Consider the following 71,468-nt stretch of genomic DNA (forward strand, 5'->3'; position numbering starts at 1 on the left):
TTTAATAAATATGTCACATTTCAATGTGTATTTTGTGTTTCATTTGTTTATAAAAAAGAAAACACCAAACACCATTTTGAGGGTTCTGGCAGTATAGCCCGTTTCAGCACTGGACAGCTCCCAGAATGCAACACAGCTGTGACGACAGAGCAATGTCGCGGCTCGTGCTCGCGCATCTCTGAATTTCTGTCACTGCGCGGATCGCGCGCGCTGCCTGTCACTCAAACTGGACGAGTTGGAAAGTGATGTTGCAGAGGAGGTTCCCCTGCTCTGGTATTAACGTGATACAGACGCACTTTATCAGAATACGGAGGAACGGGAACCAACGTAAGCGTCAATTCTAAACGTCACGCTGCTCGTTCGGCTCGCGCGCTCAACTCAAAGCTTTCGAGAGGAAGAAACTCTGAAAGGTCTTATCAGACATTATTGGTTTCTGTCAAAGACCTCTTTAAACTTCGCCCTCATTCTTTCTGACCTCTATATTGTTGAAGTGACTTCAATAATGTCGGATGTTTCACCTAAAAAGCCCCGCTTGTAAATCCATCAAATTCAAGTCTCCTTCATTGCTCTGTTTGTCACCATAACGAGACATACACATATTCATTTGTGTATGTATATATTCATATTTATATATGTATATATACACATATTTATTTATGTATGTATATATACATATATTTACATATGTATGTATATATACATATATTTATTTATGTATGTATATATATATACATATGTATGCATATACATTATTCATATATGTATATATATTTATGTATATATATATATATATATATATATATATATATATATATATATATATATATATATACATTTACATATGTATATATACACATATTTATTTATATCTGTATATATACATTTATTTATAGATGAATGTATATATAAACATATTTTTATGTATGTATATATAGATATATTTATATATAGTCTGTAATTATGAACTGCAAATATTATATTTAGAATTTATTAAATATCCAGCCTAAAATGTTTTCCTATCCATTTGTTCTGTATTTGAGCTGCTTGATGGTAGCAGCCCAGACTCATCATGGAGGGGATAATTAGTAGAGTTGGTAGGTAGATTCTGCAAAGAGTAGACGCCTCACAAAATATGCATAGAGAAGCTCAATTTGATTCCAACTGTATCTGGAAATTCCAGTTCTGCAAACAATTCCAGGTATGAGCTGCAGTGTCTTTAAATGGCACATATGTTCCTCAAATATGAACCATTTAGCAGTTTTTGAAACCAATGAGCCCTTTCTTTAAGACATCCTTTATATTGGCCAATTTACCAGACTTTAGTGGGGGAACCGGAGCACCCGGAGAAAACCCACAATCACTAAGAAAGAACCGACAACCACAAATAGAAAGAGGCGCCCAGTCAAAAACTGAGACATCTCTTCTGTGTGGCTGCAGCTAAGCCACGTGGCTTATTACTGTTTTTATTGTGCAATATTTGGAAGTGTTTGAAAGGGTTCTAATTTCTTGTTTTAGTGGCCTCCTTGCATTTGTCTAATTTTTGCAGATTCCTGAGATCCAGATAGAGCAGCATCTTCTCCAGACTTGTTGAGCGGCCTCTCGCCTCCGCAGGCTCAGGATCTGAGCTTTCAGTTTTCTCGCCTCTTTCACATAAAGAAGTTTGATGTCCATGTGATTTTGATATAGAATGGCTGAATCTGTCAGCATCTCCTCTACAAAGTCATTTAGCTCCTCTGGAGATGCATTGGATACTTCCATTTCTTCAGACAGCATCTCCTCAATGAGACTGTCCAGATCCATATCATCAGTGACGTTGTTTTCAGGCACATTCTCTTCACGCCTGGCCACTTTCCTTCTCGGAGGTCTGACTTCCTCGGTGTCTTGCATCGTCGTCTCCAGATTTTCCAACCTTCTTTTGTAGCTCACCTTCTTGACAGAGTGCATCTGCCGGAATGCCATGAGTTTTTTTTGGAGCTGGTCTTTCTCGGACTCCAGTTCATCAATAATCTTTAGGTCCCTCATCAATTTGTAGGAAAGAGCATTTACCTCCTTATCGACGTACTGCTTAAATATCTGTGCCTGCTCTCTCAGAGCAGAAACGTCCCTTTCATATGTAGCCATAAGTTTCTGGTGAGAATCTTTAGTCTGTTCCAGTTCACTTCGGAGAAGACTCTCTGTTTCTCTGAAGTTGGCTATCTCCTGGGACATTTGTCGTTGCAGGTCGTCCTTCTCGGCTCTCAGCTTTTCAAAGCGCTTTTCGTTCTGCTCGAGTTTCTCCTCGTAAAACATCTTAGATTCGACCTGGAGCTTCTCCTCACGATCGTCGGCTTCATATTTTGATTTAAGCTCCTCGTATCGCGTCTTCATTTCTTTCAGCTCTTTGTGGAGGGCGTCACCTCTTTCTTTTTCTGCCTTAATTTCTGAGGTGAACGCTTCCTCTTTAACAATGCAAGACACCTTCAGCTGCTCCAGGTCCTCTTGCAGCAGCCTTTTCCTCTTGTGTCTTATTTCGCTGTGGAGAGTGGAAGCGATGGCGACAGGGTTGAGAGTCTCAGAATCGGCAAACTTCTCTACTGCCAGCAGTGTCCTCTTTATTTCTTTGCCCCTGTTAATAAAAACCTTCTTGAGATTTCTCTGCTTTTCCAGCTCAGCTTTGGTGTCTTTCAGCTCTTTCTCCAGACTGAGCACCTTTTGGTTCTCTTGAAACCACTTGGCTCGCTCCATTTCCAAGAGAGAGCCAAGTCTCTGGAGTTCTCTCTGGAGCTCAGCGGGAGACGCTCTGTTCTCACTCCATCCTTGTTGTTGTTGTCCACCTCTCCACGCCCTCGGCTGGGATCTGAACCCGCCTTTGGGATGCTGTGGCCTTTGATACGGCATATCTCGATCTGCAAACAATGTCAACCTCGACTTTATTGGCGCTTTGCGTACGTCTGAACTGGTCATCGTGTAGCTAGCAATGAGCAGAAGGTGGAAGTTTGCTACATAAGAGAACAGAGACGATGACATCACAAGCATGACTAGTTGTGACATCATACAAAGAGTGGTGACCATGGAGATCTCTGCCGCACTAATCAGCAGCACCTCACCTTCCTTCCTGTATCAGATGGAGATGCGCTGTTGACGTGGCTGTCGTTTATTTTTCCTGTCGATTTTTGTTCATGTTCGTTTTTCTTTCTTTTTGTTGCTTTTTGGGACACGTTACATGAGTCATCAAAATGTCAGACAGCAACACAATATTCAGTCACAGTCTTCTTCGGATTCACTGGAAGATTGAACACTGGAGATCCTTCCTGCCATCCACCAACAAACCTTGAACATTCTTGGATGAGATATTTAAGGGTTATTGCATCAAACCAGAGTTTAGGAGCTAGAACTTTAGATTTGGTGAATATATAATGTTAAGAAAGAAAGTCGGTTTCCTGGTTCTGCACTGTGGCTGTTAGTCATAAGGTGCATTTTCAGCCATTAAGGAGAGATGAGAGAGGATGATAAATCACTGAATAGTCCTGAAAAATGTTTATATATATATCTGTACATATATAAATACATTTATATATGTATATAAACATATATATGTATACATACATATATTTATGTATTTATGTATGTATGTATATATACACCTATTTATTTATATATGTATATATACACATATTTATTTATTCATATATGTATATATACACATATTTATTTATATATGTATATATACACATATTTATTTATGTATGTATATATATACACATATTTATTTATATATGTATATATACACATATTTATTTATGTATGTATATATACATATATTTATGTATGTATATATTTATATATAGTCTGTAATTATGAACTCCAAATATTATATTTAGAATTTATTATACATCCTGCCTAAAAATGTTTTCCTATCATTTGTTCTGTATTTGAGCTGCTTGATGTTAGCAGCCCAGACTCATCATGGAGGGGATAATTAGGAGAGTTGGTAGGTAGATTCTGCAAAGAGTTGACGCCTCACAAAATATGCATAGAGAAGCTCAATTTGATTCCAACTGTATCTGGAAAATCCAGTTCTGCAAACAATTCCAGGTATGAGCTGCAGTGTCTTTAAATGGCTCATATGTTCCTCATATATGAACCATTTAGCAGTTTTTGAAATCAATGAGCCCTTTCTTTAGGTCATCCTTTATATTGGCCAATTTACTAGACTTTAGTGGGGGAACCGGAGCACCCGGAGAAAACCCACAATCACAAAGAAACAACTTACAACCACAAATAGAAAGAGGCGCCCAGTCAAAACTGAGACATCTCTTCTGTGTGGCTGTGGCTTATTACTGTTTTTATTGTGCAATATTTGGAAGTGTTTGAAAGGGTTCTAATTTCTTGTTTTAGTGGCCTCCTTGCGTTTGTCTCATTTTTGCAGATTCCTGAGATCCAGATAGAGCAGCATCTTCTCCAGACTTGCTGAGGAGCCTCTCGCCTCCGCGGGCTCCGGATCTGAGCTTTCAGTTTTCTCGCCTCTTTCACACACAGAAGTTTCTTGCATGCATGGGATTTTGATAGAGAATGGCTGAATCTCTCAGCATCTCCTCTACAAAGTCATTCAGCTCCTCTGGAGATGCATCAGGTACTTCCATTTCCTCTGACAGCATCTCCTCAATGAGACTGTCCAGATCCATATCATCATCGACGTTGTTTTCAGGCACATTCTCTTCACGTCTGGCCACTTTCCTTCTCGGAGGTCTGACTTCCTCGGTGTCTTGCATCGTCGTCTCCAGATTTTCCAACCTTCTTTTGTAGCTCACCTTCTTGACCGAGTGCATCTGCCGGAATGCCATGAGTTTTTTTTGGAGCTGGTCTTTCTCGGACTTCAGTTCATCAATAGTCTTTAGGTCCCTCATCAATTTGTGTGAAAGAGCATTTACCTCCTTATCGACGCCCTGCTTAAATATCTGTGCCTGCTCTCTTAGAGCAGAAACGTCCCTTTCATATGTAGCCATAAGTTTCTGGTGAGAATCTTTAGTCCGTTCCAGTTCACTTCGGAGAAGACTCTCTGTTTCTCTGAAGTTGGCTATCTCCTGGGACATTTCGTTGCAGGTCCTCCTTCTCGGCTCTCAGCTTTTCAAAGCGCTTTTCGTTCTGCTCGAGTTTCTCCTCGTAAAACATCTTAGATTCGACCTGGAGCTTCTCCTCACGATCGTCGGCTTCATATTTTGATTTAAGCTCCTCGTATCGCGTCTTCATTTCTTCCAGCTCTTTGTGGAGGGCGTCACCTCTTTCTTTTTCCGCCTTAATTTCTGAGGTGAACGCTTCCTCTTTAACAATGCAAGACACCTTCAGCTGCTCCAGGTCCTCTTGCAGCAGCCTTTTCCTCTTGTGTCTTATTTCGCCATGGAGAGTGGAAGCGATGGCGACAGGGTTGAGAGTCTCAGAATCTGCAAACTTCTCTACTGCCAGCAGTGTTCTCTTCATTTCTTTGCCCCTGTTGATAAAAACCTTCTTGAGATTTTTCTGCTTTTCCAGCTCAGCTTTGGTGTCTTTCAGCTCTTTCTCCAGACTGATCACCTTTTGGTTCTCTTGAAACCACTTGGCTCGCTCCATTTCCAAGAGAGAGCCAAGTCTCTGGAGTTCTCTCTGGAGCTCAGCGGGAGACGCTCTGTTCTCACTCCATCCTTGATGTTGTTGTCCACCTCTCCACTCCCTCGGCTGGGATCTGAACCCGCCTTTGGGATGCTGTGGCCTTTGATACGGCATATCTCGATCTGCAAACAATGTCAACCTCGACTTTATTGGCGCTTTGCGTACGTCTGAACTGGTCATCGTGTAGCTAGCAATGAGCAGAAGGTGGAAGTTTGCTACATAAGAGAACAGAGACGATGACATCACAAGCATGACTAGTTGTGACATCATACAAAGAGTGGTGACCATGGAGATCTCTGCCGCACTAATCAGCAGCCCCTCACCTTCCTTCCTGTATCAGATGGAGATGCGCTGTTGACGTGGCTGTCGTTTATTTTTCCTGTCGATTTTTGTTCATGTTCGTTTTTCTTTCTTTTTGTTGCTTTTTGGGACACGTTACATGAGTCATCAAAATGTCAGACAGCAACACTGTTTTCAGTCACAGTCTTCTTCAGATTCGCTGGAAGATTGAACCCTGGAGATCCTTCCTGCCATCCACCAACGAACCTTGAACATTCTTGGATGAGATATTTAAGGGTTATTGCATCAAACCAGAGTTTGGGAGCTAGAACTTTAGATTTGGTGAATATATAATGTTAAGAAAGAAAGTCGGTTTTCTGGTTCTGCACTGTGGCTGTTAGTGATAAGGTGCATTTTCAGCCATTAAGGAGAGATGAGAGAGGATGATAAATCACTGAATAGTCCTGAAAAATGTTTATATATATATCTGTACATATACATACATGAATATATCTGTACATATATACATATATTTACATATGTATATAAACATATATATGTATACATACATATATTTATGTATGTATGTATTGTTGTTGTCAAAAGTTTACATACACTTGTAAAAAACATAATGTCATGGCTGTCTTGAGTTCCCAATAAGTTCTACAACTTTTCCTTTTCTGTGATAGAGTGATCGAGACACATACCTGTTTGGCACAAAAAACAGTCATAAAGTTTGGTTCTTTCATAAATTTATTATGGGTCTGCTGAAAATGTCACCAAATCTGCTGGATCAAAAATATACATACAGCAACATAAATGGTAAATTTTGGTGATATAGAGAGTTGTGTCAATCAAATTAGCTTCATGTCATGGTCTCTTCACTTCTTGTAAGTGATTCTGATTGACTACAGTTGTTTACTGTTCTTGAGCCCATTGAAATAGGGCTCATTTGACCCTGTGATTAGACTCAGCCTCAAAAGCTACAATGGGAAAGTCAAAGGAACTCAGTGTTGATCTGAAAAAGTGAATTATTTACTTGAACAAGTCAGGGAAGTCACTTGGAGCCATTTCGAAACTGCTACAGGTCCCAAGAGAACTGTGCAGACAATTATTCGCAAGTATAAAGTGCATGGAACAGTTGTGTCACTGTCACGATCAGGAAGAAAATGCAAGCTATCACATGCTGCCGAGAGGAGATTGGTCAGGATGGTCAAGAGCCATGGACTGAGAGGCTGCCGTGCAAGAAAGAAGCCCTTGCTCCAGAAAAGGCACCTTAAGACTCGGCTGAAGTTTGCTGCTGATCACATGGACGAAGATAAAACCTTCTGGAGGAAAGTTCTGTGGTCAGACAAAACAAAAATCGAGCTGTTTGGCCACAACACCCAGCAATATGTTTGGAGGAGAAAAGGCGAGGCCTTTAAAAGTGTAAGTGAAAAAAGTGTATGATAAAGAGCTATTTAGTAGGTGAAAAATGTGAGTGCCAACCAAAACAGAGACTTTTATAATGTTTTAGCTTTAACTTTTAAATTTGAGCTTTAACCACAGAAAGCTACATAATTTTTTAAAGTTTAATTAGTAATAGTTTTATATCAAATTGGTCAGATCATGATTTCTTAGTTAATGTCAAGTTGTCACAGCGAAGAAATATTGAATAATGTCAACTTGAAAGTGTCATGATTTACCGAATGACACTTTATGACAAAAGTCATAAATATTCACAAAGACTTACTTCATATTTGTGACTGGCGTTATATCATGTTTATGACGGTGTCTTATTCACAACTCGTCAAATAAAGTTAAATTCTTTCTCTTAAACTAATACATTATGTTGTTTATGTGAACAGTTCTCAATCGAGCCACTGTGACCCTGAACCCAAACTGGCCTCTGATATACAAAGGTGAGAAAGTTATTCTCCAGTGTGAGATCCCAGGAGGAGAAGGAAGAAAATGGACCTTTGAATGGAGACCAACCAGGTTAAATGAACCTCAAACATCCCAGGAATACATTATCATAACTTCAGCTAAAGAGTCTGATAGTGGAGAATACAGCTGCAGAGGAACAAGTGGAGATGACTCAACAGACTGGAGCGATGTGGTCGTATTAACTGTGTGTAAGTTGATCAAAAATCATAAAATAAATATTTAATGTGTTTGGTATGAGTAAGCTGAGTGTGTTTTTCTGGACCTATGTTTACATAGCAATTGTTATCAGTGTTAATATTTTAGATATTTCAGCCACTAATTGGTCTCATCCTTTTTCCAACGTTGTTCTTCCTTAATTGTACAAATGGACGAAATTACAATTTAATGTATGTCTTGAGTTCAGCACAAAAGTTTGATTTAACTCAAGTCTGTCTTAGTTTTAAAGGTATATCGCTATTGATAGTTATGCAAGAGTAGATAATTAAAATAGGATGTAAGAGTAAGATACAAACTAACATTTCTCTCTGAGTTCATTCTAAGGCGAGAAATTGAAATAAACATTTAAGAGTGTTTTTTAAAAATGTAGTTAGGAGGCATTAAAATCTTTTTTAATATGCTACAACTCGAAAATATTCTAGTTTGTCAAACTATATTTCTTTAAATTGAAGCCTTTGGGTTACATAGAAATATTATAACACTTGACTGTTTGAAAAGTAACAGTGTTGAAAACATTAATGTGACTCTCCAACAGATGAACTCTCTGTGTCTCCATCATGGCTGAGTCCTGGAGCCTCAGTGACTCTGAGCTGTCAGGTTGAACCTTCACCTTCAGGAACCAGGTTCTTCTGGTATAAAGCTGTTCCTGATCCACCACGCAGATCCTACAGCTATGAGCTGCTGCCTGGCAGCTCTGATGGGACTGATGAGAATTTCTACATTGTTCATGGACTCAATAATACAGCAGGTTATGTGTGTGAAGCAGGACGTGGAAAACCAAACTACAGAAATCCAAGTTTTGTCTTTTCAGCAGGTCAGTTTGTTTTGATGTGTCTCCTTTCAATGAGCAAGTAATGATCTGTTTACATTGTTCCTATTCAGCCATGCACTTTATCTTTAGCAGTAAATTAATTACATTGATTTATTATCAAAGTAAAGAAGAAATGTCAAAGTTTTTATCTTGATTTTCATACAGTTTTGAATTTTAAATCCAAAGCAGCAATAAAAACATAAAATGAAAAAGTGAAAAGTAAAAGTTTTGGTGCTTTTGACAAAAACAGGCCACCTCCAAAATCACTCATAAACCGCAGTTTGTGTCTTTTGAGACAAGTTTTTGTTGAAGACATTTTATATGATTAGTTTTTTGCTATGATAAGATTCATATTTGACTTAAGACAATAAATATATTTTCAGCTTTATTCAGCATTTTTGTAAGTGGAGTTATTTTATTGTGCTATAAAATGGCACTATCTGCCTGGAAAATACATAAAACTGCCCCTTTAAAAATGTCCCACCCTTACGCCATCAGTCCACAAAATGTTCCAATTTAGACGAATTTAGTAATTTGTAGCATCGGGGCGTCATATGAACTACAAGCACAAACTTTAGAACTGGACGTCACTTATATGAACGAGGCAACACAGTTATGATTGCAGATCTTTGACTTTATTCCACCAACAGTGACAACCAAAGACACATTCATCATGTCTTATGTCTAAAGCACCGAAACTAGACATCTGAAAAAAAAATATTTTCTGAAAACTAAACAAATGATTTTTCAGTATCAAGATTTGGACTTAACCTCTGAAATTACAGCAGGTGATATCCAATTCTACAGACTCCAAAAGGGACACAGTTGGTTAAATAATCAACACAAACATATTAAAGCCCTGGTACTAGCATGTTTCCTAACTGATTCAAATGAACATCAATAAGACTGATCTATTAATTCATCTTTGGCAATAAAATCGGTTCTGAATCATCAGTTTTTTGCTTCACAAGCTTTTAAGCACACAGCCACACCACAACCCTGCTGGCCATTAGCAACGCCGTGACTGCTGTTGTTTTTCTGGCATCACAGCCACATCAGGCTAACAGCACGATGCTATCATTAAACAACAATTTAGTTTCACATAAGTCACAGTTTTAGGCCTGCTGTGAAGGCCACAAAACTTTGCATAATGACGCGTAGAGGAACGATGTCAGACACGTACAGAACAAATGAATCGTGACTTTGCAGAGCTCCCTATCAGAGCTAACAGCAACACCTTCTCTATGTGGTCAGTAAATGTGCTCAGCTCTAAATGAATAACAAGCAATACTTGTGAGAGTGTGGAAAGTAGTGCAACAATAGTGGTATTACTGTGGTTAGTGTAGTTGCCATGTGCATCAACTTGTCTAGCTACTTTGTAGCATCATGTTTAGTTGTAGTTACACCTGCAGATCTTTTACAAAAAGTCTCCATGAGCGTCACAAACTTGGTTTTTAAAGCATTCCTTGTAAAAGAGCTTCACCTTAGAGTGGATGACTGATGCTAAAACAATGCAGTACAAGGATATAATATTGTATTTATAAACACATTTTAAAAGAACAAGCTCTCTAATAATTTTTGCACCACAATTTCATGCATATGCAGAAATCCACATCACCTATTTACATCTGTGCAATTTTGGTTGAGTGTTTTTTAAAGGCCAAGCGCAGATCTTTGCACATGAAACAAGTGAACATGCAGCGGACAGGAAGCATAACGGCTTCTAATAACTGCTGACACCAAAGCGGGGAGGAAACCGACAGTCTACACATAGGTAGGTAGACCTCGCATTTGATCTGCATGTGAGGATGGGGAACGAGCTGCTGCTGAGGCTGAACTTATTCGGTAAGTAAATGACTGAATCTCTATTGGCATTTTATATAAAAGTGTAAAACTGGTTGAAAATGTTCATATGGCACTTAAAGTAACATTTTAATGGCCCAGTTAGGCAATGTGAGTTAATAAAAAAGCTATTTTCATGTGAAAATACAAATGTTTAAATGTAATATCACTAATTGTGTCAGTTTGATAGAAATGTGTCTCCTAAAGAAGTTTATCTTTGTTTCAGTGCTCTGTGTGATCTTTTATGGAAACACTGAAGGTGAGAAATATATTTCATTTTTTCTCATTTAGTTTCTGTAATGTATTGATGTTTTTTTTATCAGATTTTTCATTTTAATACAGTTAGTATGATGTTTTGTCTAGTGTTGCAGCCCTATTAAGTATAAGTACAAATTTATAGGCAAGTGAAACTAAACTAACAACCAGTGACTAGATGTTTTTTTATAGTTCGACTTTTCCCTTCTGGCTGTCAGCTAAAACCCAATGTACCGACCACAACCACCACAGGATCTCACCAGCACCTAAAACAGGATGCATCGTTTTTAACCACTTAAGTTTCATGCTCTGACTAAAAGAACAAAGTTAGTTACTGAACTAACTGGTGACTAAACTAACCAGTTACTGAACTAACTGGTGACTAAACTAACCAGTTAGTGAGAGATTTGTGTGAATTTGACAACACGGCCATATAACCATACATTAGTCTGCTGATAATTATGTATTAATTAATATACCTGACAACAGTTCAGTTGTGACTGACAATTTCATCCATCTGTTTCACAATTTACCATCAGCTGCAGTCTTAAGGTATCCTCATATGTTATACTGTTTGGCCCAGCTATAATTAAGATAATTAAGTTCCAGTTGCTAACCTGAAAATGGCTGGCAAATCTAAAGAGCAGGATATAATCTACAATTTAAAAAATGACAACAAAAAAACACATAGCTTTTGTACTTTGGGCAAAATACTCGCGTTGGGTTTCAATCATCTGGAATGTCCAATTAGAGAAAGAGGACTAACAGCTTCCTGGTCTAAATTACTCTCCGTTTGTTCTGCAAAAATACTGATCAGGGGCATGCTGTGGTGGCGTAGGGGTTTAGCACAACCCACGTATGGAGGCCTTTGTCCTCGACGCAGCCGTTGTGGGTTCGACATTTGCCACATGTGTTCCTCTCTCTCTGTGTCCCCTCTTTCCTGTCAGCCTACTTAAAAAAAAAAAAAGAAAAAAAGATACGGGCCACAAGAGCCAACAAAAAATCCTCAGAGAAAAAAAAAGTTTGAACATGGCTGATCAATTCTGTTAGTCAGAATTGATGCAACTGTTTGGTTCACAAATGAAGTTTTGAGACAGGAAAGCAGAACATCCTGAAATAATGTTCAATAATAACTCCACATAGTGACCCCAGAGAAACATTTATAAATTCTCAACTTTTACTTTTACCAATACAAAAAAACTATGATGTGACTCTAATTTATATCATTATTAAGTTATCATGATGATAGTTTCTGAGCTCTCAGGGTTTCTCTGACAGCTCACCAACGGCGATGTCTTTTCCTATGACACTTCAAAATCCCAAACTATTTTACCTGACAATTATAAATGATTGTGATTTAGCTCTAACAATCAGCCATGATAACATTCCTGCTTTATTGTTTTCTAACTTTTCAGAATGGGAAGACAAAGTCACTCTGACAGCAGACGCCCAGATCATTCAACGTCCAGGAGGAAGTGTGACTCTGACCTGTCATGCAAACAAACCTGCTGCTTTAAAATATGAGCTTTATAGACGCTCCTCATTCCAAGATAGGGAGACATTTACCAATAGATCAAATGGAGTTTTCAGGATTACTGAAGGAGGGATCTACAGATGCAGAGAATTTACAGAGAGATTCCTCACACCTATGAGCGATGATGTCACCATTAAGGAGAATGGTGAGTTCTAAGCTTTAAGGTAAAACAATAAGAATTGAGTCCCATATGTAGGACAGATTGTTACTCTGCTAAATGACTGATTTTAGACTTATTGTGTTATCAAATTGAACATGTATATTGATAACGTAAGACTAATGAGAATTAATCAACAAAAGATTAAACTAAACATCTTTCAGCTGATAAATAGCACTGCTCAAAGATACAATATGAGGTACTTTCATTCTACACTTCAAGACGTTTAAGTTGTTACAAGATTTTAAATTTTACATAATAAATAATCTAAGGTAGCACAGGTTTGAATGGAAAATATTTCATATTCTTACAACACATAAAAATTCTTGCTACAAAACAGAACAATGTAAATTTACACATTTTCTACAGGAAACAAAAAGACGTTTTTGTATTTGGTTTTTCTTGCGTCTAACTGTCCATTTGCTGTATTGACAGTTTCCAACAGAGTTTCAGTGACTATGGAGCCCAACTGGTCTCAGATATTCAGAGGAGAGACGGTCACTCTGAGATGTGAGATCAGAGGAGGTGAAGGAACTCAGTGGACGTATGAATGGAGACCAAGCAACAGAAACTCTCCCACATCCAGTGAATACTGGATCAACTATGCTACTCAATCTGACAGTGGAGAATACAGCTGCAGGGCTAAACATGGCTATCAGCTAACAGAGTGGAGTAATACCTTTAGACTGTCAGTGTTGTGTGAGTTAAATTCTCCTCTTTTCAAGCTTATCTTCATTGTTTATAGAAAAACTAAAAACTTTAACCAATTCCCCCTTTTTAAAATAAGCAGCTTCAGTTAAACACTTTATTTTGTTTACTTGTGTTATTTTTTTCAATTATGTTTAATTGAGAATCTGAAATGTGTGACAAACATACAGAATGGCAAGAAATCTTCAAAGGGGGAAAGGCTTTTCCTCATAAGTGCAGAGAGAAGATACAATCAACATTTAAATGAGAGTGAAAGTGAGCTGGACAAACTCAGTTATATTTAGATTAATAGAAAATCATAGCTACAGTACATGGGAAAGGAGAAGACAATGCAAACTATCATTTTAAATACTTTTATTGACAAACTAAATAGAAGAACTGGATAAATCGTGGGTTTTAATCAGGCATTTTCTGTTTTTCATGTGATAAATTACTGACTTCATTCTGTCAGAAGAGAAAGAGGAAACATCACAAGTTGAATTTTCTTTCTATTTTGTGGGAAACGTCCAGATCACCAGAAAGAGCAGGTTCATTAAACATATGCCGTTAAACCAGTTAGAAAGTAATACATGACAAGGGATTTTGTATTTTAATTTCCATTTTCTTTTTCTTATGTTTTAAGTAGAATTTTCTGATATGTGGTCATATAATATAAATTACACCATAAGAGCTAAAGACAAGCTTAGACTCTACAAATTGGTTTGCATCTGTTAATGATCTGCCCATGATCTCTTTTCTTCAACTCAACAGTACAGAAGCCCAGAGTCAGAATGACAGCAGTAAACACAATCATACCAGCAGGGGGCAGTGTAACACTGAGGTGTTCAGTGGACGGCTCTGCTGATTGGAAGATTTACTGGGTCAGACAGGAGTTTGAGTCTTCTACAACTACCAGTATTAAAAACAATGAACCAAATGGAGTCCTCATTGTCTCAGCTGGAGGTCTGTACAGCTGCAGAGGAGGAAGAGGAAATCCAGTTTTCTACACTGAAACCAGCAATAAGATCACTATTCAGGAAACTGGTGAGTTTAGTTATCAGCTTGTCAATAAAACATCAAGCATAATTTATTATTCATTAAGTTGTTACATAAATGGAGACATTAAAACAACTTTGATATGTACTACATATACTTGACGTTGAAATAAGTATTTTAAAAATATTTAAGCTTTAAAATTGTATATTTGATTTCTTTGTTTTACTATTGCTATTATTCAAGAATAGCAATAGTAAAACAGTTATCTTGTCAAATTGACTTAAGTGAATTAAAAAAAAAAAACATTTTCATCATTGTTTTTGTCTCTTTAACTTCTTTATGCAAACAGTTTCCATTAAACCCACTGTGATGCTGCAACCCAACTGGCCTCACATATACATTGGAGAGAAAGTTACCCTTAAGTGTGAGATTCAAGATAGAAGTTTTAGGAATGGAAGAAAGAAATGGAGAAAAAATAACTTGGAAAAACCTGGAATGTCCCAAGAATACACGATCACCACTGCAACACAATCCGACAGCAGTGATTACATCTGCAGAGCAGAAGACGGGTTCTCCTTATCAATGTGGAGTGATGTTTTCACTTTAGTTTTATGTAAGTTGGTCATTTTTTATATTAATATGAAAATTATGTTAATTTCGCTGCTCTTTCATTTTATTTAATTAGAAGTTGTCGTTGAACTTTTAAATGGTTTGCATCTTTTAATGATTTGCCCAAGTCCTCTTTTCTTCAACTCAACAGTACGGAAGCCGAGAGCCTCAGTGACAGCAGAGAACACAATCATACCAGCAGGGGGCAGTGTAACACTGAGGTGTTCAGTGGACGGCTCTGCTGATTGGAAGATTTACTGGGTCAGACAGAAGTTTGAGTCTTCTACAACTACCAGTATTAAAAACAATGAACCAAATGGAGTCCTCATTGTCTCAGCTGGAGGTCTGTACAGCTGCAAAGGAGGAAGAGGAAATCCAGTTTTCTTCACTGAAACCAGCAATGAGGTCACTATTTGGAAAACTGGTGAGTTTAATTATCAACTTGTCAATAAAACATCAATCATATTTTAAAGATTCAATCTGCCTATTTCTGTAAAACAAAATTATAAATGGAATGCAACATAATGTTGGATAATAACTGATAAAATAGTTGTGTCAGAACAACAACGTTAGAGTCAAAAGATGAAAACAAACAGAAAATTAATAAAATGATCCAACTGTTTCTTTCAGTAAGATTTTCTGCGATATATAAACCTCATGGTCTTTTTATCCTACTAACATGTTTTAACTATACAACGGCTGATTCTGTATCTGTTGCCTGGTCATGTTCTTCAGCCATGATCTGTTTGTGGGAGTTCAGATTGAGAATTCCTATCAGAAAGCTTCTGTTTTACTACGAAACTAAAAGTTTATAATAGTAAACTATGGGACTAAAAAACATGTTGTTTAATGAATCAGTCACCTCATAAACAAGGAAAAGTTTCAAAAACTTTTTGTCCTTTTCTAACTAAGGAGACAGGAGTTTTCTGATTCCTTTCTGGACATTTGTTAGAAACACCTGGAGAGGTGGTAGAGGTCAAACAAGGGTCAGGGCTGGAAAAGGCAATAACTTAATATTCAGAAATTAGTTATATTCCTTAGATGTCAAGAGATGCATAAGCCATGATGTTATGTAAGTGGTGGGTGATGCACTTCTATTGTCAATATGTTTGAACAATATAATCTTGGGAATGTTTGGCACGTAGCTATCATGCTACTTGGGCCAGGGAGCATCAAATTTCATTAATGACAAATTCCAGCACAAGACATTTTCCAAAAATGAGCAGAGTTGATAAAGAGACCAGTTTCTTCTGCAGTAGTTCACCAGTTTAATTAGGAACATTGCCTTTGGCTGTTGTCAAATAATTAAAGCTGCACTATTGGTTTTATATCAGCAAACATGTAAAGAAGCAAGAAGTTAAGGTGTTTGATGTTGATGTTTATGAGAAAATAAACTCTCTCCTACAGATAAACTCTCTGTGTCTCCATCATGGCCGAATCCTGGAGCCTCAGTGACTCTGAGCTGTGAGGGTTTGGAGCTTCAATCAGCAGGATGGAGGTTCTTCTGGTATAAAGCTGTTCCAAACGCAAACAGCAGTTACTACACCTATGAACTGCTTCCTGACAGCACCAATGGGACTAAGCAGAACACCTACGTCATTAATGGATCGACTCACACAGCAGGATATGTATGCAGAGCAGGAAGAGGAGAACCAAAGTTTTACACTTACTACAGTAAACCAGAGTTTGTCTGGTCAGCAGGTCAGTTTATTTCACTCTTTCTTTCAACTTTCATCAATTGTTATGTAAAAAATGGAGTATATTCCCTTAGTAATATAATTCTGATGTTCAGTATCTGATATGCACAACTATAGTTCATGTGGTTAAGGCTCTGGATAAATATCTAGATTGAATGTTTGATTGGTAAAATATTGGACAGAATGACAAACTTCACAGCTTTGCAACAAGAAGGAACCAGTGAAGGTCCTGAGTTCTTATCTCTCCAGTCTTTCTGAACGAAGTTATACCTCTGATTTTTGATGTATAGAAATATATCAATAGCTTCCTTACTGATATATTTCTCAATGGTTGAATAGCTTTCTGTCTAAATAGTTTAAGGAATATTGCAATTATTAAAAGAAATTAAGTATGAGGTATGCATTAATTTCATTTAGTTGATTAAATGTTCTGGTTTTCTGTATAAAGGTAATACCTTAATCATGTGAAGTAAAACATTGTACATACTTTTGTCTTGAAGTAAAATCTTTAAAAATGTATTTTGTTTTTCAGGTTCAGCAGCAGCTTCTCTCACTGTGAGTCCTGACAGAGTTCAACACTTTAGGTCTGAATCCGTCACACTGACTTGCAAAGGAAACTCCACTGACTGGAGAGTGAAGAGGTTTACAGAAACAGGCCGACTGTCAGACTTTACCTGCTCCACCTGGGGGACAATGACTGGATCTACATGCGCCATCAACAAGTACTGGTCTGATAGTGGAGTGTACTGGTGTGAGTCTGGATCAGGAGAGTTCAGCAATGCAGTGAACATCACTGTACATGGTGAGTTATTATTTCTTGTTTTGTTATTACACACTTTGTACATAAAAATAATCAAAATTTTTACTCTCTTTTCATCCCAGTACATTGTTAACTGAAACCAATTTATTATTATTGACATTAATTTGTTTACTTTTAGTTAGGAATCCATAATAATGACTGTCAAGTCTTGTATATTTACAGCTTTTCTCTACTTTATATGTGCAGAAAGTGATACAATTCACGTTTAGGTATTCTTTGATTTGACTTGAAATTGAGTGTTAAATCTTGGCAAAAGAAAAAACTGCTTTGTATTTGATTATTTTTTAACTGAAGTTTCTCTGTCACCTCTATTTCTAAAAATCACCTCTGAAATGTGATATTATATTTTTTACAGGTTATTATTATGATGATATTATCCTGGTGAGCCCTGTTCATCCTGTGACTGAGGGAGATCCTGTTACTCTGACCTGCAGAAATAAAGAAAAACTTCGTCTCTCCAATGTGTTTTTCTATCATAATGATAAACTCATCAATAATGACAGCAGAGAGGAGCTGAATATCTCTGCAGTGTCAAAGTCAGATGAAGGTTTCTACAAATGTAAACATTCAGGAAAAGAGTCACCAAGGAGCTGGATGTCTGTTAGAGGTGAGGAGGGATAAAATATTTGATGGATTTTATTTATTCATTCTTAATGAACGTAGGTGAAACCTGGCTGTCAGTAATTCATATTCAAATTTTTCTTTCTTGTACATTGGTTTAAAAGTCCTTCAAAAGTTCACTTTTCTCTCATACATGTGAAAATTGGTAGATTTACACCACAAAAACATTTTAAAGAAGATTTTTCAGTATATCGTATTGGAAAATAATATTGGAGAGAGAAATCAAGTTGCTGCAGTTGAGTCAACAATACAAAACAGTGTTGATTGGATGGACATTGCTGTACCTTTTTTAATAGAAATAAGATCTTAATTCACTCCAACGTTTATGACCTGGCCTTGCTTTTTGTCATTTGGTATCATCATCAAAAATACATTTGAAAAACACAAACAAGTGTTTAGTGTTAAGATATTATTGGGGAAACGTCATGTTTTCAATGCAAACAGAGAATAGGCTCATATAACTCAATAAATAATTTGCTTTCTTTTCAATGTTTTTCTTATTTCCAGTAGCTGTGTCCAGTCGTGGCAGTTCTACATTTCCTGACAAGCTGATCGTTGGACTGGTTGTTGGAATCGTTCTCATTATTCTCATTATTCTCCTGCTCTTGTTGTGGCGCTGTCGTCGGTCCAAAGGTGAGATCAGAAAAACTCTTACTTAAAACATCAAACCACATTTTGTTGTTGTAGCAACATGGCAGCTTGAACAACAAGATAATATAACTATTGTCTTTTACAGACTCGTGGTGTATCAGGTTGGTGCCACACATTGCCATATTTCACCCCAGATGTGCATCAATAATAGTTTGTTGACTCAAATTCACCGTTTCAGCTCCAGTCAGTCCAACAGAAATGATGTCATCAACCAGACTGAAAGCCATGGTTACAACACTCTTCGTCTCGGTCAGAATTTGATATTAATTATTTTCATGTTTTTTCTTTCCTACCAGACAATAATTTATGCCAACAAAAAGGAAACTAAGTGCTAATTTTACTATTTAGTTGTAGAAGTTGTTACTTTGTTGATCAAGTTTGTTTGTTTCTTTTCCTGCTCTTTAGGTGATGTTGGTATCTATGGGTCAGTCACATCCCAGGGAGCTGCAGGAGATGGTAATGTATTTTTTTTTAAATTGAGTGATAATGGTAGTTATGTATTATATGAGTCCACTTAGGAAAACAACACACAGCATATAAAAATACCACAACATTATTTTCTTTAATTTATTGTTTTTCTGGATCATGTTATGAGGGAAACCTCGTGAACCAGACGTGTTAACCTTCCTCGATCCTTTTAAAATATGTTTATATATTTTTCTACACTTTAGGTGACACTCACTTCTACGAGTCAGTTCAATACCCCGAAAGTGGAGGAGAAAGTATTAATTTTCAAAGACTTGATGATGTAATGAGCCTGATCATCAGTAACTGACGTATCGTCCCGTATTTTATTTGCAGAAGAACCTGAAGGTCCTGCATATTCTCTTATTGAAGTGACGAAAGCAGGACACAAGAGTGAGTCTCAAACAGCACAGAACGAGCAGCTGGAGACGAAAACGCTCAACACTTTTGACCCTGTCTTGTTTTTATAGGGGGCCTCATGAGCGCACTCCTTACTCTGTACTGAGAACAGGAGATTCAGGTACAATCAGCCACAATAGTTGATCTTTTTACTGAAATACATCTTCGTGACATCATGCCGCAGCTTAATATGATTTGCATCAGTTGGTCTGTTTCATACGTCTGTCTGTCAGCTGTTGTTATAATTCAACAGTTTTCCAATAAACTGATGATTTTATAATTTTATTTTCCATTTTTATACTTATAGTATAAAAAGTTTCCCGGCTGCAGAATAAGGAACTGCAGAGTGACGTTTGTCTTTCATCCGTTTTGAGTTTTGCGTTAAACTTATGTCGGCATCGTTATTAAAGATTACCTTGACAAATATTTTCAGCAAACCGTCTCTCCGTTTCCAGGATCATGGAGTCCTGCTGCAACAGATGAGGCTGTTTATTCAGAAATCACCATGGATACCGCAAGCTAAGCTGGATCACGCTGCTAAATACGAGATAAACTTTGCTTTAAAGAAAGCTGCATTTATGAACATGAAGCATTTTGTCAATAAAACGAAAAAATCTAATATAATATGTTTCATAGTTTTGATGACATACATGCTGATGAAGGACCAATATTGGTTTTGAGCATAATCTATCGGCTTTTTGTTTTAATTCATGTTTGAAAATTTGCATGTAGGGAGAGGAAAAAGTGAGATTTTTGAGCTTCTAACTTAGGAGCTTTTTTGCCTGACTAATTTTAAAACAATATTAATTTTTCACATAGCATAGATAAACTTATTCGTCATTAAATCTGAGCCACAATCCCCAGAATTACAAGCAATAAAGTTTTAAATATCTCACTCTGTGTAATGAACCTATGTACTTTCTGAGGTAAGTTTTCCATGACATTTAGATTTTTCGAGTTGTGATTGTATATCATCACCTTCCTCAAGTAATGACCTATGTCTTTTTTTTTCTCTTTTTTTTTTTTACCAGAAGAAATTTTTCACTTTTGTTGAAAAACAAATGCAAAACAACAACTAAGGCCATCATTTTAGGAAGGTGACACTAAAGGAAGTAGTTTGCACAAGACACTTGTGCAACTTTTTCTTTTTTTGCAGGCGAAAAACAAGTTTAGTTAAAATGTGTGTAATTGAGCAATAACAGCTTTAGACCCTCTAAATTTATTCAACAAACCTATCAGATTGCGTGCAGCGCGCTTCGGCTGCAGAGGAGTCAGAAACCCCTGCAGCCGATAGGACGCATAAATATTGAGCAACCATTGCGGTCAAAGCTGCTGCAGTTTTTAAAACTGAGTAATGGGAAGGAAACACGTAGACAGCTATGAAGAAGAAGTATTCTGGGAACTTCTCTTTTTTTCTCACAAGATAGAAGATTTCCTGGTTATAGTTGTTCAGCAGGTCGAGATGTGAGGATGGGAAACACTTGGCTTTACGCGCTATTCTGTGAGTACATTTATTAACGTTAAAAATACATCATTAGATGAACTAAGATTTTCTTAAAATGCCTCCTTGTCTCTAAATAAAGAGATACTGCAAGTATCAGCTGTATTGTTGTATTAAACACTTTCAGAAATGTTCGTAAATGCCAGTTTTTCTCTCTTATTGCATTTTTGTTTCTTCCCGATTGACCCGTTGTTCTGACTTTGTCCTAAATGTGTCTGGTTTATTTCAGTGTTCAGCTCAGTCATCAGTGGATACGTCAATGGTGAGACACATTTCCTAGTTCTGTGGTCTTGACTTTTCATGCCTAATATTTTATTAATAGTGGTATCTATCGAACTGCTGGTGGAATTGTGAAACTTCTTGTGTAAATAGCAGAAACACGAAGGTATTTCTGTGGAAAGACCTGAACTCTCTTCATAACCCACAAAGTTCAAAGTCGAGACGCAAGGAGCCACGATGTCATTGCGAAACCTTAAAATATTGCTAGAGTGAATGAGAAGCCGCAATATATTTTACTTTCTTTTGGCTTTATTATTCATTGGTAAGAACAATTGTTGGGTTTTCCGACAGAGAATAACATTTGTATTAAAAATCTGCACTGCTGTTTGAAGAAACTCACAAATCTTTTGGAGTGTGACGACAAAGTTCTCCAAAGATCTGGAGACGAAACGAACCCACAGGACCAAAGATCGTCCAGTATACCAGCGTCAGCTGCTGACCTTTTACTGCTACGTTTTTGTGCTGCTTGTTTCACCTCAAACCAACCTGAAGTTTTATTTCCAGGTTGTTTTGGAAGTAAAACTCTGAACCAATAAGACGAGAGCAAAAACTGCTCCATATGAGCCTGAAAGTTTATCTATCTTCTCATGCTTGATAAGGTTTCTGTTGGTTTGCAGACTGAATGAAGACACAGGAAACTGTTCACTGAGAATATATGCAAACGTTTGTGAGGTCAACAAGTCACAGTTTGCAAAATTAACCAGATTCAACATTTTTGTGTATGGCATCCTCAAACCTTATTAAACCAGCTGGAAACATGATTTCTATTAATCTCTGGTTGAGAATGTATGGAGCTCCTAAAGGGACATTAAAGTGAAGATGAAAAAAATGAACTTTCTTGGGCGTACCAGATAATATGCGACACCCACAGGATAGTATCTGGTTACGCACAAGATGCTATCTGGTGTCTGGTGCACAGGAGAGAGCATCTTTCCTTTTTCTGTTTTTTCTTCAATGTCTCTTTAATAAATTGCTGCATTGATGTTAATAGACTATTTATTAATGCATGTGTATTTGAAAAGAGAAGTAAACAAATTCAGAGGAACACACGTTTGGGATGGGAAAACTGCTCAATATGAGCCTGAAAGTTTATCTATCTTCTCATGCTTGATAAGGTTTCTGTTGGTTTGCAGACTGGATGAGAACACAGGAAACTGTTCGCTGAGAATATAAGCAAACATTTGTGACATTTCGTCCTATAATAGCATAACCACATTTTAATATTTATATATATTTTAAAGCATCCTTGTGTTTTCAACATGTCTATGAATTTGCAACGGCAGGATAGATTAAGAGTTTTCAAACTCCTATTAGGTTTTAATCTCTTCTCAACCTAAAAATCTGCTGGACAGGAATTGAACATGTCGATGTTTGAGTTGCTCATTGTGACGTTGTGGTCTGCAGTGGCATTGTGGGTACAGGTTCAATCCTGAGAGGTTTGAATCTCTCAGGGTTGAAGAGGTTCAAACGCATGCACGTTAAAACATGCATGTGTTTCAACGTGAAACAAATGCATTCCTGTCTGGTCTGATCCACCGTAGTGACAAAACTAGACAGTAGTGACTAGAACAACACGCTGGAATCTCTCTTTGTCTCAAATCTAACTATAATTTTTCTCTTCAAACTGTAAAAAGTAAAAAAAAATGATGCATGAACTTAAGTTTGAAATATTTTGACAGGACACAGAAAAGCAAATGGTCCAGATGATCCAAGACAACCACATGGACAAAAACATGCAAAACAAGCAGGATCCCCTAAAGGAACTGAAGGTACTGGTTGTTTTTACAGACATCATCAATTTGTTTATTATTGTTTTGTATATTTTAGCCCCTGCACTATGTAAATGTATTTTCTGTTCCAATCTATGATTGAATGAAGGGCGTGTTGGTGACCAAAATACCTCATCAGGGTCCCTAGAAACTCTTGCTGAACCTGAACAGCAAGGTAAACTTCCTCCATCTTCATCTACAGTCACAATTTACTGTTTTTAACATGATATGCTTTGGGATATTTATTTATTTAATACATGATGCAACAAATGTGTCTGCCAAGCAAAACTCAACTAAATGGGGGTTTGATGCTATGGTTGGTGGAGAACTTAAGTGGAAATATACTGGTGCACAGAGTTCTGTTTTAGTCATAATTCAACTTTAGACCAACAAAAAATATACATGTTTTTGCTGATTCACTGTTTCTTTTAAACTAATACATTATGTTGTTTATGTGAACAGTTCTCAATCGAGCCACTGTGACCCTGAACCCAAACTGGCCTCTGATAACAAAGGTGAGGGAGTTATTCTCCAGTGTGAAATCCCAGGAGGAGAAGGAAGAAAGTGGACCTTTGAATGGAGACTAACCAGGTTAAATGAACCTCAAAGATCCCAGGAATACATTAACATATTTTCAGCTAAAGAGTCTGATAGTGGAGAATACAGCTGCAGAGGAACAAGTGGAGATGAATCAACAGACTGGAGCGATGTTGTCGTATTAACTCTGTGTAAGTTGATTATAAATATTTCATATAAAAAACTTATTGCACATTTTTTAACATGTTTGATGCAAATAAGTGATAATTAGTTAAAAGGTCAATGTTTTTTTTTCATCATCATCATGTTTGTTCTTTAGACAGTCCTGATAAACTGGTTGGTCAGATTTTTTGGATTATCAACCAGTTCTTCCTTATCGATACAAAACGACTAATATTTTAATTAAAATACATGTTACAAGTTGAGCATAAATGTTTGTTTCCCCCAGAGCTGTCTTAGTTTTAAAGGTACAAACCTTTAGTTAAAGGTATATTGTTGACAGATGTACAAAAACAGCTACTATAAATAAAAACAAATTTTCTCATTGAGTCATTTCTGACGGTTTGAGAAAATGAAATATTTCAAAGTTAGAACTGCATGAATTCCTTCATAAAGTGCAGAAGAGTTAGAGGCAAAAAGTGCTTTTTACTAACTGTCTGAAAATAATCTGAGTTCTCTAACGACACTGAGTTTCTGACAGCTTGTCGAGATATTTTTCTTTAAACTGAAGCCTTTTATTGACATAGAAACTCTCCAACAGATGAACTCTCTGTGTCTCCATCATGGCTGAGTCCTGGAGCCTCAGTGACTCTGAGCTGTCAGGTTGAACCTTCACCTTCAGGAACCAGGTTCTTCTGGTATAAAGCTGTTCCTGATCCAACAAGGAGATCCTACAGCTATGAGCTGCTGCCTGGCAGCTCTGATGGGACTGATGAGAATTTCTACATTGTTCATGGACTCAATAATACAGCAGGTTATGTGTGTCAAGCAGGACGTGGAAAACCAAACTACAGAGATCCAAGTTTTGTCTTTTCAGCAGGTCAGTTTGTTTCAATGTGTCTCCTTTCAATGAGCAACTAATGATCTGTTTACATTGTTCCTACTCAGCCATGCACTTTATCTTTAGCAGTAATTTAATTACATTGATTTATTATCAAAGTAAAGAAGAAATGTCAAAGTTTTTATCTTGATTTTCATACATTGTTGAATTTTAAATCCAAAACAGCAATAAAAACATAAAATGAAAAAGTGAAAAGTAAAAGTTTTGGTGCTTTTGACAAAAACAGGCCACCTCCAAAATCACTCATAAACTGCAGTTTGTGTCTTTTGAGACAAGTTTTGTTGAAGACATTTTATATGATTAGTTTTTTGCTATGATAGGATTAATATTTGACTTAAGACAGTAAATCTGTTTTCAGCTTTATTCTAGATTAAATGTCTTTCTATATTAAATTTTAGATCCTGGTCCAGCAGCTTCTCTCAGTGAATCCTGACAGAGTTCAACACTTCAGATTGACTCTGTGTCTCTGAGCTGTGATGGAAACTTTACTGAGTGGAGAGTGATGAGGTTTACAGAAAGAAAGTCACTATCAGATTGCTCCATCTGGGGGAAAATGAATGGATCTACATGTGTGGTCAGCCTCTTGTCTTATAGTGGAGTTTTCTGGTGTGAGTCTGGATCAGGAGAGTTCAGCAATGCAGTCAACATCTCTGCACCTGGTAGGTTATGATTTATAAAACTTTTCTTTCAGATTCTTATTTATTGCAAACATGTCATTCATATACACTGCAGAATGTTACTGTTGGTTCCTCATGACTAAAACTCTATATTCATGAATTACTAATTTTTCACCACAACAAAAATACAATTTACCTTTTAAATTAAAGTAATAATCATAACATAAAATTAAATGATGATTTTGATGATTGCATGTAAACATTTACTTCAACTTATGGATTCTTTATGAGACTGGAGGTTCTATGTTTTACTTCATGACAGCCAAATTCGGTTGTTTTTAAATGCTTTAAATGCACAAGATCATTTGTAAGTGATTATTTATAAGTTAATTTTTAAACATCCACTGCAGATCATTTGTCTGAAATTGAAATATGTTATATAATATATATGTGACGCCTTTTCTTTTTCAGAAATATTTATGTAAATATAAAATATTTTTCTTAATGACAGCTGAATCTTTGAAACACATTAATGTCTGAAATTCAAATTTAATTTGACTGTTTTACAGACTGTTTTTGGAATAATACAATCCTGGTGAGCCCTGTTCATCCTGTGACTGAAGGAGATCCTGTTACTCTGAGCTGCAGAGATAAAACACAACAATTTCTCTCCAATGTGTTTTTCTATCACAATGATAAACTCATCAATTATGATGGCAGAGATGAGCTGAATATCTCTGCAGTGTCAAAGTCAGATGAAGGTTTCTACAAATGTAAACATTCAGGAAAAGAGTCACCAAGGAGCTGGATGTCTGTTAGAGGTGAGGAGGATTTTAAAAACTTCAGGTTTTAAAACCTGAAAGAAAACTAAATGGGTTTTTGAAACCATGTAGTAGTTCGAAGAGGAAATTTTGGATCTTTTTGAGGATGTAATGCAGATTTTCTTTCCCTGCTCAAGCCTAAAGTCACATTTATTAACAATTATTCCTTTTTAATGTTTCTCATTTCCAGTAACTGCACCCCATCCTGTCAGCTCTTCATTTCCTGTGCTGTTGATCGTTGGACCAGTTGTTGGATTTGTTCTCGTTATTCTGCTGCTGTTGTTGTGCTGCTGCAGACGGTGCAAAGGTGACGCCTTTTCCTTTTCAGAAGTATATTATTGATCCATTGTTTTTAAAAAAGAGAGATGAGGTGAGAGAAATGACTGCAGATGCAAATTAGCCGACCGTTAAATCCCTAAATCATTCAGATAATGAACTTAAACAACTCTGTTACTTAATATGCATTGTTGCTTATGAATAATAATTTTAAAAAATGGAATAATGTGATATAAAATATATATTTTCACAGGTTTATGGTGCATCAGGTCAGTGCAGCATGGTTTTATTTCCTTTAAACTACAATTTTCAAACTGTCATCAATTTAACTGCATGTATGATGTTTCAGATCGAAGCAGTCAGAGGGCAGAGGTCAAACCTCAAACACCAGCGATGCTGCAGATCATGAGCACAGGTCTCCTCCTCATGGTCAGAGCTTCAATGTTTGGGTTTAGTCTTTGAGATTCCCTGCTTCTAATCACATTAACATAACTAATGATGGTTTTTAAGCGTCTCCTTCATCCGAGTTTATTAAAATTCACCAGTATGTAACATCAATGCCAGACAGAAATTTTCATACAATCACGATTTGCACGAATGTCATTGATTTTGTGTTTTTAATGCTGCAGTTTCACTTCACTTTTGATGATGCGCTATGAAAATTGGTCTTAAATTGATTGTGGATCTTCTCACTGATCCACAATCAACACCACATGTGTAGTTTGACACGTATCCAGCTGATTGAAATTTGGAGAAATGTCCTCCAGTAAGTAGGAGAGAAGCTAAGAGTTTGAAGTTTGCAGCCGGCGTCACGATGGCTGGGTAGCTGATTGTTTTTAAAATGGTAAAAACGAAAATTGCTGATATTCATCCTAATTTGTTGGTTTCCTGGAATAAAGTCCATATTTTAAGAAAATGTGCTTTGAAGCATGAGCAGATGGTCCTAACTCAGATTTGCTGCTGCTCCTTTGCTTTAGGAACAGAACATATTACACAGCTCAAAAAACAGAGGCGTGCTTTTCTCCTTACAAACTCAAACATTTACTGTAACAAGCGATTAAAACATCGAGCTACTTTTCTTTGAATGTGTAGTAATATTAACATTTAAAACTATTGTTTCCACAACTCTTCTTCTATTTGTTTTCCCTCGGAAACAGCATGCGTGTCTCTACCAGTTATTGCTAAAGTAAAGCCATTTATCTAACTTGTGTACATTTTCATCCCTCCCATCAATTTTTTAATCATATTTAGACTTGGCGATGGCTGCAAAAGCTTTAGCAAAAGTTGCTGAATGACATTTAGCCACTAAATTCCACTTGTTCTACCAATTCTCCTCTGAAACGTGTCACAGGAATGTGTTCTTCAAGTATTATTATCTACATAAAAGCACACAAAACATTTCCCCTGTTTTGCTGCAGATAACGCCAATCCCTATGCGTCGGTCAAGACCTCTGAAGCGACAGGAAATGGTGAAGTATATCTTTGAAGCACGGCAGATACAAAAGTTAAAGTCTGATCTGCCGTGACTCGTCTAATATCATCAAATGTTTCAGCTGCGGATGAGTCCACAGAGGTCACGTACTCTCGCATTGAGCTGAAAGACATTGACAGGACGAGTGAGTTCCAGGCACGTTTAATGTGCAACGGGAGAAAACAGCTGAGTGGTTTCAACCTTGTTGTCGTTGTGCCCAATCTAACAGGGAGGCCTCGCGAAGCAGAGGAGGGCGCCGTTACTCCGAGGTGAAGTTGCAGCAGTAGAATGAGGATAAACTGAAAGGTAATATTTGATTTTGTGATGCCGGAAAGACAAAATCATAACAGCGATTTAAGGTTTACTGTCAACACATGGGTCCGGGCACCATTTAATATGAAAGTGAAAAATTGGGTTTGAGCTGGCTGAGATTCAGATTTCAGTATGTGACGGGTTTAGTCGAGTTGGTCGCAGTTACCAAAGATTTGGTCATAGAGTTCATGAGAATCTCATACTGGCCGCTTGCTTAATTGAGATCGATGAATAGAATAAATCCAAGAGAAAAATGAAAGGTTAAGAATATGTGTGCATTCATCTTTATTCGTCAAGGTCAAGAGTTTTTATCTTGAAAAATTGTACAGTGACGAATCTGTGGAAAGATTTCAGATCCTTTTCATTCTGTAGCTGAACGTTTGACACAGATCTTCTTTTCATTTCCAGACCAGAGGAGTCCTGCAGCAGCAGATTCAGTGGTTTTATTCTGAAGTCAGATCAGGATACCAACACTGCCACGTAAGACGCATGATCTGACGTCCTCTTCTAAAAGTTATGACGAGTTAAAACACATCACATCCTTCAAAATCCCACTTTTCCCACATGTTCCTGTTAGGAATCCGTTAGGGAAGCTGCTTTATGAGATTACTGCAAGAGCTGAAATGCTTGTTCTTAAATTCATTGAGATTTATTTGTATTTGCTGATGTACAATTTGACGTAGAGCAACCTTTCTTTAAGCTGATCGTTTTTCTTGTATTCTGTTGCAAAAGGTAGCAAAGAAAGAAAATGCGAAACATGTACATTTTTTGTTGAGTTTTTGTTTCACAATGTTTTCAAACGCATTAGTTGTCACTATAAGCTCTGTTTCTTTTTCAAATTTTGATAAAGTTGGTGTTTTCATATTTTCATAGTTTGTCTTTTTATGCTGCTGTGGTCTGTGCAGCGTTTTCATTTGCTACTGTATTACACTGGTAGTGTAGCAGTTATCCAATTGTATAGTCAGCTTTGCGTTTAAAATGTGATAACTTTATTGTTTTTCTAATGCACGAGTCTTAAATCAAACGGATTGTGAAGTAAGCTCTGTCAACATCCATAATTAAGTTTGAATGCATGAAGTAAGTGATTTGTTGGATTTTTCTGAAGGGTTTTATGTTGTCAGGAGTGATGGGGAAATGAGGCGTCATGAAGCGTTTCGACCCAAAGCAAAATTGTATTGATACTGTGTGACTCAATACTGACACCTGCTGGACATTAAAAACCCCTACAGGCAACATAGTTGACAGGCTGATTTGATGATCTAGTTTAATACAATAAGATTTAAGACATTGTATTTTATTGTATTGTTTTCATAAAAAAAAAAAAGTTTTTCCAAGATTTGAATTTAGTCTGTTACACTTTTTTGACAACTTCTGCTGTAGTAAACAATACATTTATATGAAATCATTTATAAAAAAAGCAACAGTAATTTGTAGAATGGCTGTATATGTGAGTTTATCCTTGGTGCATCTGGATTCATTCTGATGCCTGTAATGCCTCAGCATTGAGGAGGTGGATTTATTTAAATAAGACAGTTCTGTCAAACATATGCAACTCATAACCTGCAGAACATAATATGAACGTGAACTAAGAGTCAATTTCAGCTGAATTTGGATTCAGATAGCTCAAGCAGAAACTGAAAAGAACTGAATGAAACAGCAAAAAACTGAGAACCAACACCTTATTGTCTGATGTAAGATCAAAATGGCCCAAAACTACAAAAACTTTCATTTGCCTTGAGGCTCCATGTAGACGCTGTACTTTAAAAGATCAAATTATTTTGGCAAATGCATCCTGTTGACAAATTCGCTTCCTTATAAACACAGTTTGGCGGCAGTGTCATTTATTAAAGTTTCTTTATCGATTACATGACTTGCTTAATGCAATACGCGCACCGACACTGGGCTTTGTCTAGACGCTTGATGCATGCGCAGACACAATGCCGGACTCATCACTAGTCAGTCATCTGATTGAGAGTTTGATCTCAGACTTTATTTATAACTTTATTTTACAGCAAAGTGCAATGGATTTTATTTAATAACAGTTCACAGTTTAACTTCTAGAAAAATCAACCAATTTAAATTAGTTCCTCCCAGTTTAAAAGCAGCCAGTAGTCCTTTATCAGCTGCTAAATGCATGTGATTGTTTGCTAAAATACATGCATTAAATATTTGTTTGGTATATATTTGACGTAGAAAAAGGTATTTTTGTAGATTTCCCCCCCAAGAATGGTCCATTTCATTTTGTGTCATTTCAGAATCAAGTCAACTTCTGAAAATGATTCAAATACTGAACCACTGAAATCATGAGCAATCAGGCAGTACATACAAATAGGAAGTTAAAGTACTTAAGTCAATCAAATGGTTTAATACTCAACTGATTTTAAAAAATAAAATAAACTGCACAACATTGAATCACTTCAATGAACTTTATTTAGACAGTGCTTATTCACAACAAAGTCATCTCAAAGCACTGTACAAAAAAAAAAAAAAGCAAACGAGTGCAATTCAAATCCTGCTGGATCTGTTCGTCATTTTCACTCTAACAACGATGTGATAACCTATTACATTTGAACACTGAAGTAAGCAAGATGTATGTGACGTTTATAAAATATTGTACACCAAAATTTAATAAATGAAACTGCATCATGAAGGTAAAATTGTCAATCTGAAAAAAAAAAAACTCAATGATTTTGGTTGTTAAATGAAATTATTTAGCTTTTTTCTTCAAATAAATTTGGCCGATTTATAGATTTTTATGGTGGTCCACACGTTGATGGAGATGAGTGGTAATTTATTGTAAAACAAAAGAAAACTGGGCTTCACTTTTATCAAATATACAACTACTGGCCCAAAAGTGTCAATGAAATTTGTACATCTGACCACATTTTATCAAAAGGTCGCATAAATCTGCAATCTTTGATTGATGGGCAGAAAAAAAAAAAAAAAAAAGAAAATGCACAATTCAACATCTGGGGATAAATTTCTAACTTTATGCCCACATTATATGTGGTGCTCCACGAACCATGATTACAATGTGAGCAAATTATTTGGCTGGGCAGTGTGCGTCACCAAATCTGAGAGGTGAGAAGTAAACTTTTATGAGAGGAACTTTAAATGTTCACAATTTTAGCTGGAATTGTACAATGAAAGTCCCACATGATTCCAAATGTAGTTGTTTTTATCATAAGGTATAAGTGTACGTAAAAAAAAATGTTTAACACGTCAGCTTACATCGTATAAATCAAGTAAATCCACATGCCAAGAGATTGAATAGATGTCAACAAGAAATGATGGATAATACTTGTTAAAGCGGCAGATAAACATAAATACGATCTATGAAATGTTTACAAACTCCACTTTTACTCCATCGACAGCTGATCTGAAGCCTGCACCATGAAGCAAGATTAGTGACTTTGCAAAGTAAGCTCGGTGTTTTTGGTATCAGGAAGCCGGTTCTTCTCATCTGGGTTTATCGCCATTGTGACCAATTATGGAAATGCCGGATTGGGTTACTAGATTAGAGATCAACACATCTTAAAGGGATGATTTTGCTAGAGCCAGACAGCTTTTCAAGGATTTAACTTTAGTTAAGGTTCTTTAATAAATTCTCAAAGTATTTCCCGAACAAATGTGCATGGGGACAAAATGTACCATAATGGTGTCCTACTGTCATTTTAAAAAAATTTACACTTACTAAAAACTTATTCAGGACAGTGAAACACTTTAGAGCCAAATTATTTCTTACAAATATTTTTGACCTAAGTTATGTTTACCGGTAAAATGCTTGATATCTGGAAATTATGAAACAATAAAATATTTTATGATTGTGTTTGGTTCACTGGTTCCAGCTCCATCGCGTTTCACAATCAGAAAGCCTGGACAAAGTAAAAGCTTCCTAATGGTCTGTAATCTGCCGCACTTTGCGATATTTGGCTTTGGTTCAGCCAGACGCGTTAAAGTTTCTTTAATCGAAGCTGCTTCACGGCACAGGACTCAGCTCCGCCTTCTTCTCTGTCAGAACTCCTTGATTGTCATCATCAAAGTACTGATTTGTTATCAGAGGTTTTTTTTATTGCTTTCACAGTGACCCCAGTGTTCACCTCCCACGTATCAATAAAGCTGCAGGTGGTTCATAAAATTCTCTTTAAATGTTTGCTACGCTAAAAGAGTCTCGTTCAGTTTGCAGCTGCAGTAGTAGAGCTGGCTGGCTGTTGCATCACGTTGAAGACTGGCTGACATCATCACTGGTACGTTCTCTACCTCCACATGCCTTTGGCATCTTCGCAAGCCTCCCTGACCTCTGCACCTGAGAGATTAGAGTTTCTCTGGCAACTCTCCGACAACATTGTGAGGTGACGCAAACAACTTGCATTCAGTAAATCTGTCATCATCACCAGAGTAGTGCAGAAAACAAGCACACGTGTGCTTTAGATGTTTGCGTTTGTATAAATCTGTGTGTGTGTGTGTGTGTGTGTGTGCTTGCTACCTGTGTCTGATGGGTTGCATATTTGGATTCGAATGTTTTATATCACTGATGTGTACGTGTCTGAAGAACTTGATGCTTTGTGCTGATGTGTTATGGTGTGTGTCTGGTGTGTTGTGCCAGGGTGTGTAGTGTTTTCTGTGTGTCAGTGTTCGTTGGGCATGTGTCTGATGGTGTGGAAGATCCAGTCCATCTTGGTGCTCCATCCTCCGTGATGAGCATCATTCATCTGTTTTGTGAAGTACTCCAGCGCCTCCTGCTGGCTCTTTTCTGGGGGAAAGAAAACATGGTGAGACGGCAGAATCTACAGTTTTACAGTGGTGTGTGGTCTAGTTTCTTCTAGTTTTCTGCGTTTTGGATTTGTGCACTAGAAGAACCTTTTGTTTTTCAGTCAAAGTTGTTTTTACACTTATCTGTTGACTTCTCTGTTTATATTAGAACAGAAAATCTGACCAATAAGGAAGCTTACACAACTGGATTTGGCAGACATCTCAACAAATACAAGGTGGTTGAGTAAAAGGTAAAGCCAACTACTTTCATTTGTATTAAAAATGATCATCTCTATCCTGAAAGGCCAGAAAGAGCCATCAAAAACATTGCGACCTTAAAGCTAGTTGTTATGCCCAAAGCATTTCTCTAAGAAAAAAAATATGACAACTTTCAAGACCAGGGAGTTGTGTGCACAACACACCTTCAGTTCTGTGGTCTATGCGATGAACTTCAGTGTTGTTCAAACTAGATTTTCAGAAGACTTTTCAATAAGGTCCTTGTCAAAGTTACCCAAAACTTAACCCAACCTCACCTTAGGATCCCTTCATCAGTCCGAGTTCTGGAAGACATTTCTTCTAGGACCAACATCAACAAAACTCTAGATTAAGTAGAGTGGGACGTCGTCCTGAGTGGTCTAAAAATCTACTTTCCACAAATTCATCATCAACCCACCACCTGGATCGGCTCCAATAGTGTGACCCTGATCTGTCAATCTCAGGAAATTTAAGGCGGCCTGGTTCTCGGTCCAAGGTTACTTTGGTCAGCAGCTGAATTATCCTGAACTGAACCATTCAAAATGTTTCCAAATGCAACATTTACATTTTCTCCAACACTTCTGATCAACCTTCATCGTTTCTACTTTCCTCTACTGATATGCTCACTTTCAACCTCCGTTTATTTCGTCATTGTTCCCCGTCTTCTCTTTCACAAATCTATTCTCCAGTTTTACCTAATGCAAGGGTCTTCCTCAGATAGGCGATGTCATCAAAGCTCTGCAGTTCCGGCATGCCGCAGCCCAGCATGAGGGAGAAGAGGTTGATGAAGAGGCTGGCGTGCTGCCGGATGGCCAGGTAAGCTTTGTAGCACATCTCCTGGAACCTGCATCACAGACAGGTAAACACAGGTGAGACGGGCCAGACAGGAGCAGCAGCTGCAGACAGACTAGGACCAGACAAGACCTCTCAAACTCCTTCGTCTTTGTCGACTCCTGAATGCCTTTACTGATGACGATGAGAAAGTCCTGAGTCAAGACGAAAGGCACACGCTCCCTTTTGTAGCCAAATTTCTTCTTCTTGTGATCTAGGAAGTGACCGAAGTCGATGTGGAACAGCTGAAGGGAGAGGAATGACAGTCAGTGTGGGGAACGAAGGGAAGACGAAGTGAAGAGGAGGGTTTTAAGGTTCACCTGTCCATTTTCCTTCACCATGATGTTGGAGTTGTGTCGGTCTCCAATTCCAAGGATGAATGTGGCAACGCAATAACCTGCACAGGATCTGGTGAACAAGTCGATGGCCCGATCATACCTTTGAGACAGGTAAGACAAGTTAGTCAAAAGGCTTGATACACATATGGAGAACTAAAACAGTTCATCCAGAACAGTCAGATGGAGCAGGTCTACAGACAACCGCAGTTCAAAGGCCAGTTCTACAATCAGATGGGGTACTGACGCCTCTCCGTGGTTCTTGTCTTTGATCCAGTGGTGAAGAGTGTTGGAGTTGAACTGCAGCGCCCCCTTCAGGCCTCCTTTGCACTGAATCTGCATGATAGTATAGCTGTTCTTCACCACCTCAATGAGACCCACACGGTCACCGATGGACAGGCAGCCATACGGCAGCATTCTGCAACACACAAACACTCCAGCTTCGTCACGCGTCACCGATGTCACTTCTTCTGATGACATCACCGGCTCTCACCGCAGGTCCAGGCCTTGGTTCTGCCAGATGTTCTCCATGATCTTAATAATCTGCAGCGTCAGCATGTCTTGACGCAGATCTGTGATGCAAACAGAACAGGCTACATTACCAGAAACGTATCAACAGCTCCACTTTCAGCTCAGGTTGCAGTGGAACCGATGCTGAGTAGCAATGAGGTAGTCACCATCTCCGTTCTTGAAGATGATTTCATTGTTGGTGAAAAGTAGCTCGGACATTATGTCGGGATTCTCCCAGTTTAGCCATAGGGGGCGTTTCGCCGAGGACATGATCCTGCACTCCTCCAGCCTGCAAGTGTAACAATTTGTTTTACATTTGTTATTGGTTAGCTTGACAACAATGGGAGAGTTTGGGGTTAGCTTTGCGTTTTGTGGCTTAGTCAGCTTGATTAGTTTGTTACCTGAGATTTCCCAGCTGGTGAACTGGGTTTAGTGGAGAGACAAATCCTTGCAGAGACTCCATGTAGTCTGGACGCGACATGTGTTCAACCAAGAACTTCATCTGAGTCTTCCCAGCAATGAAAGCACAGTGAAACGTCAACAACCTGGCACAGGATTTAAACAAAACAACATCCTGGTTTTTGTTTTCATACCTTCTGAGTCTCGTCCTTCTTCTCCTGCTTCAGTGTGTCCGTCAGATTCACCAGTTTATCCATGGCCTCCACCTGCAAACATTTCTTTCTAAACCATGCTGTTCATAAACCCTGCATCAGTGAAGTACATTTAACCAGACCCAGTGCAAGACAAGAGGACAGGGAACTTTAAAACCATCTCTGCCCATGTTTTAAGTTTATTGCATCCTTTACACTGAAATCCATCATTGATTTCAAAGACGTGAGGGAGGAAATTATCATCCCTATAAATTTACCGGACCCTTCCCGTCCCCAGTGAACAGAACTACACACATTTTTATCGTTACAACTTCTGGACAGAAAAAAAATCTTGAACATTTCAAGCTCATACATTTTTGCCTTTAAACACACAATGGTCTCCACTGAGCTCTGCTTCATGCTTCCTGTGTTTCAAAGATTGCAGCTTAATTTATGGAAACTAACGTGTGTGGGACATGGGAGCCTTGATTCATTATTTATGAACAGGAGGTTGTTTAAAGAAGGGGTTTCTTTTGAGACTTTAGACAAAAGTATCTCCTGAAATTCTACCATGATCTGCTATTTTGCTGAACCATCCAAAGATCAGTAACTTTCATCTGACTGCAACTTTAGAGACTTTCTGTATGTGCCCCTTTTAATTCCCAAAATACCACGAACCCAACTCTGGTAATCAGATATTGCCCTAGTAAATGAAAGCCAGTTCACACGAATACAAACACGGCCAGTCAAGATGTTTGAGAGCCATCTTGTGTCTGAATGCTCACCTGTCTGTTCAAGTGTTTCAGGTACATGCCGCAGGCTCTGCAGAAAGCCTCTAGCAGAAGGCCAAACCTTCTGGAAACGGTCTTATTGTGCATTTCTGACCTGTGAAAAGACTTCTCGTCAAATCAAATGCTTGTCAAACTTGTCAGCTCATCTATTTATTACAGTTCAGCTCAGGATAACAAGGAGGAGATTTACACTGACTTCAGATGCCAGAAGAAGAAGTGTCCTATCCTCTGATTGGTCAGAGCTTTCTTGATGAGGAATCGAGCCAGAGGATTGTCCAAGTACATCTCATATTTTAACACCTGAAGACACATGAATCAGGTTCGCATTTTGAATGAAGAACGTGGCCGAAGTGAGAGTTTCAGCTCACCTGCACGAGCTGCAGCAGATACTGAGACAACTTGTCATCTGTCAAGCCCTGCACCAGACAGCGCAGCGCAAACTCTCTGACTATCGGATCGGGAAAGTTACAGTCCAGCAGCTCCAGAGCGGACTCTGGCTCCATCAGTGGCCATTCCTTCAGTAAACAGTACATCTGAGGAAGAAGAGAAGATATGTTGAGAAAGGACACATGAATATTTATAAGCATCTTTCATTTTCCCCATCAACATTGACCAGTTTCTCTGTCTCTGCTGAAGAAACTTATCACTGCCACCATGTTTCATCTTGGAAACTTGTTCATGTTGAGCAGATGAGTAATTTCTGCCACACATTCAGGCCAAAAGTTTCAATTTTGGTCTCATTCAGTCACAGCTCTCTTCCAAACTTGGCCAGAGGTTTTTTTGACCACACAACTAAATGTTCTGTCTGCAATTAAATACCAAGTTGTAGTTGTAACATGACAAATGATGCAATTTAAAAAGGATGCGAATCATTTTGGCACGTACTTTAAAGCCTTAAACTTCATTTCAAGGGGCAGTGTCAACATCATAGTACCATTTGATAGCGCAATCAAATAACAGTTTTCTTCATCTGTTAAAATGCTGTCTATGTCAAATTCCTTTTGACTTTTGTAAATTCAAAAGAAATTTAACTTTGCAGTTTAACACCTTAAAAGTGGGTCTCTGTCTCTTTAAGTCCTGCTCTTTCTGAAACTCTGCTTTCAGGAAGTCATCACAACAACTTTACCAGCTTGTATAATGAGCTCAGTTGATGCACAGTTCTGCCAGGTGTTTGCTAATTTCTGCTGGCTAGTCTGAAGGAGCGGAGTCAGGGAGGTCTGATCTGTGAGGCGGAAGCTTGAAACGTCTGACACTGCAGCTCTGAAGGCGGTGCTCTGTCCACCCAGACATTTCACACAGCAGAGTGGTTGCCAAAGGAGATTAAAGGATTTCTTAAACGTGCATGAGAGAATCAAGGTAACAATCCAGGTATGTTTTTGATGAAGGAATAATATTATAGCATGATGTAAAGCACAAAAGGTTGATTTAACATAATATTGCCCCTTTACACCCAAGTGAAATCCCCAAGTACTGCTAAGAAGATGTGAAGGTATTAACTAGCTCCATTTACTTGCATAACAAGTGCACCAGTAGTAAAAATGTTACTTTTAGGATTACTTTTACTGCACCTTTCAATTTCTGGCTACTCTACCTGTTTCAATGAATAGAGAAATAATTTACGCTGACTGATCTCAAAACAGAAATCCGAGTCAGATTTCAAAACAGAAATCTGACTCACCAAGTACTTGGTGTGAAACCATACTTGGTTTCACACTGAGTATAAAACTTGTTATTTATGTCTGTTCTTTTCTCAAACCACTGAATTATTCAGTCACAGGAAGGGCATTGATGGCTTCATTTCCCTTGGCTGCTGTGACTGAGGGGAACCTGGCCATGTGCCTCGAGTCAGAGCTGCGTTTGGCTGAGCAGCTGCAGCCTGACTCCCGATTCCTCTCTCAAATTGCGCTCGCTCTGTTAAAAAATTGAATGCATCGCAGTCCGAATGTGGAGGAACCTCAAGGATTGTGACAATGAGTTTATACCTGCGACACTTCGTCTCTGGAGTTCCATTTGACTGACAGAAGCAGCTTAGGCAGAGACTCTGGGATGTTTAAACAATAATGTCTGCAGAGAGACAGACAGACAGACAGACAGACAGACATGGGCAGGTAGAGACAGACAAAGTAATCAGAGCCAGAAGCAGCAACAGGTATATCACACGTACATGTAGCAGCAAATGAGAAAAAAAAGCTGCAATGACAAAAGAAAAAAACAGATACATTTCTGATACTTTGTTTCACTTTTATTTTATGTAAAATTATTCTTGCATTAGTTGCAGATTTTTTTTCATTTAGTTTTAAAAGAAATGAAAAATTGCTTAACACTGGACCAACAATGAAAAGTCACATCCAGACTGTTAAAGCCCAGCAGCAAAGCTTGGTAATGGCACGAGATGTTATTAATGGTCTTCTTGGCAAAACTCAGTTGAACCATTTCAGCATCAAAGCAGAATTGTATATATTGCAACATATGTTGCCTTAAAGATCACAAATCTTTCCTACCGGCGTTCATGAATTTCTCAACAATAAGCTTTTATAATCAGAACGGAGCAATAAAGAAGGGACACAAATGGTGATGATGGTGACAGTCCCTAAAGTGCATTTCTATTATCTCAGCCATTTACCTGTATCTAGACATGAAACTCCCACCTGTGTCTCCAGAGGAAGTCTTTCTCCTGCTCTGAAAGCTCATATAGAGGATCTCTGGAGCAAAGAGAGCGAAGCTGCTCTGCATCAGTGGCTGAAACGCTGCTGTCGCAGGCCAGGCGGCTACTCTAAGACAGAGATGAGAGCATGAAAAAAGATTTAAAATCAGGCTTGCATGAAGGAAAAAAAAAAAACTTAGACGGCAGACTTTTGGCAGCATGATCTAGAAAAACACAGATGCAACTTTAAACAGGTTCTCTAAGTTCTGTCCACACAGCTCGGTCTGTGAGTTACCAGTCCATGGCAGTAGTTGTAGCCCAGCTCTCTGCTGATGGTCCAGTTAGCATGTTCTTCAATCTGCTGCTCGTCAGGAAACACGACTGTCTGGCTGAATCGTGAGAACTCCAGCTCCACACAGGGGGTCTCCTGTGGATCACAGCGCCCGAACCGTTGACCAGGTCAGCCATCAGTCACTGTTTAATCACCGATTATTAACTGATCAGACGGTCAGCTCAATGTCCTGAAAGCCGATCAACGCAGTCACCTTGTTGGGGTTTGAGCCGGCCACTCCGATGGGGTTCAGCAGGTCTTCAAGGCCGTGAGGGACGGGCCAGAGACTCAGAGCCACCTTTCCAGAGACGAGGATGTCCATGTAGTCAAACAGGCTGACGTTCCCCCAGGCCAGAGGGCAATGCTCCTACAAGAGGAGACGGAGAGAGGAAGGTCAGTCAGATGAATGTCTAGATAACTACCCTCTCACCAGGAGCACACCTCTATCCTTTCCTACCTCCTTGGCTCCTTTCCTTCCCTTCACAGAGCAGATGGACAGGCAAAGTCTTGCCGAGCGAGGAAGATCCGCCAAGTAAATGTCGTAGGTCAGCCACTCGTTCCACCTGGACACAGGTATGCATCATCAGATAGTAGCAGAGACGGACAAGTGGTGTTTTTCACGTTTGGTGGAGCATGATGGGGTGAGTTACCTGGGGTTGGAGCAGGGAACCCTCTGGGTGTTTACGTTTTCACACAGCGGCTCCCCTCCATGATAGATACCCGTCCTCACATAGATCTAACCACAGACAAGCTCACAGGTCAGGTGAGAACAACCTCCAAATGTCAGAAAAACACCAGTTTCAAGAACTCTTTAAACATAGTGGGGTTATATATGCACCCCTATGTTCAGTGCAATAATGGCAGGTGTCCATGTAGAAGTTTAATCTCTAAAGAGACGCTGCTCACTGTGACACAGACTCACAACTACTGCTAGGAGACAAGAAGGCGCAGAATCACAACACTGAGCTTCACATGTTCAAAGTACCTTGACTGTGAGTGATCACATGTGACGAGAACATGAGAGGAAAGACACAAAGACAACCTGAGGAGACAGAGGAAGGACACACAGCGGAGGACAGATTTAAAACTGAGGACAGGATTTGTTTTTTTTTTGTTGTTTTTTTTTAGTGTGGACATAGAAAGGAAAGGTTCAAGGTGATTCACAAAGGTTTACAGGACATCGGTGTGTTAATGGTCTAAATGGCAAAGATGATCCTGAATGAGTGCAACCCAGAGTCTGCGAATCCATTTTGTTTGAAACCACAAACAGAAGGAAGATTTGTTACTTTAACTGCAACGATGAGCAAATTGTGTCTCCCTGTTCCAGAATACTTTATTTTTTAATCATTGACTATTCAAGCATTTAGAAACAAACTAGAGAAAATGCCAATGTGCACTTGTTTTGCAAAACCTTTATTCATTCAGACATTTATGTCTGACATTTATGCAACTAATTTCTCTGAAAATAAGAAAATTTTAATTAATATCTCAAACTTTTTGATTTGAGCACAGATAAGTGTTTTATGCACTGAGGACAACTAAGAGAAGAAAAATAATTTCCTGTATGCTTTGCTCTAACTACCGAGAATGAACTTGATTTTACTTCCAGCATCGGGCAGACTCAGTCAGACATCCCAAAACTGAAAACAAAGACCAGTTGGTTTTACTTTATTACTGTGATTTGTTTCACTATCTTTCAACAGTGCTTTTCCTTTGCTGTACATTAAGACCATCCAATCCCTTATAGATGTATAAATATTATTCAAAACATAAAAAAGTCTTTTTTCTTCCAGTTTTGAGGAGTGCCTTGATCCTGTTAGAAGCTGAAAGTGGCAGAGACGACATTTTTCTCTCTCTTTGATCACCTGCTGTCTTTGGATTGAGGACAACAGAGTTTCATGAATTTGTGCTAGCTTGTATTTAGCGTCATCTGCTCACTGCAGATCTGCAGACAAATCAGGCATAGAGTGGCATTGATCTCTGATTCTCTGGCAGTGGGTTTACACATAAAATGGTGAGAGGAGAAAATGTTGAACAGATGCTGAGGACAAACAAACACAGAATAGCGTTACAGAAAAACAAATGAAACAAATCTTACTAACGCCCCACATTTTGACAGAGACAGAAAGGAGGATGACTGACAAACAGAGAACAAGGGAATGGTGTTGATTCAAACTTTGTTCAAAATGTTGATTTTGATTTCTAAAAATAGACTGAGCGTAGAAGGATAGAAAAAGACAGAAGATGGGTAAAGATGATGGATTAATAGACACTTGTCAGAGGACGGGCACCTTGTCAATGTCCCGGATGTTGACGTTAACGTAGGTGGCGCAGAGCAGTCGCACCCTGAGCAGAGTGTTAAAGGCCCAGAGGGAGCGAGGAGGAGATCCATCACCTCCTCCTGGACAGGGAGACGGCTGGGGCGTCCTCCGACTGAAACACGCACACCTCGTCAACCTCACACCTGCAGCACACCTCTGTCTGCTTCCGTTATCTATTACAAAGCACTTCTACCTGTAGGAGGGAGTGACAAAACCCGAGGCTGGAAGCTGAGAGTAGAGGCTGTCTTTGGACACGAGCATTAGGTGAGGGAGACGTCCAATGATGATGCAAGAGCGGATGTACTGCAGACATCGAGAGAGGACGGGTAAAAATCGGGACAACCAGAGAAAAACGGTCTGAAAATGTTAAACCGATTACCTTATACTGACTGAGGGGAAAATTCTCCAACAAGTACTCGTCACAGCCGCACACCTAAGGGACACACAGAGACACCTGTCGGTCACACGGAGTCAGTCGACAAAGGGACAAGTCGCAAAACAGGTGAGACAGTTGGAGATGTGAGACAGAAATGTCTAGAGGTCAATAAATGGGCAGGTCAGACAACCAGGTGTACCTTGACCTCTAGACTGGTCCTGGTTCTCCTGGACTCTGACTGACAGGTGGATGGAGAGTCAGATAGGTGTGCTGGTAGGCAGGTGAATGAACAGAGAAGTGGGCAGGTAGATTGACAGACAGCTGACAAGAGACGGGCGGGACAGCCCGGTGTACCTTAAGGATGTACTGGCCCTGGTACTCCTGCACGCAGAGGCGGAGCTGCTGAGGGGACAGGTGCATCGATCGGCTCTTCTTCCTGATGGACTCGGCGATTAGCTGCTCGGGTAAACTGTCGTGGCTAACCTGGACACAAGCGGAATGTGAAAGGTCCTAAAACGGTCCGGAGAAAGACTCTCTTCTTTCTAAACTTTTGGTTAAAGATGCACTAAAACAATCTGTGATAAAGCCGAGATGCTCGGATGTTACAGAGCAACAAACATTAAGGTTTGTTTTGATATACATACAACTTTATCAGATTAGGTTAAGCTTGCACCAATGTTGCAAGCCTCAAATAAGAAAGTGAATGTTTTAAGCTTGAAATCATGCATCTATTTTTGATACTTTTGTATTTAAATATGAAAGGAAGTAGCTCTCGGTGTGCTGACAGACTCAACTTTGCCTTCATTTAAGTCTTCCAGAGAAAAATGAATAACACTTGTTTATTGGAGACCTCTGAAAATATATTTAAAGTATATTCTTATTCTTTTTTTGGTTCCATAATTACAGAATTTCTCTCCTACACCCTCCATTATTACCAAATGTACTCAACGATTATGTGATGTGATTTTTCAGTGCCTCAAAGCTGGTTTTAATAAATCCTCTGCATAAAGAATCATAAATGATAATGTAAATGAATTAAAAAACTGCCTTTAGCCTTCCTGACACCTTTAAGGATTTTTTTTTTCTGCTCAACTTTGGAAGTCAGCATAAATCAGTTAATTCATACAGTGCACAACAAATGTCATCTGAAGGCAGTTTAGAAAAAAAGAAAAATGTAATGTGCATTTCATCACACATTCATTCCAATTAATCTTCCATATCAAACACTGCATCGGCTGCAACGTCATAAAATTGTTTTCTTTGACTATCATATCAGAGCGTCCAAATCCTCCAAAATGTTTATTATTGTGAACATTTCCTGCACTGATTAGCCCAAAATTTGAATCGACAATTGTTCAGACCACATCACTTCCCTGCTGCACCACTTCCCCACCAAGGAGGCGTCTAGAAGGAAGTGAGATAGAATCAAATTACCCACCTTCCTCTGAGACATTAAGCATTTATTTCACAGATGTGTCGAGACATCTGATACATTTTCCATTAAAAAAAAAAAAAAAAAACTGAAATTTGACTCTTCTTCGCTTAGAAACAGTTGAACTCCAAACTGTTGTAAAGTTTTAGTGCTCACTTATGGTGCGTTCACCGAACAGAGAAAAGATTTTAAAAAATTCAGTCGCCATAAACACAATTTTCTAGAAAAATAAATAAATAAATAAACTTTCACACAAGAGATGAATAAATAATTAACAGGTGTACCTTTAAGGTGTATTTCTGCTTGGAGTTTGATGGAGACATAATCACCCAGATGGTCACAATGAGCCGTCCTGCAAAATGACAAACACGTCACTCAGTTCAGATCAGAGAAATGGTAGCAGAGAGTTTGGCAGAAAACAAACATGGGTGCAGAAATCAGTCCAGAGGGAAGTGAGAACCCAGGTCAAAGTTCCAATTGGATCCAAAACCCAGCAGAAGAGGTTCAGCACCTTTGTCCAGCTTGCTGTAGATATGTTGCGGCAGGTGAGGACTGGACTCCACGTTGGGGGGTAAACATAGAGCGCCTGGGTGTGAGCCCCACCCCCCTCTCTCTCCTCCATGGCCTCTCTGCACACGCTCAGTATGGAGCGGCGGAAGTCCTGAATCTCTGGGTCCTTCATCATCTCAAATTCACACACCGGCATCCCAATGGCGAAGCCTGAACGGGACGCGAAGTGTCAGTTTGGAGGACGAGGCTGTGACGTCACAGAAAAAGGTTGGGCCAGTCCTACCGATCTCTCGGTTTAGGATCTTCTCCTCTCGGTTCCCCAGTGGCTCGATGACCTTCAGGATGGGGTGAAACAGTCGCAGGTCACACAACCGCCGCGTCTCATCGTAAAACTCCTCCCGCTCAGCCTCCTGGGTCACGCCCACAAAGATGTAGCATGACTCCTCCTAACCAATTAGAGAGCAGAAGCGAGAGTGTTAGTCTGTCGCGGGTCGAGTGGAGGGTGTGCAGGAGAGAAGATGGCGTGCCTGCAGCAGGTGGTAGAGAGGATACTTCCTGGCCTCGATGAAGAGCTGCTGCTTTATGCTGATGAGAGGAGTTTCTCTGAGACACTCCAGGCTCACCATCATCCCTGTTGAACAAATACAAAGATTAAACGAAGCAAAACCAAAAGAATAAAAGCAAAAATGCATAAAAACAACAACAACAAAAAAGAGGAACACTGCAAATAGTGCAGTAACACCACAGTGACGCATGCAGGAAACAGATGCTGAAGAAACACAATACTACAGATCAGATACAAATATGTCATTTGATGATTCAAGTTTATTTTCATGTTTGAGGCACAGAGATATGTCGCACACTGGAAAAATGATTAAAAACATAAAGGTAAACAAAATATCACCATTGGGGAGGCAGCAGTCCACCAGTATCCGCGGGGGCATCAGATGGAGCCCCCATAGCTCCCCGGACGACGGCCTGGGCACCATGATAACCACCAATCACCAGCTGCCACACCTCAGCACTGGGCTACCTGGACAGACAGACAGACAGACATGTGGTTTCACTTCACTTCACGGTGCAACATTAAACAGATTTAGATAGACGCTCATTCACAAATGGCAAAATGTTGTTCCGACATTTTCGTTTGTCAAAATCAAAAAGAAAAATCCCTGCAATGTTTTCTTTCCAATTTGAAACTGCATTATGCTCTCTGTGACGCAGAAGCTCAGTGAAATGTGCTGAAGCTTGTGTTTCCAACATGACACAGTGTGTAAAAGGAAGAACAAAAATGTGTTTGTAAGGCTCTGTTTCCACTCAGGAAAATGAGTAATCCTTCCACCCAGGCAGGATTCTCCATCCAGAGAAGTATGGTAAAAACAAAAAGTGCATATTTCACAATAAACCATAAATCAACAACAGAAACCCAGTTTGCTGACAGAAAGTTAACATGTTAAAAAAAACAAAAAAACAGCATAGTTCTATAAGACCTGCAAAATGGTTTGAGACTTTTTATTTAAAAAAAAAAAAAAAAGAAAAAACAAGACTACTGAAATGAAATGAAGGACAGAAAGGTGAAGCCCAGGTTGAGGTGAAGAAAATGGTGATTAAGGTAGAAATAGTCCAAATACAAACAGGCAGCACAAAAGCTAAGGTTCAACACTAGCAAGTGGAGACACAAATGGACAGCAAGACAAAATGGAGCATGAGACACAGAAACACAGGTGACATTAAATAAGCAGGAGATAATCAGGGAACGAGACACAACTGGGGACAATCACGGGATGGACGGGACAACACAGAAACTCAAAAAACACACAGAAAAGTCAAATCCTGACAGTGACTTCAAGAAAACGACTCTTTTTCACCTGCCTGAAGTTCAGTTTGCTCTTTGACAGAGTTTCATTGATTTGGGTAAATTTGACTGCTCCAATTGAATCATGCGTACAGGACTTTAAACACTGCGGGTCATTTTCCCACAGCCGATGAAGAGGATCATTAGTAAACCATTTGTGAGAAACCGCTCGACATTGCACGAGTCTGTTACTCAACTTCCCTTTGCTATTTGCTCTGAGTTTGGAGCATTTTAAATGCGACTGTCAAAGATTTTTCACATAATCTGTAGAATCAAAGAGGACAAACGGTGGAGGTTTCAAGGACCATTTAAAAAAAATGGACATTTCAATCCGTAAAGGAAAGAAAAATTAAAATATTAACCACTATTACAGTAAAGTATAAATGATTTGTGTCAGCTTTAGGTTCTGCTTTCTGAAACAGTCGATTTATTTTGACTTTTTGTTTGTATTGTTTATTCCTCATGTTTGTATTATTCAAAAATGTCTCTTTTATTCTGCACTTGTCCTCGACATGCACCCCTCTCAAAACATATCAGCATGCCGTATTGTCTCAACTCTTTGTGAGGATGAAGAATAAGGACACACACGCACACACCCACACTTAGAGGCTAATACGCGCTCAAGAACACACACACACACACACAAACACACACACACACACACACACGGCGAAACAAAAGCAGCTGTGTGTGTGCGTGTGTGTGTCTATGTGAGAGGAAGCCTGCTTCCTTCCTACACGCTCTTCCTGTTGACCAGCTGATTTAAACAGGTTCTCGCACAGAAACCTTGTTTACCATTTGATATTTAAAACCAACAAGCAAGATGTCATCTACAACGCAAATAAAAACTGAGCTGTTTTTTGTTTTTTTATTTCCTAAAATGACTTAAAGCAAAGCATGAGTGGCAGCATGAAAAAAAAAATAAATAAATAAATAAAACTTATTCTTATCGCTTATATTTTGATAGAAAGGTGGTAAATAAAACTAAAGTTTTATATAAAATCTCCAACATTAACCAGAATAAGGTTGTAATTTAAAAAAAAAATCGATGCAAAAAGTTTTGATATTAATAAATAATGCATGTAAATAAGTGAGGTTGGACAACTGGCATTAATTGTAAACCAAACGTCTCTTCTTTTTTTCTTGAAAAAGCTCAATATTTCAACGACAAAGCGAGCCGACTGACGTAAGAAGAAACGCCACGTGACTATCTGCCTACCTGCGGAATTTGATCCCGCGTGATTGACTGACAGCTTGGTGATGTCACGCGTTTGCTTACAGGTAAATAGCAAACAGGAAACGCAGACGGACAGAATAAGCAGCCAAATAAATAAATAAATAAATAAACACGTTCCTCCGCCCCCCCCCCCATCCCACTCCCCACCACGTCTTCATCGTGACCTCAGACTGTGGGATGGTTACCATGACAACAGCAGCGCAGCATCCGCGAGGATGGAGACGGGACTCACGGACGGCGGAGACATGACAGCCGGGCTGTCTTTGTTCTGCTCGCGTGCGAGGCGATCATTCACCTGAGCGCGCGCCCTCCGCTCCCATGGCGCGTGCCTTCGCTCATAGCGTCTCCGTGTCCGCGTGTCGGTTCGCCAGACTGCCCTCTTGCCTTTTGTCTCCACCCCTGTGAACTGTTGGACCCGCACAAAGAGATGCGCCGCCGGTGAGACGCCGCGGTAGGGCGGGCGCGTTTCTGTTAGCCCGTCGCTTTACCTGTCAGTCAGTCAGTCAGTCAGTCAAACGGTGTGTCGGTGTGTCGTTTTGTCAGCGGCTCTGCCGGTTGACCAGCAGCGGGAGGGAACCGGTTCCTCGCCGGCAGCTGCAGAACAATGTGTTTGAGGAGGAGGAGGGTGGGCGAAGGGTTGGGGGGTGTGAGGTATGGGCTCATCCTGTCCTCTCCCTGTCTTAAAGGGCCAGCAACCTCACAAAGAGAGGAGAGAGTTTAGGTTAGGAGGAGTGATGTTTAAAATAATAATAATAATAATAATAATAATAATAATAATAATAATAATAATAAATAATATAAATAAGATTTCCAAATCAGACCAGTGTTTTAATTTGTATTCATTGAGAGGTTTAAACAGTCAATCGGACATGTTCCTGATTAAAATATGTTCATGTTTTGTTCCTGAAAAAAAAAAAATCACAAAGTGTTTATTTTTTTAATAATCAGCCCGTTTCTTGTTAAACCTTAAATTTTAAGTTTGATCAGAGGGCATTAAGTATTATGCATAAAGAAAACAAACAAGCAAAAACTAAACACTGATGGAGCCATCGAGATTTTCTTATTTTTTTATTTATTATTTAACTCCAATAAACTTAAATCCATTCAGAGACAACTATGTTTCATTGTTACACTGATGATGCATCGTCAGTGTAACACATGTTCCTCTCTGTTCTGGTTCAAATCCTTAAGTTCCTATAAATACTTTCTTGTCTATGAAAGGAGCAGCTTGTTTCAAGGCTATAATTAAATATTGATAACCATTTGTGTAGATAAAGAGTGACATGGTAATCAATAGGAAAAAGTGAAAACAAATGCAGAACTCATCTTCTGGTTCCTTGAGTTCTTCTGAGGATTTCTGGAGAAAGTGAACCAAACTTTTTTCTTCTTCTTCTTCTTTTTAAAGCTGAGCAAGTTTATGTCAGATATTCGGCACAACATCCCCCCTGTTGCCACAGTTACATGTAGGAGACACACCCAGATCGAATCTTAATCTGCGTTTTCCAGATTCGCTTTGTTTGAGTTTCTGTATGGTGGTCGGGGGTGGAGCTTTCTGGATTACAGATTACAATGACTCTTGTCTCTGTGCTCTGTCCTGATGGTTATGATGAGTTTGAGGTCCCAGCATGCAATGAGCGCGGTTATGTCACAGCTGTTAGTGATGTCATAAAGCACCATAGGTCAAAGCTGCTTTTTGAAGACCGCTACCATGTAAAATAATCTGTGAAAAACTGTCTGGTAAATGTGAAGGTGTTTTTTGTTTTTTCATCAAAAGAAAACTGCAGAACTAAATATCTGTGTTGTTTAATGAGTTAGAATATTAAAATATATCACTTAAATATCAGAAGTGTATCAGTTTTGAAAAGCAACAATTTCTAAATGCACTGAGTGAGAAGCGTTCGTGACACAAATGTTGATGAGTGAGATTCAATCAGGATAATCCCACACTACTTTAATTACTCTGAGTTTGATCTTCCACTGACAAATCTCCTCCTGCTTGTTTTCACTGGAGCTCAGAACCATTCAAAATCAAAGCTCCAGAAACATTTTCTAAGTTAAAATTGTGTATCAACTTGGTATAAAACACGATATCCTCTGTAGTTTTTATGATGTGGACTCCAGACCATCTGACAATATTTTGGGAGCACAAATAATCAATGTTTGGTAAGTCACAGAGAGGCAAAACTTGCTACTTGAATTTGTGATAATTACAAAATTACAAAAGATTATCAAAACAAAACAAACAAACAAAAAACAGACACAACCCAGCTGGATAATTATACCTCATTAGTTTATTTATATATTATAGTTCATCATAATCATTGTCATTCTAGCAGCAGCAACAAGTCCTGTTGTCAAAACGTGTCAAACATGTTAACATGACAACAGAGTTGGTTTAGCAGCTAGCACTCACTCAGGTGTGTGAACTTTTCCCGGTGTTACGACACGGGCATTGTAAGCGAAACAATTGACATGCGATTATTAAAAACAGTATATTAAGTTTCAAAGTTTCTGGTTTCTCTGTCATTTTTAGGTTTGTTTGAGTTCAGCGAGTCATGAGAATTTCATAAACATGTTGACTGGAAAGCAAATCTAGGAAAAAGTTTGTTACATGAGAATGTCAGATTAGAGGAAGTCATATCAATTGAGCCAGTTAAACAATCATGCTGAAGATTAAAATGGTTGAAAATGTAGGAAGAAGCATAATATTAGTGATTATTAACCCTTTAGACTTTTGCACTACCCTGTTGTAAAGTTTGTTGCTGTTTTGAGCTGCATTGAGCTCAACACACAAAAAAGTATGTGTGCCGTGAAGTGTAAACACATTCTGTTAATCTAATTCTGACAAAAGTAGAGTGGACTTTTGGATTTAGATGTGAGGACAAGCTGCACAATGACATAAGACATTGCATGTCCCAGTGCTTTTCCAGACCCTTTAGAGATTACTGTTATTTCCTGACTTACAAATTGCAGCTGATCTTCACGTTAAGCAATGACTGTGTCAAAGTGGAAAAAGTAAAAAATTTTTATTGCAGTATTGTATCGCACTAGCATGCCAGCTTATTATCAAATGAAAAGTGGACTAGCCTCGTAGCTGACTAGCCTTCCATCACCTGAATACTTTTTCAGTTTTTTTTTTACTGCATGACATTTTCTACTTCGGATAAGGAAACTTTTCCAGCCCAATTCATTTCAGACTGCATGTGTCCAAGAGGAGAACACTGTGACTGTCCACAGTATATCACTGAGATATTCTGTGTCCCGTTGGCGAGTAGATGTTGTGGGTCAGCGTTCTCAGGATGTGGTTTTCTCTCTCAAGCTGCAGGTTCCTCTCCTGCAGGTCTTTCAGTTGTTCTCGTAAAAGCTCCACCTCCTCACGCACCACCAGCATCAGATGACTCTTCACCAGATCCTGAGGAGCCAAGCAGAAACAGATGTGCAAATTTAGGGAAAGGGGGAAACAAAATACATATATTTAAAACAAAAAGGGGATGGGCAAGTGAAGACAGAAAGAGAGATAAAAAAAAAAAAAGTCAGCACTTTGCTTGCAGATTGACACACTGCAGCTGTGTCAATCTGCATCTACCAGCAGAGGGTGCTGCATGAACATCACACAGATAGAGTAATAGTTTACGACTACAGCAGTTATACCGGATTCAGCAAAGCAAATTAGTTAAGTGCAGCTATAGAGGTAAAATTCACACTGGTGGCAAACAGGTCAAATCAAAAACAGGAAGACTTACCATTGCCTGCTCAATTTTACCATCAATGCCCAAAAGACTGGAAGAGCTGCAAATAGATGCACAGGTGAAACAGATGCAGGCAAGGTGAACAGGCGTGACAGAGTAACAGGTGGATCGGACCCGACCTGTGCCATTTTCAAGGCCTAAAGTTCTGATCAGAAGTTACTTAATATGGAAATAGATGCCAAATAAATTTGAGATTTTCATTATGCATGTGAGTTGTTCTCCTTTGAGGTAAAGTGATCATGCAAGATGCATCGTCAGCGATTCAAATAACACAATTTGAATAAAATTCTAACTTATTGTGGATTTTCATAAAGTCTCTTCTATCCCAAAAATCAGCAACAAAGCAAAGACGTGAATTACATCGTCTTTCCCAAAAATGGTAATCAATTTAACATCAATAAATAATAAATATGCATATGCACTTTAGTTTAAAAATGTTCAACCCCTAGTATATTTGCTGTTACCTGCACCATTTGATCCCCACGGTTACCTGTGGTAAAACAGCAGTAGTGACATCATGGTTAAATCGGAACCTCGCCCATTGGGCGTAGCTCTAGCAGGAACTGACCGATGAGGACAGGCTGCTGGAAGCAGAGGATTCTGGGACACTGAGGCAGTCGGAGCTATTGAGACGATGTCTGATCTTGGTGCACTGGAGGGCCTTTGCCGAGTTTCTGCAACTGAATGCGCCCTGGAGGGTGGAGTCAGAGATCTGTGGTGGGCTGCTGCTGAGGCGCGCGGCCAGGACTCCCTGACCGCCGACGCCTTCTTACGCTCCCGCAGCACAACAGGTGCCTGTGGTTGCCTAGCAACAAGTTGCAGAGACCTCAGAGGTAGTGGAGGGGTCGAAGAAGGATAGCGCTGAGAATGATTATGAGAGGCAGCGTCAGAGAGCACAGAGGGTGACTTCTTCTTCTTTACGCTCATGGACATCTTCTGTCAGTCATTGGCCTCTGCCTGCAGGACCCACCAATCAGGAGCCAGCTGCATCGCTTTCCAGTCAGTTTAAAAAATAGTCCAGATATTCAAACTCCTTGCAGTGAAATGATCATTCAATCAGACAAGTGCTTACCCATAGAGTGGTATTTAAAGCCAGAGCAAGTTTTTTTCTTATCGTTAAGTCTTCATTGTGACGCCATCATCAACTCTTGGCCTCTTTTCAGAGGCTGATTGGCTCATTTAGAACCAGCTGGTCATCTCAGGATATCCAGATGTTGACTTCAGACTGAAACTCTTTGGAGTCTTCTTGTTTCCCCTCCCCACTCCCACTCAGTCTGGTCTCCGGTTGGCCGTTGCCTCATTCCAGCCCCTTCCCACTCATTGTTTCAGCCAATGGGAGGGCTGCAGAGGCATTATGCTCTGCCTACACACTTGGACAGAGCCTCATCCATCCAGTCAGTCAGTCAGTCAGTCAGTCAGTCAGTCAGTCAGTCAGTCAGTCAGTCAGTCAGTCAGTCAGTCAGTCAGTCAGTCAGAGCATGATGTCTTGTCAGCTCAGTCAGTGCTTCAGACTGTTACAAAATCAAATCTTTAGGGTTTGACTTATCTGATTCAAGTGTTACTTAAATAAACACAGGCATGTACACATCAGCAACCTTCAGTCCGAGCCAATCGGGGAACCGTTGTCCAGGGTTTGCACTTTGGTCTTGTGTGCAACACAACACAATATGGTGAAACCCATTGTGGCAGCTCTTATTTTTAAAAATATTGCGATGCTTATCTCTTGCACTACAGCAGTGCAGAGGTAAGCAGGTAATATACTTTCTGGTGCGTTCATCAGTGAAATCAAGTTGAGCATGACCCCAGGCATAAGGGTAAATAACCAGAGATAAACTGAAGTTTTTTTTGGTTTTTAATAGAAAAACCTACAGGATTATTGACTGTGAGAAAGTAAAGAAAGATTCAACTCTAGCTACAAATAGTTTGCCTGGAGATCGCCCAAGTTGGAAGGATATAAAGAAATTAGTAGTGGTCTAAATAGGTATTGACTTGTCTCTTTCATCTGTCAGACTCTGAGAGGATCTTGAGTTTGTTCTTCCTGATCGAGTTTTCATTTTTGCTGCAAACTTGAATAAAATGTGTTCTGATCCAACCCCATTTATCGGACCCTGATCAAGAATATATATATTTTTTTATTGATGGTGTCTCCATTTGTTTAGGCCTGCCCTGTTCCCACTGAACTGATTTAGTTTTGTATGCAAAGCTTGCAACAATGTAAAGCCGTCCACATAACTTGATATTAGTGGTCTTTAACTTTTACAATGGTGTTCACATGGACAGAATGCTGCCGTTGTGTCTGTGTTGTGCCCGTGTCATGTGATCGTCTGCGGGCTGTAAGTGTAGGCAGAGAGGTCAAAAAACTGCAACACCAGTCATTTACTGCAATGACTGGTGTTGACGACTGTAATTTACATTCAAAGCATTGCATTTGTAAAGCAGGGGAATACAGGAGGAGGAGGTTGTTATTCAAAGACAAACATCTACGGTTTGTTTTTTTATTTCTAGTTTCCATTTTCACAAGCAATACATTAAAGAATGATCAATTGCAAAAGCTTGATTTCTAAGTGATTTCATGAGTGGTGGTTAAATTACACACAGATTGTGCAGGTCTTTACAAAGCTGAAAAATGTCTTGGTGGTCTTAAAGGACAGCAGATGTTCACGCCTCTTTTTTCTTCTAGATCTGAAACACAGCAAAGTCAGTTGCTATGAACACGATAGGAAAGCAGAATGGATAAAATAAAGGAAACAACCAAAATGTCTTGACTGAAATATTAAAAGCATTTACTCAGTTTTACTATCAGTGTTAACCTGCAGAAATATTTGCGGGTAATTCTGCTATAATTACTGGAGTCTAGGTTTGAATTCAGTTTTTTTCACTCCCACTTGGCTATGAGTTTGACGTCATTCAGTAGCTATATTACACTGCTTCAATGTTATTATTAGCGCCTTTAATTAAAATGTGATATGTGTTTTGTTTTTACAGGTTGCCTAATTAAATATTATCTCATAGTTTTTGTACGTACTGCTTGTGTTGCGACATTTCAGCTGATCACAATGCAGCACGATGGTCTCCTTCTCCTGAAATATTAATGTAATATTTATACACATCAGGCAGTCATAATATTTCATTTACTAATATTTCTACATGAATCAAGGAGTGTACTGCACCAGTGTCAAGATTTCTGCTTGGGGGGATGGATTCGTAGATAGCTGTGTCGCCTACAGGGTAAAAATCAGGATCCTTAGCATAATGGAGAAAATATATATTTCTGGACAGCAGCCATGTTTTAAATTTATCAATCATTCAGGCCTGACCATGGGTAAGATGACTGTAAGGACTGTCTGGATCTGGGTCGATGAGTTGCTTTTCACCAGAGGCTCGATTAGATTCCAAACGTGAAGAAAGCTCGGAGGTGGAACAGGATCAGAACGTATGTGTTTTTATATGTGAAGATTATTATTCTTCAAAATTAAGAAACTCAGAATGATGTTAGGATCTGGATCTGTGAGGAGAGGTCTTAGCGACACTGAGATCATGAGATACGGCTTTGGGATTGTTCGTTTTGAAATTCTTACCTTTAATTTTTCTGAGCAAAAGCATAAACAGCAAAACCAGACTTCCACAGGAGATTTCCACAAGCCAACCCCGTCATAAGTGGCGAAATGACAGGAGAGCCGCTTCCCTCTGTAATAACACACACTTGTTAACACTGGTGCTGTTTGGGCCCCATGACAAATCATCAAATTGGGCTCCATTCACCAAACCTGTTGTCAAACACATTTCTAGCCTTTAACTGACTCATCAAAAGCTTCACGTTATCAACTTTAAACACTTGCAACTGTCTCGCTGCCTTTAGTGCAGTGCTGACACTAGTGCAATGTTTACTGCTAGTAAAGTTTACATGCACAAGCCAGGATTAAATTTAGATGTTAAAAAATGAACTAAAGATTGTGTCTTACTCTCTATTTCACTTTGCAAATAATCAAAAATTCTCCCAACATTGTTAAAATGTAAAATAACTATGAAACATTACAACAGACCAATGATAATAAAAACATATTTACATCTGATTGAGCTTTTCCCATGACTTTTTTATGTGCATGTTGCATGAGGCAAAATGGTTCGCTCTTATTAAAATGATAGAAAACATTGCCTTGAATGCGCTGAGTTGAATAAGGCTGCATGGAGTTAGATTTCTGTGCATTTAAATGATTTACCCATGTATTTACCCATGATGCTTTGCGGTTAGTTATTCTTGTGGCAACTCAAAGCTGACATACAGTTGTGGAAATTTTCACTGCAACATGTATTTGTACACATGACGACGTGTGTGAAACTCAACGCCGCAATGGTTTTCTGTGTACATTTATACATGACCTCCCAGGTCACCAATTCAGTTCAATTCAATCTAAACAGAATATTTAAACTGGAACATTTTAACACGGTAAGTGACTTACAAGTAATCTCAGATAGCATGCTCGCTGGTTTCTTGTTCAGACAAGAAGCTTTTTTACTTTTCTTCATTATTTTATAATGACTTGTCAAATATTCCAGTTTTATTGCATAATGGTAAACACAACAAGAGAGACAGAAAAATTCCCATCTGCACTGATGCTATTTGTCATTTGGCCACAGATGGTGCTGCTCACCTTTTTCACCTGGTGGACGAGTCACGGTGGTGGGAGGAGTTGGGTCTGCTGCTGACTCTGACTCCTCTGTTGTTGCATGTGGTAAAAGTCACAGGGGAAATTACTTCAAGAACAATTGAACCACTCTTACGGACATGTATGTTGTCCTGACTTTCCCACCGTATTCAGTGCAAAACCGAGATAATGCAATATCTATCACTTTTTTTTTTTGTCTTGTCTTATTGCCCGAATGAGCTGAGTGCAATCGGATTCATTATTTTTTTTTGCGTATGCAAAATAGAAACTTACGGTGTGCCGACTTTCAGTGGGTCACTGAACTCTGTGTAGTAAACTGGATCTCCTCTTCCCCCTCTGCACCAGTAGAGTCCTCTCTGGGAGGCAAGGATTTGTTTGTTGCTCCCAGCAGCATCCTCTCTGGGCAGGATTTCAGAGGGTGTTTCACCCACATACCAGAAGTATTTCCAGGTCGATGGTGACAAATTCACATAGCAGGTCAGAGTCCAATTTCCATTCCAATGAAACACGTCAACATTTAGTGTTGCCTTTGGCTTGCTTGCTGTAATATATAATGAAAAAAGTGGCATGAAACTTTTTCATTTAAAAATTTCAATTGCATCCTTACAAGTAGAAAAAGTTTGTTACATTTTACAGGGGACACTGAAGTATAGTTTCACTTGCCACATACATCCTCAATCGTAGGATCAAAAAGTCACTAGTAATAGTAACATCTATTACGATGGCACTTTTGTTCTTTAATTAATGAAGGCATCATTAGAAAATGACTTAACTCAATGCTTTCCTCCTTTTTTGTCGTTTTGACAGTCAATTTCAAATTCGTTCTGTATTTTCAATATTATAACCTACATAATCAGGCCCAAATCAAGAAGAGTGAGCAGGAGTTTTAGATTTATTTTTGAAATGGATAAACAATAAATAAAAATAAAAAAACTTACAAATCACAGTCAATCTGATGGGATAACTCCACATTGTGGGAAGCAAGTCCATCTTGTTTTTGCCTCTGCACCAGAAGTCGCCGGCACTGAATCGGAGGTATAGAAAACCCAGACCTCAGCGGTTTTCACGGGCTTTTCCGAGCTCGTCGTTTTCCATTCGTATTCCCACCGAGCGCCGTCTCCATCCGAGACGACACATGTCAGACTGATCCTCTCTCCGATAATATTTTGATCCAGTCGGGATTCTGTGTTATCCTTGCTGCCTTGGAAGGCGTGTCTGAAGGAAAAAAAATGAATTACTGCGAAGAATTCAAAGCCGAGGTTGATTTTATACCTGATACGCGTTGTTTTACAGACAAAACACTTAACTTATTTTGTCAATCGTAACTGCGTTGCTGTCCTCTGTGAAAACAACTGGGCCTCCTCGTCCTCCTCTGCAGTAGTAGATGCCGTCTTCTGAAACAGTAATGGTCTGTTCTGCTGTTCCATTTTTTATCATGAAAGATTTGGAATATTCTGATGTTTGTTTTCTGAACCAGTAGTATCTCCAGTCTGCAGACGCGTCCACAGAGCAGGTGAGGGTCACACTGCCACCCGCTGGTATTCCCCTGCTGTCTGCTCTGAGTGAGGCCTGAGGGACCTTTGCTGCTCAGTTGGCAAATGAAGAAAATGTATACATAAAGTTGACCTTTAGACCTGACGTATGTTTCTGAGTGTTCCTTTCTATGTTCCAACAAATCGTTTATTTTAAAATGCCATTCTTTTTCAGACTCAGATTTCTGGTTTCCTTTATGTCCTGACCATTCAAGAACAAACCATGTTAAATGGTGAATAAACTGAGAGTCAAACGCAAAGGTCAGTACTTACCCTGGACAGATCCACAGTCGATGAAAGGACCAAACACTTGAAAAAAATAGAAAATGTAGGACTAAGTGAAAATTAAACCAAAAAGAATACAGTTTTTTTATTATATCCTTGATATTCGTATGTACATTTTTGAATTTGAAAATTGTTCCACTTTGTTTCACATTTTTCAAAATGTTGTTGATACATCAAGACTTCTTGAAAAAAAATTGTTACCCTTTTAAAATGATACAAATTAATGTGATTTTTTTTTTTAAATCAACATCCATAAAGAAAACAAAAACTAGCTTTTACTCACAAGTTAGTAAAAGTGTGGATAACCATGTCTGTACCATCCTCAGATCGAGCATTGAAGTTCTGCTGTTTTTGTCCGACAAATAAACACTCTGTCACTCGGGGACAGATTTTTATATCAGCAATGTCCCGGTAGCTGAATCTGATGACTTCATTTGTCTCAAAAAGAAACTGTGAACCACAGACTTAATTTAAACCCTGAGCGCTTCACACATTTTGCAGCCCCTCTGAGTCAGTCTGAAAAATTAATAGTGAACATATCTCCCCCCCCACCCTGCATGCTTGTACGTTTTGCATAAACTCGCACATGATCTGAATAAAGTTGATAAAAAACTTAAAAACAGTGCATTAACTTTATAATTATTAGTGTTGCATTGCGTCAATCTACTTCAACAACATGTTGCTTATAATTCCCAGCAAAAACAAGCAGCGTGTTTTGCCTTTTTTATATTTTATGAATACCAACTTGATGTGCAAAAACTGTGTAAGAAAGCTGTTATTGAAATACTATTTATATAATCTAAACATCCATCCAATTATTGTATTAACTCACTTCTCCAGCAGTCGTTGGCCCTGAACCCGAATACATCTAAGGATCAACAGGTATTAGTTTTACTGAAGTTTAAGACAAAACTTTGCTGGAGGGCCACAAAATTTTCCACAACAATAGAAGGGTGATTTTTGTTGGGTTTAAACTGAATACTCAATACTTTCAGTGATGAAGCCCCAGAGGTGTGAAACCTTGCGCCAGTATTTCATTTTAATGCTCTATTCCGCATTAGAGGTGCCGAGAGGTGTGAGTGAGATCAACGTTTACATAGACCCAAATTGAGCTCTGAGAGGTTAACACCTTTTAGGCTATGACACATAAATTGGAGCAAAGTGAGACAGACTCTTTGCTATTGTTTGTTCTCAAGATTGTGGTCATTTAGACTGAACGCCAAAGTTGACACAATCGAACACCTGCTGCACAAAGAACATTTATCTGGCTGTATGGGGAAACGTGGTTGAAGACATAATCATGATCTCATCCGGCGTTTCACACCTGGTCATTATTTCTGTTTTGCTTCAAGCCTAAATTTCATCTGACTTTGCAGCTTACTCTGAGGACACTCGTGTCCTCGACTTAGCATGTTAAGTAGCTCGTAGCACTGGAGACGAAGTGGATCATTCCTTTAAATATTATCAAAATCTTTTTTTCAGAAAGCGTCAATGAAAAGAGTTGGACCTAATTGCCTCCTTTAAAATAATGTGGTTTTCCAGAAGGCTTATCTAAAATGCTCATAACAGCATGGCCTGCACTGAAACAATGCCACTTACATACAAAGTGGGTGAAAGATTTTATAAGACAGTGTTTTTTAATGCCTATAAATTATTTAGTTTAACTATAACCATTCTGAGAATCCCAGGATTAAGCTGAGTCAGCTCATGGGAGGCCAAAAGAAATTACAAAATGTCTCAGCGGGAGGTCGCAGAAAACCCAAAATAACACCTGAAGCGCTACTCAACTAGCTTTCTGTTAGTTTTAGCATTCCTGGCTAAGAGTCTAAAAGTAACACTCATGGGAAAGTTTGGAGGAAAAACCACTTCTGACTAAAAGAAACAAAGGCCTGCCTCACTATGTCGGAAAGATACTCAGAACCAATAAAACAATAAAACTCGTCGTGTTCATTTCGAGTCACATCTGACTCGAAATGAACACATTTCAGAAAGTTGTCATCAAACAAGGTCTTGTCCTCGGTTTATTCATTGTTAATGGAACCACAAATTCTGTTCTCATCCTAAAAATCCAGGAAGATTAGTCTGTGACCACCATTCACGACCTTAAACTCAAGCCCAATTGGGTTAAAACAACGATGCAAAATACACTAGCAATTTGCTTTCAAATGACTAGCAAAGTCATTTAAGCCATTCATCTTTGAAAACCTTTAAATGGGGTCGAAATTAAACAATTGGTTCAAAAAGAGTCACTGCCAGTCATTGTGATTGCTTGATTGCAGCTCTTTACCACAGCTCAGTTGTGCAGGGTGTACATGTAACAGTCTTTAGACTTCATAGAAATTGCATAAACAGAAACTTTGTGCGAGGCAGAGCTAACCATACTTCCTGCACAGCACTGATGTGGTCATGTAGAAGATGGTTGCTTGAAGATCAACACGCTGAATACATCGTTTTTCCACCTTCAGCTAATGCAGCGTTGTGGTTTGCTCATGTTTTTTAGTTCAAGTAAAGATTTTATTTATTTATTTATTCATTTATTTTTGCTTAGTTGGCAACAACTATGTAATCCATTTTACAAATAAATAAAGCTGGTGTTTTTTTTCTTTGACATGGCTGTAGATTTCTCGGTATTGGACAGGAAGCATCACGTTGCTCTGTGGCAAAACCTAATACAGAGACCGCGGTCCGATCTCAGTCTGTATCGAAACTAATTTCCTATCCTGTGGGTTTTCTTTCTGCAGCACTTGGCTGAAACATTTTCGTCCTCATTTGACTCAGAAATGAGGGCGAAACACACTTTATATTACGTACTGGACATACTGAGTAAGTACATAACTTCACCTTTTCGTTTTAATTAGTGCAGAGTATGTTAAATGTCTGTCAAACCTTTGTCAACAAAACAGTGTTGATAAACATTTTTCTTTTTAATAATGACATTTTCTTTTAAACCGTGCCAGGCAGGTGTTGCAGAAATGCAACACCTTAGCCAGTCTTTGCAAGTAATTTGAGCCTGAGAGGGTTAAACCGTGCCATGACCTTTGTAGACAAAAAGAAAAGAAAAACTGTTGTGCAACAGAAATTGGCAAAATTCTGATGTCTTGGTACGAGAAAATATGTAGTGGTTTTCTTAAAAACATTTAATAAACAGAACATCTGGTCAGCATTGGACAGACTGGACATGTAAAACAGACACCTTCTGTTGTTTTTCTTTAACTTGTTTAGTGTAAAACTTTCTACTTTCACTGTAGTGTGGATCATCTTCGTCTGCTGCGGACATGCTCAAGGTAACTTCGCTTTTATTCCTATCAATATTTGAACACAATTTATTGTTTTTGACACAGTTTTAGCTATGAAGGTTTCCAGTGCATGTCTCACTGTAACAAAACACCTGCAAGCTGGAAGATTAGAGACATTTTTATGTACTTGTTAAACAATGACATTTATATACTTGAAAGGAATGGGGTTTTTTCCCTCTACAATAAAAGCATATATCCAGTAACCAAAATGCATTAATTCAGATTTCAAAGCAACTCCAAAAAAAATTTTCTATTACATTTCATTTGATTTTTCTGTACAAACTGGCAGGGCTTTACAATGATTGACTTAAAAAGGCAGTTTGCAATTTAGGAATGATACAAATAAATGTTGTTCCAACATTGGTGCTTTTAAGTTATTTTTTTTAAACATATTTTCGTGTGCTTGATAACAGCAGATAAAGCCAGGGCCATTCTGACAGCAGGCCCAACGACCATACCAGTAGGGGGCAGTGTGGCGCTGAGCTGCTCTGTGGAAAACTCTGCTGGATGGATGTACAGTTGGTTCAGATGGACCCCAGAGTCTCCCCGGGTTCAAGTCAAAAATAATAGTGGACTGAACAGAATTATTAATGTCACACGAGGAGGTTTTTATCAATGCAAAGGTGTGACAGAAACACACAACCACCGAAGTTACTCAAGTGACAGGAGTACAATCAAAATAACCTGTGAGTTATTCAGACATAATAATAATAAAATAATGTTGAGTTCTCTTGATGGATTTCAAGTTTCTCTTCTTATCTGATGTAAACAGTTTCCAACGAGGTCTTTGCGACTCGACAACCAAACTGGCCTCAGATGTTCAGTGGCGAGACGATCGCTCTGACATGCGAGGTCCAGGGAGGAGAAACCGCTGAGTGGACGTGTGACTGGAGGAGAGACGGGTTGTTCATACGCAGGACACAGAGCAAAAACTGGACTTTCAGTGTCTCTGAGTCCAACGGGGGAGACTACAGGTGTCTGTGTTTGCTCAAAGATGATGCCTTTTCTTCGACAGGGTGGAGTGAACCCGTCTCACTGTCAGTATTTCGTAAGTCATGTTTCATTTATGTGTTTTCCAAGAGTTTTGGAGAAGATTGAGAAACAGAATTTAAAGAAGGAGCTGCGATTTGGCTCGATTAGACTCTGACACAAGAGTCTCTCCAATAGGGCAGGAGAGAGATTCCTTACAACAAACATCGTTCCGTTTTCTTGTAGTTTTGGATCCAGGGTTCCCACATTTCCAGTCGGTGGTGGTTCTTACTCAAATAGCCCCTTCTGTGGACTCAAAGAGAAATAATTAATAATAGAACAAAAAACAAGTGTCTTTCCTGCTTGGAATAATCCTGGCCAGTTTTGATTGGTCTGTTTCAGATTGTGAACACATTTAGCACAATTGATAAGACACAAACGTCACAAAATAAAATAAATATTTTACGTAAAAATGCTGTCTTATGTATAGAACTGTGTGTGTGACTCACATCTATGCTGTTTCTTATATTGTTGTTGTCTAAACTCGCCAACAGGTAAACCAAAGGCCCATCTGAGTGCGGGCAGCACAGAGCTGCCAGCAGGAGGCAGCGTGATGCTTACCTGCTCACTAAACACGTCATCGTCATCATCATCATCATCATCATCATCATCATTTAGTTGGACATATTTCTGGTACAGAGGAGAAAAATCCTCAGAGCCTCTGACCGGAGAAGATGCTGTTTCATCCTCAAATGGACAAATGAATGTCTCAGAGGAAGGACTGTACTGGTGCAGAGGAGGAAGAGGAAAACCAGTTTACTACACAGACTACAGTGACACAGTCAGCATCAGTAAGAATGGTGGCCTTAACATGTTCTCTTTCTGTGATTAGTGAAATCACGGAGAGAGGTTTGCTCTCAACTTCACAATCTGTTTCAAATTTCACTGAAACAGATTTTTATATATATAAATATATGTATACATGTAGAAATAATTGAATTCTTGAAAATAAATCCTCCTCTTCACTCATTAACATATAGATACTGACATTACATCACAGTGATAAGTTACATTTCACTTACTATCATGCATTTTTTTTTTTTTTTGCAAAAAGCCTATTGTTACCTCATTCAAAAGAAGTCTTTGGATTTGCTGTAGATTTTATTTATAATCATTTTAAGATATCTTTTTTTTAGATGATAAAATTATAATTTAAGCACCACTTATTCCTTTTTCATGTTTTATATTTTCAGCATCCGTTGAGTGCAGCGGTCCAGTCGGCTCTTTGTCGCTCGTGCTGCTGGTCGTTGCTCTGGTTGGTGGAATCAGTCTAATTATTCTGCTGCTCTTGTTTTGGCGCAGCAGACGGACGAAAGGTGAGACGTTTCTCCTGCTCTTCATCATGTGAAGTGTTTCAGATTCATCAAGATGCATTTTAATGTTGTGACAAGAGAAAAACATGATGAAGGTATTTTTAAAAGTTTTTTTTTTTTACAGATCTGGGGCACACGAGGTGAATACACAACATCTGATTGTCTCTTTTTTTGACAAAAAAAACTATTTTCTTCGTACCTTTGTCTTTAATTTCCGGTTGTTTTTCTAACAAAGTGGTCACATTTCTTCAGCTTTAGACTAAATTCATCACAGAGCTCCAGTAGGCGCTTCGCCACTAATCATGAGGTCAACCAGGCTGAGACACACATCTCCCTCCAACGGGGTTAGAAAGCAGATTCATTGGAATATAGTTTTTATTTTATTTTGTTATTATCATTTTCTCAACTAAATACAAACAGTAGGAGATAAAGTGCAATTTGGATGCACTTTGTTTCGCTTGCTTACTTACTTGCATCGCATTCAGAGAAATTGAATATGTGTTCCCATGAGGTTTAATTGTCAAATTAAAAGTAGATTTTGAGAACAACAGCCTTCTATCAGATAGTAAACATACTTTTCATTAACGTCTATTTTTGTATTATGTGTATTTTTCTGATTAAATATTCTAACCTGAAATATCATGTTTTCATCAGTCATAATCTATAAAAAAAAGGTTTTTAACAGTCAGTCTGTGTTTAATGACTCTTTTTGGTATGTGAACTGAAATGTTTGGAATTAATTAAGTTTTTAACAATATCCTAATTTATTGAAAAATAACTGTAAGCCTCTTGTCCTTATTTATTCTTTACAGTAAAACAATTCTTCCCTCAGTTTGTCACTCGGATCCTCAGAGGTCAACAGGAACGGTAGAGTATTTCTGTTGAAATTGTTACAACATGTTGGTCAATTAGGAACTTTCATCATAAACAGCTCAAATATAATCTGTGGATATTTTTTTATTGCAGGCAAACCTGACACTGTGTACTCCCTGGCTGAATCAAAAAACTCTGGGACAAAGAGTAAGATGGAAACATGTTTAGTTTAGAGCAGAAGAATAGAGTTCAGACGGATTTTAACCTTCAGTTCTTTGGTTTTGTTGACCTCAACAGGGAGTCCTCCAGATCCAGAAGAGGGCGCTCTTTGGTCACATGTGAAAATACAAGTTATAGGTAATTCATGTTTTCTGCTTTGACAGGCAGATCATCATAGACTTAAAAACAGAAGTGTTTATCTCATTATCCTACATGTATAATGTGCTTTACTTGCTGATTTGAGTCACTGAGATGAATGAACTTTTTTTTATTTTATTTATTTAGGCTAATAAGGATTCAATCCTTATTTCAGCTACAGAAATCAACATTTGTTTCAATTAGTCACTCAAATGCTATAATGTCAGTAGGAATGGTATAATATATATATATTGTTTGTTACAATTGTTACGCAACTTATTGGTCAACTAGGAAGCTAATGACAAGCAACAGATGTATAAAGATGTATTTAATATTGTATTTGCAGATGAATCCATAGACAATGGGTACTCTCTGCTTGAAGCAAAAAACTTTGGAACAAAGAGTAAGACGCAAATATATTCAAAATACAGAACAGTCAGAACTGTTCTTAAATCTGCAGCATTTCACTTTCACAAAAATATGTTTGTAATAACTGTGCTGATGTCTAGATAGTATGGCATGAGACAGATAATCTGGAAAAAGATTGAGGTGTGCAAAAATGCACCACACCCAGTCAAAATCAACCAATCAGAGCTAGGAGGAGGAGGGTCTTAGCGCTGTCAATCAATAATGCTCAAAGGTGGACAAACGACTTACTTACTGTTCAGAAAAAAAGGCTATCCAGCTTCATCTGTGGCTATGCTAAGTAGCATTAGCATTGGCGGTAGCAAGAGAGCGCTTGACAACGCTAAGGCCCTCCTCCTGTGTCTGATTGGTTGTTTCTGACTCAGTGGCGTATTCTTGTCGTTAGCACTGGGAAAAGGCAGAGGAGCTTGTTTTTCCCCACTTTATCTGTCTTAGAAATAATAATTTCTAAGTAGGTAAAAAATATAGTTTAATAAAAAGCTACATATTGCAGCTGGTCTGATCTTTGTTTTGGTGGGTTTTTCTTTCTTTTATTTTCATCTCAACAGGCCTTCGTGTTGGTCCAGAAGTGGGCTGTTTACGCTACTGTGAATAAAGGAGCTTCTGGTACTGGTAATGAAATATTACCTCCTCAGGTTTTGTGTTTCCACTCCTATTTTAAAGATTTATCATTGGTGATGAATTCAGAGTATTGAAATTGTAATGGCACCTTGTCGTCACCTTAATCCTAATCTTTAGTTCCCTCCAGAGATTTTCCACAATTATTACGTCAGGACTCTGACTTACCCACTCCAAAATGTTATTGCTCCAACCACTTTGGGACTAAACCTAAATGTCAGAGAGGGGTTACAAATATGTGGGCTTGTCAAGCTGCCGGCTGCATGCCTTCCGGTTTTAAGTTCCGACTCATAACATTTTTACATTCTCAGATTAGTGTGTGTTTTCTGAAAAAGAAGTCCACATTATACTGCTGGAATTGCTTAAATACATTTTTAAAAGGCAACTTTGAATCTTGTGATGTCAGTAAGATTAGTAGGCTGTTTTTGTCAAAGTTAAGAATGCTGCCAATTGGTCACTTAGAAAGCCTAATGTGTGACTGTATAATCCTTGAATATTTTCTTTTTCAGATAAATCCATAAACACTGTGTACTCCCAGATTGAAGGGGAAAATGTTGGGCTGATGAGTAAGATGTGTACATATATATATAAATAAATATTCAATTTAATGAGAGCAGTGATCGGAACTGTTACTAACGCTGTTTTTTATTTATTTATTTTTTCGTCTCAACAGGACTTCCTGTTGATCCAGAAGAGCGTCCTGTTTATGCTAATGTGGAAAACAGAGGACCAGGTACAGTCCTGGCTATAAATCCCTTCTTACATTTAGGTTTAAATGTAACGTATTCAGAGGTAGAACATTTTTATTCTCAAATTTGTTCTGTTTCTGTTATTCTGAAAAAATCCACATTGCATAACTACAATTTTTAATGAATCTCAAGAGTTGTGGCCCCAACTGTGTGGATGATGTCAATCGGAATAGTAGAGTAATTTTATGAAAGTAGATAAGAATGTCACCAATTGGTGACTTAGAAACCCTAAAGACATGCGACTGGTGTTGGTAACTTGAATATTTTATTTGCAGATAAATCCCCAGACACTGTGTACTCCCTGGCTGAAATGAAAAACTTCGGGACGACGAGTAAGACATTTGATTGACAGCAGCAGAACATAACTCAGGCAGAACTGGTTTTAACCTCCAGATGTTCTTTTTCATCCATCTCAACAGAGGATCCACAAGAGGGCGCTGTGGGCTCCGACGTGAAAACAGGTGCGGTTATTATTATTATTTTTTTTGTATTGTAACTTGTCCTCATGACATTAGACTCAATTTCATTCCATATAATCTTGGAGTTCAAATTATAATTTTCCTTATTTAACATCTACATACGGCCACCAGAGAGGAAATTGTTTTTTTTTCGTGTGTTTTTTTAGTTTCTGTTCATTTCATTTCTTCTTCAGACTCTACCACAGCATCTGTTGAGATTATCCGTTTGAAAAAAGCCAAGAAAAAAAAAACAAAAGCTAAAGGAAGAGAAAATTACTTCCAGGCCTTTTTTTTTTTTTGCTCAGTGGATTGGTTTCAGAACTTTTAATTGACACCTTTTATTTTTTTGAGTTGCATGTGTGTAACGCTGGCAGTTACCAGCTGTCACCAGCTGACGAAGATGACAATTGACAGCCTTCCAGTTTAAAAATACAATCATTTCATCTCTCCATTGACAGGAAAACGGAGTCGCTCGGCAGATGCAGCAGTTTATGCCAACTACAAGTCAGGAGCAACTCTGGCTGACGATGGTCCCATGTCCAGAAAAGCCAAAAAACATTAAAACCCTTCTTGTTTAACTGTCACTTAAAAGAAACACCGCCTCAAAAATGATTTATACTCAGCTCAGTAACAAACTGGAAAACTTTTACTCGTATTATAGCGATAAAACTCCAAAACTTCTTACTGATTATTATGTTTTCCATTTTTCTTCGAATCTGAGATTTTATCTTTGGTTACATTCATATGTCATCTGTACAGTTCTAAAAAATAAATAAATAAATAAAATATATAGACATATAAAAAAAGAGTCCTGACTAACTTTGGGGAAAACAGATCGCAGTAACCAGTCCTTAAATCACTTCATCAGTTTTTTGTCCGTCAAAGGATTTAATTCAAACTATTGCTGGTCGTGTAAAAGGCACTGAGTGACCTTTGGCATCCACACATTGGAGTTGATGTTCATATATGTACTGACAAATCATCTGGTTCTGCAGACGGGAAAAACCTTCTGGTTCCTTTCAGTGAGATCTAAAAATGTCCCTAAATTTACATTTTTATTTTCTTTTATGTGATTTATAAAATGGATGGTTTTTCACTTGAAGGTTGTATTGTAATGCAGTTCTCGTTATATCTGCTTATTTTGCTGTCATATTGAATCACCTTTGTAGAAATAATGCCATCCAAATAAACTTGTTTGGATAGCAAGACTGAAGGATTTTATATAACTGGGCATGAGTTGAAATATGCATCAGAAGTTTCAGAAACCTGAGGTCCAGTGGCCGAACTCTACCTCCGTTCTTCTTCTTTTGTCAGAAATTGCTTTGGGTTTTATTTCAAATGCACTGGACACAGAGACAGAAAAGGGTAAAGAAGAGAAAGAAGAAATGAAGAGAGGTCCGACAAAAAGTTCAAAGGGAAAAGTAGGGAGAAAAGAAAAGAGGGAGGAAGAAAGAAAACGACACTTTAGGAAACTGAATCTGCAGAAAGAGAGAGAAAAAGAGAAGAAACCGCAGTGACAACTCCAAGTGGTTGTAAGGCGTAAATGCACTGGAATGCCAAAATTGGAAACGTCTGATTGCATTTGTGCATCACGTCCTGCTGATTTGAGTCAATTTGGTGAGAAACTCAAGCCGAGTTGTTAGGAAATGTTCAAATGTTCTTTAGTCAAGCTAAAATGAAGAAGTGGAAAATGTTACGACGCTCGAGAATGAGCTCATTGTGTAGAAAAAAACAGGACTTAATGCTTGTATGAAACGGTAACGATTAAAAGACAGAGCTCTTGTGAGGTTGAGACAGAGGATATATAATTAAACTTTTTTGGCTTTAATTACATTTGAACTTTGAACTTTCATTGTTGTGACAAATAAGGCAGTAGGACCAGATATATATATATATATATATATATATATATATATATATATATATATATATATATTATATATATATATATATATATATATATATATATATATATATATATATATATATATATATATGTTTTTTTTTTTTTTTTTTTTTTTTACAAAATATTCTACTGCATGGTGACAGTTTTAACAAATATGCAAAACCTACATTTTATAAGTGAACTATTCTGCAGAACAAAGTCATTATTCCTCCACCAGCCCTACTTCAAGTCAGAGGAGAACAATGTACATAGTGATCCTGCTTGGTCATAAAAGTTATTCTACAATCTGCAGGAAAATGAACTCATTTTGGAGCGCTGAACTTAACAAATTGTGATTTAATTTTTTTTCCCACTTGCTTTATTAAGTAAAACAAGAAAAACATCTGATGATAGGCTCAGTACTGAAATGTAAAAATAAATGAAAAGTTATGTGAACAGAGGTGTGCTAGTTTTTCACATTAACACACTTTTCTCGCTCTCGCTCTCTCTTTTTTTTTTTTTAGCACATTTGCCACAACTTGCGTCACAATTAAAAAAATTAAAAATATTCCTCCGGAAAAAATAAGATCACTGTGTGGCTTCTGGTGCTGCACACACACACACGCACACATACGCATGCGCACACGCACGCACAAACGCACACACTCACGGACACACATAACTCCTATTTAAAATATTTAAGTACTTTTTGTTCATTTCCATTGTCTTAATCTAGTCTTGGAGAAAATTCTCAGCCACCAATGTTGGACTTTAGAACTTGAACGATAAACACGCTGTGAGAAATTACATATGATAAAGAGGAATTTTTACATGTGTGAGAAGTGTTAGTACTTATATTTTAAGTCTTATGATTTTTTATCAGATGAAGAGAAATTGGCTGAAACCTCTGATGTCATTCTGACGGGAAACATATAAGATATACTTGTAAAGAAGAGGATGCTTGTAAAGCTCCTGCGCTGGGTGTCAGAGTGACCCACACTGTGCTCGTCAATCTAAAACTTTGTTGTTTGTTAATAATGACAAAAGTTTAGCTTTTATTTACTGCTGAATCCTCTTCTCTGCTCTGGACATGCTGACGGTATTGATTTCTTTGTTCTTTTATTTATTCACAAAGAATGAGGTGCATATATGTTGTTTTTTTATTTGGTGTCTTAAAATGTATTATAAACATACATTGATAAATGTGCTAAATGTATTGTGCTGCGTTTTAGGCGCATACCTGACTATTGACCCGACTGGTCGACTTTCATGTTGGAGAGAGCGTGACCTTCATTTGTGACATGGATAAAGGCAAAGACACCGACTGGGAATATGAGATTAGAAGAAATGAAGAAAAATTCTTCAATCCAACCCGCACAAAAGCTTCACATTACCATCTATCCAACTTGATCAGGGTGGTGAATACCGGTGCTGTGGTGTCAGGAAGAGCTCCAGTGATGCCAAGTGCAGTGACACGGTCTCTATAACTGTTACTGGTGAGTTCAAATGATCTTTTTCAACTAGATTTGTACATGATAGAGAGATACATAGCTAATGAACATGCTTAATCCTCTGTAAGTTAAATTTATATACAGGAAATTAGCTTAGCTTTTTGTGTTTCGCAAAATGAACTTTTAACCTCTTGTGAAGTATCAGAAGTTGCAACATCTACAGAAAACATCAATTCTGTGAAATACAATTAAACTTATTATTTTATGAATAAAATTATGTTCAATTAGGTGAGCTATCACAGAAAAGCATAATTTTTGTTGTTTTATTTGGGAGGTTAAACAAAAATAAAACTTTATTCTCTCAGAGAAACTCATTATTTGTTTTGTTACATATTATGATGCGACATTTGAATATTTGTACTCAATCTGACTGAAGAATAACTTAACGTGTTAACGGACATTTTATTATTTTATTAACATCAGCTCCACCCAAAGCCAAACTGACTGCAGGTCCTACAACCATACCAGTAGGGCAGTGTGGAGACTGAGCTGCTCAGTGGAGCCCTCTGCTGGATGGAGGTACATATGGTTCAGAAGGACCAAAGACACCTGAAGCTCAACTCACTGATGAGAAAACAGAAATATTAATGTAACAGAAGGAGGAATCTACAGATGTTATGGAATGAGAGGAAATACAAACTTCCAGAGTCTTATAAGTGATAAAGTCAGCATCACAATAAGATGTAAGTAAAATTTCTCTTTAAACGCATCTGTTGATTATTTATTATATTTAAGAGGAAACTCAGGAGGTATTTTTAATTTATTATTACTTTATTTTTTTCAAACTGGCCCATATTTAATGTAAACAGATTCCAATGAGGTTTTTGTGACTCGAAAACCAAACTGGCCTCAGATGTTCAGTGGTGAGTTGATCACTCTGACATGTGAGATCCAAGAAAGAGAAACCACTGAGTGGAGGAATAGGAGAGAAATGGGACAACTGTAAAAATGGCAAAGGGAAAATTCCTGACTTTCACAGTCTCTGCGTCCAGCAGTGGAGACTACATGTGTCGGTGCAGAAACATAGACGACCGGCATTCTCTGACAAAGTGGAGTGAAAAGATGTCATTGCTGGTGTCAGGTGAGTCGTGATGGGTTTTTTTTTTTTTTGTTTTTTTATTTATCAGGACCAACTCAGCAAAAATCAAAGCAAGCAGAGCCTAAATATTAGCAGAGCATCTGTCTGAAAGTTCCCCTCGATTAATGCAGAATATTGAAAGTCAATTTAATCTGGAAGATTTAAATCTTGCTCTTATTTAGCATCCCAGAACATGTATTAGAACTTGAAATCCAGAAAAACTACCTTAGCAACTACTTTTTAGACTCTTAATCTTCCAATCCAGAGGATATTTACTCATACTTACTAAACCTCCTTGAATAGATGGATCTTGTTTATTTATTTTGCATAAACATTAGATTATTTTTCTTCTTTTGCTCTTTCCTTTGGTTTATTATTTTGTTTGTTTTTCCTATAAATTCCTATACAGCATCTCCTATTGCCTTGTTGCTGAAAATGTGCAATTTAAATAAAATTACCTTTATATTTAAATGTACAAATTTACATTTAAATGTACATTTACTTACAAATGTCTGTAAATGTACAAAATGAAGTTTACAGAGTCTGATGAATATTCAGCCAAATAATGAATTAATAGTGTTGGTTTACGCTTCCTGCTGGTTTTTGAACTGGGATCAGTTGAATGTCTTATTTAACCATATACACATTTTACTAATGACTTAAAGACAATGTTCAATCTTTAATTTTAGATGCTTTTAT

The 71,468-nt window shown here is 38.4% G+C and overlaps 4 protein-coding genes and 2 long non-coding RNA genes across 7 annotated transcripts in view; 3 read left to right on the plus strand and 3 right to left on the minus strand.

Moving 5' to 3' along the window:
- The first annotated feature begins 7,113 nt into the window (after positions 1-7,113).
- LOC129356945 (Fc receptor-like protein 5) lies at positions 7,114-29,097 on the plus strand. Its single transcript, XM_055026481.1, has 14 exons — positions 7,114-7,315; positions 7,752-8,018; positions 13,081-13,339; positions 13,864-13,880; positions 16,345-16,638; positions 17,167-17,436; positions 17,810-18,061; positions 18,583-18,708; positions 18,812-18,827; positions 26,800-26,879; positions 27,869-27,919; positions 28,004-28,066; positions 28,151-28,227; positions 28,642-29,097. The coding sequence occupies exons 1-13, from the start codon at positions 7,114-7,116 to the stop codon at positions 28,192-28,194; spliced, it is 1,941 nt and encodes a 646-aa protein (XP_054882456.1). The 3' UTR covers positions 28,195-28,227; positions 28,642-29,097.
- A 1,602-nt stretch (positions 29,098-30,699) lies between these two features.
- On the minus strand, positions 30,700-47,587 carry LOC129356935 (phosphatidylinositol 4,5-bisphosphate 3-kinase catalytic subunit alpha isoform-like). Its single transcript, XM_055026474.1, is given in 29 exon segments — positions 30,700-32,986; positions 33,936-34,084; positions 34,165-34,316; positions 34,392-34,509; positions 34,654-34,824; positions 34,900-34,978; positions 35,084-35,205; positions 35,318-35,424; positions 35,510-35,581; positions 36,292-36,391; positions 36,494-36,597; positions 36,666-36,830; positions 38,280-38,361; positions 38,946-39,070; positions 39,237-39,368; positions 39,487-39,639; positions 39,730-39,835; positions 39,923-40,008; positions 41,564-41,705; positions 41,787-41,896; positions 41,973-42,026; positions 42,324-42,452; positions 43,686-43,753; positions 43,913-43,966; positions 43,969-44,121; positions 44,195-44,357; positions 44,439-44,542; positions 44,816-44,944; positions 47,189-47,587. Coding segments are annotated over 28 exon segments (3,210 nt in total). The 5' UTR covers positions 44,901-44,944; positions 47,189-47,587; the 3' UTR covers positions 30,700-32,861.
- Positions 47,588-49,673: 2,086 nt separating this feature from the next.
- On the minus strand, positions 49,674-51,978 carry LOC129356937 (sperm acrosome developmental regulator-like). Of its 2 annotated transcripts, none has more exons than XM_055026476.1 (3): positions 51,321-51,978; positions 50,747-50,792; positions 49,674-50,415 (listed from the first exon to the last, which is right to left on the minus strand). In XM_055026476.1, the coding sequence occupies exons 1-3, from the start codon at positions 51,683-51,685 to the stop codon at positions 50,245-50,247; spliced, it is 582 nt and encodes a 193-aa protein (XP_054882451.1). In that variant the 5' UTR covers positions 51,686-51,978; the 3' UTR covers positions 49,674-50,244. The 2 variants fall into 2 exon arrangements, with proteins under 2 accessions (XP_054882451.1, XP_054882450.1); XM_055026475.1 differs by having other exon boundaries at positions 51,243-51,978.
- Positions 51,979-53,248: 1,270 nt separating this feature from the next.
- On the minus strand, positions 53,249-54,154 carry LOC129356938 (uncharacterized). The gene is made up of 4 exons (XR_008605469.1): positions 54,070-54,154; positions 53,923-53,973; positions 53,778-53,832; positions 53,249-53,434 (listed from the first exon to the last, which is right to left on the minus strand). It is a non-coding gene; the product is annotated as an uncharacterized LOC129356938 (long non-coding RNA).
- A 5,874-nt stretch (positions 54,155-60,028) lies between these two features.
- The window catches only part of LOC129356946 (Fc receptor-like protein 5), a 39,479-nt gene continuing 28,039 nt past the window's right edge, over positions 60,029-71,468 (plus strand). The window contains 8 exon segments of the mRNA XM_055026482.1: positions 60,029-60,059; positions 60,485-60,520; positions 60,946-61,218; positions 61,305-61,580; positions 62,056-62,116; positions 70,175-70,374; positions 70,501-70,605; positions 70,608-70,772. Coding sequence (XP_054882457.1) covers position 60,059; positions 60,485-60,520; positions 60,946-61,218; positions 61,305-61,580; positions 62,056-62,116; positions 70,175-70,374; positions 70,501-70,605; positions 70,608-70,772 — 1,117 coding nt within the window. The 5' untranslated portion in view covers positions 60,029-60,058.
- Positions 63,691-64,508, plus strand: LOC129356940 (uncharacterized). Its single transcript, XR_008605472.1, has 4 exons — positions 63,691-63,741; positions 63,841-63,894; positions 63,985-64,044; positions 64,391-64,508. It is a non-coding gene; the product is annotated as an uncharacterized LOC129356940 (long non-coding RNA).

The sequence above is a fragment of the Poeciliopsis prolifica genome, unplaced genomic scaffold (genome assembly GCF_027474105.1).
Source record: "Poeciliopsis prolifica strain line A6 unplaced genomic scaffold, Auburn_PproV2 SCAFFOLD211, whole genome shotgun sequence".
NCBI lineage: Eukaryota > Metazoa > Chordata > Actinopteri > Cyprinodontiformes > Poeciliidae > Poeciliopsis > Poeciliopsis prolifica.

Excerpts from the sequence above, each read along its gene's own strand:
- LOC129356945 (XM_055026481.1), top strand. The coding sequence starts at position 7,114 with ATGGTCAAGAGCCATGGACTGAGAGGCTGCCGTGCAAGAAAGAAGCCC. Across the intron at positions 7,316-7,751 it reads ATATGTTTGGAGGAGAAAAG|TTCTCAATCGAGCCACTGTG; the intron begins GCGAGGCCTTTA and ends TTATGTGAACAG. Across the intron at positions 17,437-17,809 it reads AGTGAACATCACTGTACATG|GTTATTATTATGATGATATT; the intron begins GTGAGTTATTAT and ends TATTTTTTACAG.
- LOC129356937 (XM_055026475.1), bottom strand. The coding sequence starts at position 51,685 with ATGTCCATGAGCGTAAAGAAGAAGAAGTCACCCTCTGTGCTCTCTGAC. Across the intron at positions 50,793-51,242 it reads CTACTGCTGTTTTACCACAG|CTCTTCCAGTCTTTTGGGCA; the intron begins GTAACCGTGGGG and ends ATCTATTTGCAG. Across the intron at positions 50,416-50,746 it reads GTAAAATTGAGCAGGCAATG|GATCTGGTGAAGAGTCATCT; the intron begins GTAAGTCTTCCT and ends TTGGCTCCTCAG.